The 61,508-nt window shown below is 37.8% G+C and overlaps 1 protein-coding gene across 1 annotated transcript; it reads left to right on the forward strand.

Moving 5' to 3' along the window:
- The first annotated feature begins 19,968 nt into the window (after positions 1-19,968).
- On the forward strand, positions 19,969-57,574 carry Acadl (acyl-CoA dehydrogenase long chain). The gene is made up of 11 exons (XM_070017843.1): positions 19,969-20,052; positions 25,497-25,652; positions 27,618-27,755; positions 30,973-31,137; positions 40,886-40,952; positions 43,289-43,453; positions 44,336-44,437; positions 45,270-45,383; positions 50,375-50,502; positions 52,879-52,965; positions 56,892-57,574. Exons 1-11 carry the CDS (start codon positions 19,976-19,978, stop codon positions 56,983-56,985), a joined length of 1,293 nt encoding a protein of 430 aa, XP_069873944.1. The 5' UTR covers positions 19,969-19,975; the 3' UTR covers positions 56,986-57,574.
- The last annotated feature ends 3,934 nt before the right edge of the window (positions 57,575-61,508 follow it).

The following is a 61,508-nucleotide window of genomic DNA, read 5'->3' on the forward strand; positions in this document are numbered from 1 at the left end:
GTAGATGAATGTAGGGGGAGAGGAGGAAGAATGCAGTAAAAAAAACATTCACTGTATAAACTACAAAACTGAGAACGATAAGAGAAAGGGTAGCCTGAAGGAGGTGAAAGCGTTGCAGTGATAACACAGAGCAAGATGCACTGAACACTTAAACTGAGTTGTTAAATTGCAAAAAAATAAAAAATTCAATACATATCCTAAAAATTAAGAAAAGGGAAGGAAGGGGTAGATTGGGAGGAGTGGTTGAGAATGGTAAAAAGGGCAACATTTGTCAAGACATGTATTCATAAACTACTTTGTGGAATGGTGTTGCCTTTCCACAACTACAAAAAGATAATTACAATATTCAAAAACAAAAACAAAATCATATACTATAAACAGACTTGCTTAATTCCAAGTATACAAGGATGATTAAATGTATGCAAATCAATACACATAATAGAGTACATAAATAGAATCAAGAACAAAAATCACATGACCATCTCTAACTTCAACATTCCTTCATAATAAAGTCCTGGAAGAAATTAGGAATCAAAGGGACATATCTCAACATAATAAAGGCAATGTTGACAGTTGACATTATACTGAATGAGAGAAATCTGAAAGCTTTTCCTCTGAAGTCAGAAATGAGACTCTGTCTCTTATTCAACATAGTATTTGAATTCTCAGCCAAAACAATAAAGTAAGAGAAAAAATAAACTGTAGATAAATAAGAAAAAAACCTCAAATTATCACAATTTGAGCATTCTATACTTAAAAGATCTAGAAGACTATACCAGAAAAACCTTAGACCTGGGGGCTGGGAAGGTGGTTCAGTGGTAGAGTGCTTGCCTTGCATGCATGAGGCCCTGGGTTCGATTCCCCAGCACCACATAAGCAAAAAGAAAAAAGCCAGAAGTGGTGCTGTGGCTCAAGTGGTAGAGTGCTAGCCTTGAGCTGAAGAGCTGAGGGACAGCGCCCAGACCCAGAGTTCAGGCCCCACGATGGGACCAAAAAAAGAAAGAAAGAAAGAAAAATCTTAGACCTGGTAAACACTCTAAGCAAAGTGGCTAATGCAAAATTAATTAATAAAATCCAGTAGCTTTTCTATATACTAGTAATGAACATGCTGAGAAAAAAATCATTAAAAAACAGCTCCATTCACAGTAACAAAAAGAAAACTAAAAAAGAAGGTAAAAGAATAATTATTTAGGAATAAACCTAACCAAGAAGTTTAAAAATCCTCTGCAATGCAAATTATAAAGCATTGAAAAATAATCACAGAGGACATCAGAAGATGGGAAGACGTCTCAGGCGAAATTAAATGGCTGTATTACTAGAAACAATCTAAATTTGATGTAATCTACATGAAAATCCAAGTGACAATCGTCACAGAAACAGGAAAAAATTCTAAAACTAAGAAACACAAAAGACCTCAGTAGCTAATGCAATACTTATAGAAAAAGAAAAACAGGAGGTATTACAATACCTGATTTTGAATGAGCTACATCAAACAAAGCCAGCATGGCACTGACACAAAAACAAACATGTAGACCAAAGGAATGAATTAGGGATCCAGAAATAAACTCATAGAGCTAAAGTTATCTGACTCTCTACAAAGGGGTAAAAAACATATACATTGTAGAAAGGCAGCCACTTTAATAAATCATGCTGGAAAAACTGAATATTCACATGTAAAAGAATAAAAATACATCCCTATATCTTGCTATTTTCAATTCAAACTTGACCAAATTAACTTTGAAAATGAGAAAACACTTAAAAGGTGTAGGTACAGGTGATACCTTTCTAAACAGGATTCTAATAGCTCAAGAAATAAAAGCAAGAATTGATAAATGCAATCGCATCAAATTTAAAAGCTTCTCCACAAGAAAGGCAACAATTACCAGACTGCAGAGACAATCCATAGAATGAGAAAGCATCTTTTCCAGCCATTACTTTGGCTAAAAGGGATTAATATTCACCATATATAAATTACACACAAAGCTGGGCATCAGTGGCTCACACTTGTAATCCTAGCTACTCAGGACGCTGAGATCTGAGGATTGCAGTTCAAAGCCAGCCCAGGCAGGAAAGTCCAATAAACCACTCAGAAAACTGGAAGTGGTGCTGTGGCTCAAGCTGAAGAACTGAGGGTCAGCACCCAGGCCCAGAGTTCAAGCCCCACAACGGACAAGATAGATAGATAGATAGATGATAGATAGATAGATAGATAGATAGATAGATAGATAGATAGATAGATAGATAGATAGACAGACAGACAGATAGAGAGAGAGACAGATAGATAGATAGATAGATAAATTACTCACAAAATTAAACAAGTGTAGAACAAACAGTCCAGTCAACAAATGGGCAAACTAATTGAATAGACAATCCTCAGAAGAGGTACATGTGGTCAATATGTGCATAAAGAAATGTTCAACATCTTATTCCCTCAGGGAAATTGCACATCCAAAATCTAAATTGAGCTTTCATCTCACTGAAGTCAGGACGGCTATCAGCAATAAAAACAAAACTGAGTGCTGATGAGGATGCACGGGAAAATAAATCTTTACACACAGTTGATGGAATATGTATTAGTGCAGACACTATCACAAATACCTTCCTCAGAACATTAAAACCACAGGCAGCTAGCTGGGAGTTCAAGACTGGGAGCCACTCAGGGAAGACAAATCCAACTAATCAGCCAAAAGCCAGTAGTGGGGGTGAAGGTCAAGTAAGAGAGTACTAGCAGTGAGTGAATAAGCTGGAAAAGACTGAGAAGCTGAGCGCAAGTCCCAGTCTGGGCACAGGGGGGAAAAAGCTAAAAACAGAGTTACTATATAATCCTGCTATGCCATTCCTGGGCATGCATGCCCAGCAAAAGAATCTATGTGCAGAGTAAAAAAGATTTGCACAGGGCTGGGAAGGTGGCTCAGTGGTAGAGTGCTTGCCTTTCATGCATGAGGCCCTGGGTTCAATTCCTCAGCACCACATATGCAGAAGAAAAAAAAAGCCAGAAGTGGCACTGTGGCTAAAGTGGTAGAGCACTAGTCTTGAACTGAAAAACTGAGGGTCAGTGCCCAGGCCCAGAGTTCAGGCCCACAACTGGACCACCCTCCCAAAAAAGACTTGCATATTTATGTTTATAATTGCATTAATCCCAATAGCTAACTTATATAAATGGGCCAGATAACCAATAACAAATGAATAAAGAAAATATGTATGTGTACAATGGAGTTTTACTCAGCCTTAAAAGAAAATTAATGGAATTTATTGTGATAGATGAAATTAGCTAGAGTCAAAACAGAAATACCTGCCAATCTCAGACGTTTCATGCTTACTATTACCCACCCAAAACAATTTCAATCATTGTATATGGTCAAAGGAATGAAAGTTTACTAACAACACTGGTTACTTTGTTTAAAATACTTGTTTAAAATAAAGTCAACGTAATTTTTCCTATTTCTGTAAGTCTTAATATAAGTAAATATGACTAGCACTCTCCCAAAATACTACTTTTGAGCACAGAGACCAATTTTGCTGCTATTGTATGATTTGTCTTTACTTGCAAATGATTGTATTATTTGTGATCAAAGTTCAATCCAACTGGCCAGACCTGGTGATTCATGCCTGTAAGTCCAGCCATCAGGAACATGGCTGAAGATTACAAGTTCCAGGCCAGACTGGGCTTTGTAGGAAGTGGAGAGGCAGCACGTGCTACTTAGTAAGATCCTATCTCAACACAAAAACAAAACCAAATACAACAACAAATACAGCAACCAAAAAGTTCAGCATAATAAACAGCACAAACTATTTTTTTCTTCTTAAGACATAAGTAAAAAATAAAGTACTTGTATTCACGTCCCTTGACTACATTCTTATCTACTTTCTATAATTTGAGGTTATAAGAATGTAACATGAAGCCAGGTGCCTGTGTCTCAGGTCTGTAATCCTAGGGACTTAGGAAGCTGAGATGTGAGGAACACAATGCTAAACCAGCCTGGGCAGGCAAGTGTGTAAGACTGTAATCTCCAATAAACTACCAGAAGACCGGAAGTGGTACTGTGGCTCAAAGTGGTAGAGTGCTATCCTATCCTTGAGCACAGAAGCTCAGGGAGAGGCCCTGAGTTCAAGCCCCATCACCAACAATAACAACAACAACAAGAATGTGGCACACACTGAATAGAATAATGAGTACTTGATTCAAGGGTATTGAAAAAGAAATATAAACTTTATTTCACTTTACTATTACCCAGTCATTAAACTCCAATGATGTTTTCATTATAGCTCTTATAAGTTCATACATTGTTGGAGTAGAACAAGATTTGTTTCTCTTATTACCTATATGTTTTTTATTACCTATATGTTTCTCTTATTACCTATATGTTATATTTACTTGTTTTCTCAATGAAATGAAAACTCAGAGTTCTATAGTTCTCACTTAAATGAGTGAGCCTTCTAAAACAATCTGATGACTTGAAATGTGTGCCTCAGTTTTATGAATTTATGAAGATATTTTTGATTTATCTTAGAAGGTAACTATTTTTCTAAAATAGACATTTTTTTAAAATAAACTCTTGACCATATATCAAGCAAGGTCAAATTGCACTAGAACTTTCTTTAGCTACAAAGATGATATATATAGATATAGATATAGATATAGATACTATACCAAAGACAACATGTATTTTCTCCAGAAGAAGCTGTGTGGAAACTTACAATGCAAATACTATTTAGAGATTATTTCCCTCCACGTATTAAAAGAAAATCACTATAGGTTGAGTCCATAATTCCAATTTCAAAATGCAAATGTTCTCCATGCAGACATGATACTACAAGTGAAAAACTCTACACTTGATCTCATAGGAAGGGACACAGTCAAAATGCAGGTGCACTTAAAATGTCTGAAATCAGGCCTTGGCTCTGTGTAAGAGAAGGATAAGACACTTTAATAAAATCTTTGTCATCTTTGTCCATCATGAGGCTTGAACTCTGGGGCCTGGGCACTGTCCCTCAGCTCTTCAGCTCAAGGCTAGCACTCTACCACTTGAGCTACAGCACCACTTTTGGCCTTTTCTGTTTATGTAGTGCTGAGGAATCGAACCCAGGGCCTCATGCATGCAAGGCAAGTACTCTACCATGAGCCACCCTCCCAGACCAGTCTGTTTGTTTTAAACCTGGGTGTATACAGTTGTATATACAACTATCCTAAAGGATAAGGGATTAAGAAATCCCTGAGATTCCTCTCTTTTTTTTTTTTTTTTTTTTTGGTTGGTTGTGGGGCTTGAACTCTGGGCCTGGGCACTGTCCCTCAGCTCTTCAGCTCAAGGGTAGTGTTCTACCACTTGAGCTGCAGTGTCACTTCCAGTTTTCTGGTGATTTATTGGAAAGAGGAGTCTCACAGTCTTTCCTGCCCAGGCTGGCTTTGAACTGCAATCCTTAGATCTCAGCCTCCTGAGTAGCTAGGATTACAGGTGTGAGCCACCGGTGTCCGGCTCCATGAGACTCTTATCTCCAATTAACCACCAGAAAACAGAAGTGGTGCTGTGGCTCAAGTGGAAGAGTGCTCACCTTGAGCTGAAGACCCAGAGTTCAAGCCCTATGATGGACAAAAGAAAAAAGATGATAGTGTTTACAAGGAGCCCAGTGCTTTAAAGCATTTATCCTCACCACAATCCATAGTGATAGCATCTTTCTTTTATTATTATTATTTTTTAATTTTTTTAATTTTTATTGTTTTATTGTGAAAATACTGTACAGAGGGGTTACAATTACATGGGCAAGATAGTGAGTACATTTCTTATCAAGCATTGTAGCCTCCTCCTTTGTTTACCCTTCCCATCCTCCCTCCTCCCCCACCCAATCAGCCCCCCCCCCCCCCCGCAAGTTGTAAAGTTCCTTTTCGACATGACAACTTGTACTTCTCACTGTTGCAATGGGTCCACCTGTATCCTTATTTAAACGACTTGTTTTTCCCCTTCCCCTCTACAAATTATACTGACATCAAATACAGTGAAAGCAGGGGTTATACTGTGGGGGAGGGACGTACAAAGCAACAAAGAAATAATCTTATAATTGCATTAGAAACTAATGCATGAAAGGAAAAAAAACATTTAAAATACCTATCTTAGGGTTCATTTTTCTAACATCACCTTATCTAACCTTTTCTGCTTGACTCATACATATACTAGACAAATAAGGGAAATCATGGGACCTATATTTCTTTGGGCTTAGCTTACTTCACTTAATATAATTTTTTCCAAGTCTTTCCATTTCCTAACAAATGGGGCAAATGTCATTCTTTCTGATGGAGGGATAGAATTTCATTGTGTATATATACCACATTTTCTGGATCCATTCATCTATTGAGGGGCATCTGGATTGGTTCCATATTTTAGCTATGGTGAATAATACTGCAATAAACATAGTTGTGCTGGTAGCTTTAGTGTGGTCTTGTTTGTAAACATTTGGGTAAATGCCCAAAAGTGGGACTGCTGGGTCATAGGGGAGCTTTATGTGAAGTCTTTTGAGGAACCACCATACTACACATTTTTCTCAGCAGCACATGGAACATTTTCTAAAATAGACCACATTTTAGGCCACAAAGCAAACGTCCAAATTCAGAAACATTGAAGTTATACCTTGCATTCTCTCAGACCACAAGGGAATAAAATTAGAACTCAACACCAAAAGCCACCAAAGAAAGTCCAGTAACACATGGAGGCTGAACAACACACTGCTGAATCAAGAGTGGGTCATGGAAGAGATTAGAAAGGAAATTCAAATGTTCATGCTATTCAACAAAAATGAGCACACAAATTACCAGCTCCTCTGGGACACAGGAAAGGCGCTGTCCCCCAGCTCTTCAGCTCAAAGCAAGTGCTCTACCACTTGAGCCACAGTGCCACTTCTGGCTTTTTCTGTTTATGTGGTGCTGAGGAATCAAATCCAGGGCCTCATGCATGCAAGGCAAGTACTCTACCACTGAGCCACTTTCACCAGAGGCAAGTGATACCATCTTTCCACAGTTGAAAAGTCTGAGATAAGCAACTAGCACAAAGTTGTGTTTGCACATTTTAGTATCTCTCTAACACACACACACACACACACACACACACACACATTCCTTCTTCCCACTCTCCTTTTCTTTCTCCCACATTCCCATTCTCAAAGTGCAAACAGTTTTATGCTTAAGAGGAGATGGAAGTCTCATCTCCATTGTATTATCAATGCTTGAACTATTTGTTTGTTTTTGTATGTCTCTGCAATCAATTTCCATAAAGTTAATAAACAAGTTTTCTTTGTCTATAACACCTGGGAAATTACTGAACCAAAAGGCATGTATAGACTTGAAAATCAATGACTAGAAAAATACATAAGTAGATCTCCAAACAAAAGAGAATGTAAATAATGTAGTATTTTAACTTTTTAATTTAAAGTTTTTATATGGAACAGCTCGTGAAATTACATGTCATCTTGGTGTAGGAACCATCTAATCTCTGTATTAATATATGGGATACAGAAGGAAGCATGGGGTAGTGTTTTAAAATCAAGAGGGAATAAAGAAGAGATTATTGCAGTGAACTGAATGTTGATGTGGCTTCCAAGATTCATATGTGGCAAGATCCTAACCACCTGGGGTTTTTAAGATTTGGAGCCCTTTGGAGGTCATTAGGTGAGAGAGCAATTCCTCTATGTCTTTATAGGAGAGTCCTAGTATGCCTGACTCTTTCAGCCCTGTGTGACTGATTAAAAAGAGAAGACTGCTTTATAAGGAGCCCTCACCAATCCAGGAATTTACTAATACCTGGATCTTGGACTTCTCAGCTTCTAGAATTGCAAGACATAAATGCCTATGGTTTATAAGCCACCTAATCTATAGTATTTTGTTACAGCAGACCTAATGGACTGAGACAGTGACTCAATGTATAGTATTGAAAAAAATAGTCATTGGGAAAAATTATATAAAGAAAAAATTCAGGAAAATCAAATATTAATATAAAAACACATCTATAAAATTCTAATATAAACAAAGGGAGAAATTTTTTATGTTCACAGATTAGCGAACTCCTATACTCATAAACTGATTTTCATTTATGAATAATTAACAAAATGTTGTTATATTATGTTGCCAGAAATGTGGACATTAGGTAAGTAAATACTTCAGGAAAAAAGGTAATATCTATTAATTTTTGTGCAGATTCTTGGGATAGAACTCAGGACTTTGTGCTCTCCACTTGATTTTTTGCTCAAGATTGGTGCTTTAACATTTAAGCCACACATCCTCTTGCAGCCTTTTGCTGTCTATTGGAGTTAAGAATCTCAGGAATTTTTCTGCTGGGGTTGGCTTCAAACTGTGATCCTCAGATCTTGGGCTTCTGAATAAAGTTTATAGGCTTGAGCCACCAGCCCCTGGTCAGATGTTTTCCTTGTTTGAAGAACAGATGGGCATGAAGATAAATTTGAGAGGGAAATGGAAAGTTGAAGAAGTTCCTGGCAGATAAAGATAAACATGGGTTAAGTAAAAAGTAAAGAACACTTGAGCCAGGCATTGATGGCTCATGCCTGAAATCCTAGCTACTCAGGAGGTTGAGATCTGAGAATCACCTTTCAAAACCAGTTAAGAAAATCCTTGAGACTTTTTTTTTTTTTTTGGCCAGTGTGGGTCTGAGCTCTGGGCCAGGGCACTGTCCCTCAGCTCTTCAGCTCAAAGCAAGTGCTCTACCACTTTTTCTGTTTATGTGGTGCTGAGGAATCGAACCCAGGGCCTCATGCATGCAAGGCAAGTACTCTACCACTGAGCCACTTTCCCAGCCCCCTTGAGACTCTTGTCTCCAAGAAAGAAACTACCCTCCAAAATGCCTGAAGTGGAGCTGTGGCTCAAGTGTTAGAGCTCTATCTAGCCTTGAGCAAAAGTACAAAAAAGGAAGGAAGGAAGGAAGAAAGGAGGGAGGGAGGGAGGGAGGGGAAAAAAGGAAAAGAGGGAAGGAGGGAGGAAGAGAGGGAAGGGAAAGATGGGAGGGAGGGAGGGAAAAAAGAGGAAGGTTAGGAGAGGAAGGAAAGGAGAGGAAGGAAGGAAGGAGGGAGAAAGGAAGAATACTTTTGAAATGTAATTAATGATCTGAACAGTTTCTGTTTATAAACTAACAGTTGACAATATAAATTTTTTGGGGGGGTCCTGTCGTGGGGCCTGAACTCTGGGCCTGGGCGCTGTCCCTCAGCTCTTCAGCTCAAGGCTAGCGCTCTACCACTTGTGCCACAGTGCCACTTCTGGCTTTTTTCTTTTTGTTTATGTGGTGCTGAGGAATAGAACCCAGGGCCTCAGGCATGCAAGGCAAGCGCTCTACCACTGATCCACCTTCCCAGCCCAACAATGTAAATTTTTAATTATAATTTGGTTTAATATTTTATTTTTGATAAAATGCAGTCCAAGGACTGCTCTTTGTACAGGATCAAACCTCTCAGTGCCAAATGAGGCATCAGCAAGTACATTCCGAATCCTATTGGGATTATGTAAATGTAACTATTCAAATAAGGCTAAAAAGATCGCCAGACTTCTTTGTACAAATAATATATGCTAATAGAAAAAGAAGATAAGATGAAATTATGGTCATCTGGAAGGTAAAAAGAAAGGTTCCATATAAATTTAGGAAAACAAACTCTAGTTTTTCAGATTCTTAATGTGTCATCAAGGTTTTATTCTTTGGATCAAATAAAATGATAAAATAATTGTCACTCAGTTTTTATACATTCATACATACATAGTGTGAAGCCCCAACAAAATATAATATAGCCATTTTAGGTTTAGATTCTATCCTGTTAAGGCACTATAACAAATTCCAGGAACTGTATCAGCAACTCCCCTTGAGCCCAAATTCCAGGAACAACCCCCTTTATGGTAAATTCCCCTAACTACAGCTAAGTTCCAAATGTTCCTGCAAAATAAAGACCACTTGGTCACAGCTCAGATCATCTGCTTTAACCAGACATTTTGAAGAGCATCAGCCCCATGAACCAGCCAACCCCCAGTCCCTGGTCGGTTCCCACCACTGGTTAAACTAATCATCTTTTAGAATTATTTTTATGAATTTCCCCTGGTGTGATATGATTTGTTAAGTGATGCTATGGTGTATAGAATGCTCCTGAAACCCTATAAAAATCCTGCTGAAGGAAGGGTCATGGCTCTCAACTCTGACTCGCTGCGTGGGTGGTGGTTGTGAGTCCAGGCTCCAGCTTGTAATCAATGACTCTTGTGTAAGCACACATACATCAGTATCGGCTCCTTGATGGTCTTTGGGGATCCTTAACTGGGCATAAGAATAGTACTAGTGACTTGGATTAGAGCAGGTGGCATTTCAAACAAGTTTGGAAAGGACTATGGGGACTATAGTGTTTGCTAGGTATCAGAACAAAAGCACAAGTAGTTTTGTGTGTGTGTGTGTGTGTGTGTGTGTGTGTGTGTGTGTGTGTGTGTGTGTGTGTGTGTGTGTGTGTGTATCCTGGGGCTTGAACTCAGGGCCTGGGTGCTGCCCAGAGTTGCCTTTTTTCTTTTTGCTCAAGCCTAGTACTCTACCACTTGAGCAACAGCTCCCCTTCTAGATTTTTTAGTGGTTATTTGGAGATTAGTCTCACGGACTTTTCTTGCCCTAGCTGACTTCCAGTATTTATCCTCAAATTTCAATGGCCTGAGTAGCTAGGATTATAAGCATGAGCCGTTAGCCCCCAGCAAGCAGTCTCTTCTATCACTTAGTATCAAATGGAATAAGCACTAGAATATATACAAAATAGATTTTAGATATTCTAGCTGGTATAATAGGTAAAATATTAAGTTCTAGAACAAACTGTGATTAAGAGCTGTTTCTACCTTCATCTGTATAAAATATGAGAGTGGGAGGTGGCGGGGGAGAGATTTGTCTATTTGATTAAAGATCTGGAGCAGGGTTGTACCTATTCTAGGCCAGAGGCCTAACCACACAGTTTTCACATATCACGTCTAGCAATTTTCCTTAATATGTTAAATAAACAGATGGGCGATGGTGAGTTAACAAAGAAAGATGTATCACATTACAGAAACAAATCACACACTAAGCACTTTGACCCATTTTCTGATAAGACATGAGCTTTAGATTTAAACAGAAGAAGAACTGGGAAGGGAATAAGAAATATTCAGAATTAACCAGCCCCAGGGAAAGTGTGCCCAGGCTTATCAGACCTGGTTCACATGGGGGATTCTGGAGAAGTTATCACTATCACCACCTAGCAAGAGCATTCTGGTTTCTCCTGAGATTTTTCCTGCTCCAGGATTCATCTTCTTTGGAGAGCAGAAGGAATCTGTCCTGAAAGGTTCTACTATTCTTTTCCTTGGGGGTAGTTTCAGTCCCTACATAGAATGCTAATAATTAGTCCTGGAATCCAAGGTGATTGCAGGAAGGAAAGACTCAGAATAAAACAGCTTAAAAATGGGATCAGGGATACCATGTTTCTCCCCTACTATCAGTTACTTTATGGGCTCAAGTAAAGAGTCAGTAATTTTTAGAAATGGTAATATATATATATATATATATACATTATATATATATATATGAAAAGTTATACATATTATAGAAAAGTAATTTATATAGAGAAAAGTAATATATTTCATGTATATATTTATAGAAAAGTAATATATCTTATATATAGAAAAGTAATATTATATATAAACATATATATATATATATATATACTTAAATTTCAACTACAAGGTGTTTTTCTTTAAGACATGCTGTATGAAGCAACATAAAAGCTGTTTCTGCTGGCTGGGAATGTGACTTAGGGGTAGAGTGCTTGCCTAGCATGCATGAAGCCTGGGTTTGATTCCTTAGTACCACATAAACAGAAAAAGCTGGAAGTGGTGCTGTGGTTCAAGTGGTAGAGTGCTAGCCTTGAGCAAAAGAAGCTCAAGGATCGTACCTAGGCCCTGAGTTCAAGCCCCAGAACTGGCAAAAGAAAAAAAAGATGTTTGCTGAGCCCATAATTCAACTAAAAGTCTTTATTTCACATGTGTCCTTTGACTCCAGAAGAATAAGATTCACTGATAAGTATTTTGTGGCTTGAAGGTAAGTTGCTCCTGAAACATAAAATGACATCTTTTGATCCAAAAGAAAACAGACAAAGAGCTCAGCTCATCAGCCACCAGGCAACTTGTTCCTGTTCCTTTCTAGAAGTAAAGTGGTAACTTGTAAGAACTCAAAGACAAAGACTAAGAGTATAGCCAATCAGGCTATACCTGTGACTTACAACTGTTTCAACCACGTATCTTTTTCTCATCTCTTGTCTCCAAGTCTCCCTACTTAACCTAAAGCCAATGTCTGCAATCTCAAAGATGGCTGAAGATGTACTGAAATGTAGTTTTCCTATGGCTGCCATGTAATAAATCTCCTTTCTCTGACCTTCACAATGTTTCTTTATTTGACATATAGGGGAGAGTGGCTGAACGTAATGTAGGACTCCTGGTCTTTCAGCCTGGGGTCTAAAATCTTAGTTCCAATTCTGTCCTCTCCTCCCACCTCTTTAGGATTTGCTCTGCCCCCTCTTTTTTTGTACTCTAAAATATGGATATTTCTCACTAATAAAAATATCAAATACCATTTTCAGTGCTTAATTGTCATCCTGTAGTTATACTCATCACTCATCCCCCATAATATGAAAAATCCTCCCAACTATTCAATAATCATAATGATTATACTGTTATTCTTCCATTACAAGTGAGTTCGCAGTTTTAAATAATCCGTGCTGTACTTACTAAATCCATGCTTCCTAGTAGATTGTCTGCTCTAGAAACAAAGCAGTCTTCAAAGCAGGAAATTCAGGCAAGTCAGAATAGTTTTCAAGCATATGGCAGATTCTAGTTGGGCCCTGATTTTGTCCAGTCTTTTTGTTTTTTTTATCCATTTTATTTATACGATAATCTCTTAACTTTGGCCCATTTATTGACTCCATTTTCCAAACATCCTGCTGACATATAACCTTGTGACACTACTATTCATTTTCAAATGGATATAATTTTTAAAGCTTCCAGGTAGCAAGACAATCCCTCTGTTTCTTCATGATCTAGATTTTGTTCCATCCCTTGAAGAATGAATGTTCTCCCAAAGGTGAAAAGGTTACTACCTATAATTGTCAACAGTTGTTTATAACAGACCAGAGCATTAAGTTGGAATTATTACTCAGTTTTAAAATCTGGACAAATCAAACTCCTTTGTACTTTAACCTATTTTTGTATTCATTTTAAAAATCCCTTGTGTTACTTTGAATTCTAGGTCAAAGGTTTTACCAAGACCAGCATTTTCTGAAATGCTATTAATTAAAAGGACTTAAACACTTTGTCCTGCTTTGTCTAAAAAAGAAAGAACAAACTACTGAAAGAAATGAAAAGAGCTAAGAGACTTAAAAGCCAACTCTGGTAACCTGTTCTTGCTCCTATAGTCTACAAACAACACAGAATTGTGTAAATGTCCAATAAAGAGTTTAGTTTAAATCACTGGCAACAGAAAGAGCAGCCATCAGAAGCATTTTTCAAATGAATGATGCCAGAACTAAATCAAAAGGAAGATCTATGGGTCAGTATCTATGGGTTTCATTTGTCTCCCTAGTAATTTGAGCATTAACATGGTCTCTCTTTAGATTTAGAGTGAGGAAACAAGTCAATGTTACAGTGTACTGAACTCCAACTGCTGTCAGAGTGGATGTTTTACATAGTTATTCTTGTTTTAGCCTCACCACAGTATGTGAGGTAGATACTATTAATAATCACTATGTCACAAGTAAGGAAAGAGAGGGATGGAGAGATTAAGGAACCCTAAGAGAGACTCTTCAACTTGAGTTTAGGTCTGTAAAAATATTCTGTTCTATCTTTTTACTTTCTACTATGTCATAAAGGATAAAACTGGATTTGTAAGAAAATGGAAAGACTTGGAAAAAATCATTTTAAGTAAGCCAGACCCAAAGAAACAGATCCAATGGTTTCCCTCATTTGTAATAATTAATATACATCTGGGATAGTCCTAGAAGGTGAGCAGAATAGCTCAATAGCTATGTACCTATGACCATATAAGATGATACTAAGTGAAATGAACTTCAAGATATGGAAAGGAGGGTCTTCTTTGTTGATGTTGTTGTTTTTCATGTACTATGATTTCTTTTTCCTTTGTGTTTTTTTTCTCATATGGTTTATCCCCTGTTGTCACTGTATTCGATTTTGGTACCCTAGGTATTATATATACATTTTTCTGTACTAGGGAAGGGAAGGGGAAGAACAAAATGGTGAGCAAAGGACAAAGAGTGAATCAATACAACAACAATACTCATAATATGTTGGAAATGAACTGTACAATTTGTGGGTGGGGTAGGGGAGGGAAAGTAGGAGAAAAATGAGGAAGGGATAAGTTTGACAAGAAATGTACTCACTACCTTATGTATTTAATGTAACTCCTCTGTACATTACCATGGCAATAAAATTATACATAATATATGTTATAAATATGTACATATATAGTTCTGCTAAAGCTGGCACTCTTCAGTTTGAGTCACATCTACACCTTGGGCATTTTTCTGGTTAGTTGGAGATAAGAAAACATAGACTTTCCCAGCCACCTGAATATCTAGATATTCAGGCTTGAAACATATATACATATATATTTCACAAGAAGAAATGTTATGAAATACAGTTCTGTTGAACCCTGCATGAGGGACACCACAAAATTCTTGCACCAATTCTTCCATCAGATAACCTGAAAAAATAAAACCAACTAAATAATTTCTGCAAAATACCTGACTTGTAGTTTTCAAAAAAAATATAAGGCTTGCTAGGCACTGGTGGCTCATGCCTGTAATCCTTGCTACTCAGGAAGCTGATATCAAAGCCAACCCACGCAGGAAAGTCCATGAGACTTTTAACTCCAACTGACCCTTAAGGGATGTGGGGAATGGGGAGCTGGAAGTAGAACTGTGACACAAGTGGTAGAGCCCTAGCTTGAGCAAAATAGCTTAGGGACAGTGCACCTGACAGTCCTGAGTTTAAGCCCCAAGACTGGTGTGCACATGCAAACACACACACACACACACACACACACACACACACACACACACACACACACACACACACTGTCAAATGCATGAATGATAAGTAAAGACAAAAATAAAAAGGAAGGTAAGACCAAAACAAAAAGAGTGAATAAAGGAAAGAAAGAAAAATAATAATAAAGGCAAAAGGAACTACTGCAAGTAAAAGGATTCTAGTGAGATAGAAAACAAAATATCCCAGGGGTGGAGAGACAAGGGATATAGCTATTAGAATGCTTGATATATATACCTGAGGCCTAGGACTCTATCACTTCAAGAGAAAGAAAAAAAGAATCCTGGATTCTGGATTAGACCTCATTACAATAAAGGGATATAATTGGAACAACTGCTGAAATTGGAACATGGACTATAAATTATTTAAGAATATTGTATTCTATATTCTATATTGAAAAACTCTACTACGATTATTGAGGGAAATCCTTTCTTCTTAAGAGATAAATGGTTGAGGAAGAAGAACATGATATATCCAATTTATTCTCAAGTAAATCAGAAAATATAGGCGTATGTAGCTGTTGGGGAAAATATTAGTATTTGAGAATCTGAATAAGAGCCAGTTTTCTCATCTTTTTTATACAAATGTATAGTATAATAGAACATATCTCTATAAATCATAAACTATTTACTCTGAAGGTAGATTGGGAGCTTCTTATGTACTTTCCATGGACATTACAGAAATTCCTACAGTCTAGAGAAATCTTACCCACATGGGTACCCTAAGCCCTATATGCAGACCAGCAAAATGACCGTGTGAGGAGTACCCCTAAAGTTTGCTGGTCCCAAATAATACCTCGACAGTTTTACTTTAGTACCATCTTATTTGATTGGAAATATAACTATTGGAGTTCTTACAGAAATGGGCAAAATATTTTTATATCTATTTGGTTATAAAAAGTTCATTATTTAAAGTAATTGTCCCCTAAAAGGGCAAAGGCTTGTGAGGAAGCAAATGGGGAATTAAAACAGCTAAAAATTTTTATTTTAATACTTCTTATTGTAAAAATACTGTACAGAGGGTTGGGTTACAGTTATATGAGTAAGGTAATGAGTACATTTCCTATCAAGCATTGTTGCCTCCTCCTTTGTTTTTCCCCTACCATCCCTTCCCTCCCACCTCCACAACTACACTCCCCCCTCCTCTCCTCCCCTCGTCTCCAACTAAATTGTAAAGTTTGTTTTCAACTCACTATCTTGTACATCTCATTGTTACAATGGGTCAAGTTGTATCCTTATTTAAGCATTTTGTTTTTTCCCTTCCCCTCTCCAAATTAGAGATATGTATATACAAGATGCAGGGAACTGACATCAAATACAGGGGTTATACTGTGGAAGAGGGACATACAAAGCAACAAAAAAATCACGTGGTATCTTACAAATACATTAGAAACATAGCAAGAAAGAAAAAACCATTTGTGTCCTTATCTTGGGGTTCATTTCGCTTAACATCATATTACCTGACCTTTTCTGCTTGTTTCAGACATACTAGTTATTGCAAATAAGGGAAACCATGGGACCTGCTTCTTTGCGCCTGGCTTACTTCACTTAATATAATTTTTTCCAAGTCTTTCCATTTCCTAACAAATGGGGCAATGCCATTCTTTCTGATGGAGGCATAGAATTCCATTGTGTATATATACCACATTTTCTTGATCCATTCATCTATTGAGGGGCATCTGGATTGGTTCTATATCTTAGCTATGGTAAATAATGCTGCAATAAACATAGTTGTGCTGGTAGCTTTAATATGGTCTTGTTTGTGATCATTCAGGTAAATGCCCAAAAGTGGGATTGCTGGGTCATAGGGGAGTTCTATGTGGAGCTCTGTGTGAGACCCTTGTCTGTTGTATGGCTAGTAAAGGTCTTCTCCCAATCCATGGGCTTTCTATTGATCTTGCTAGCTATGTCTTTGCCATACAGAAGCTCTGCAGCTTCATGCAGTCCCATTTGTCCAACCTTTCTTTGATTTGTTGTGTTCTGGGTCTCTATTAAGAAACTTTCAGCCTGTGCCAAGGAGACCTAGAGTTTCTCCTATTCCTTTCTGTAATGTTTCCAGGGTGTCTGCTTTGAGTCCAAGGTCTTTGATCCATTTGGAGTTGATTCTGGTGCAGGGTGATATATAAGGATCTAGCTTTAGTTTTCTACAGGTGAATAAATAATGACCATCTTTCTTCCATTCTATTTTTTTAGCTCCCTTATCGAAGATTAGGTGACTATAGGTCTGTGGGTTCATTTCTGGGTCTTCAGGTCTATTCCTCTGGTCTGTTCTTGTGCCAGTATCAAACTGTTTTGATTACTATGGCTTTGTAGTAGAGTTTGAAATTTGGTATTGATATTCCTCCAGCACTATTCTTTCTGTTAAGGATCATTTTTGCTATTCGGGGTCTTTTATTGTTCCATATGAATTTTTGGATTGCTTCTTCTATTTCATTGAAGAATGAGGTTGGAATAATGATAGGTATCGCATTGAATTTGTAGATAAAACAGCTATCATTTTAAGGTTATGTACTGAGCATGGTTTTAAGCATTTTATATAAAATAGCTCATTAATTATCCAAAGTTAAGACGAATTTGTGGTCCATATACTTAAAGGGTTCAAGAATCCTCTGTGAGACTTACTGACTGCACAGAATTCTGTACGGAGCCATCAGATAGTCTGATCAAATCAACAAGTGCTGAAATTAATGGTCACACTACCCTGAGGCACACTGAAGTGGTCTGTGTTGTTATCTTCATTTCTCAGAGGCTCTGTGCAGACCCTCAGTACAGGAGCCCTTTGGCATAATAAGAAAGATATTTTTCTCTATTCCTATTCCTGTCACAGAGTTGCTAACACCCTCAGCATTCCTGGTGCTGTTATTCACAATATTCCTCTATTGTAATTCCTTAAAGAGTGATATAATTCCTTAGATAATAGGTCATGGGTGGGCCCGATGTAGCCCAGAAAGAGATGCTTACCAGCAAATCCAAGTGGTCAGTGGATTAAAAACTCAGAACTTGAGCTGCGGTGTGACTCTAATGGCGGAGTGCCAGCCTACCATCCCATGCCCTGAGTTCAATCCTAAGTTTCACAAAAAGAAAAATCTGACCTTTCAGTTCCACCTGCCAATTTTCAAGAAAGGGGTAGGAGTAGAGAATAGGAGAGTGGATTGATGACTGAGCTCTATAAAAAGAAGATTTATAAAATAAGGTTTGATGGTCATCTATGTGCTTAACAGATGGATTTACTAGGAGTGGAGTAGGCCAGACAAGTTTTGTGTCCCCTTCCCCAACACCTGTCCTAAACATCTCTTCCATCTGTACCTATTTTTCCTAAAACAGGTAAACCTACATGTTTTTCTGAATCTATGGGTCATCCTAGAAGTAGCAAGGGGGACATATTGTAAGAACACTAACTTATAGCTGGTTCAAAACACTCAACACCACCTGTGATTTGAAGTTGGCTTCTGAAGTGAGTGTAGTATTGTGGGACTTAACCCAAGAGGAATCTGAAATGTGTAGGCAGAGAATGTCATAATTGAATTAATCCCTAGGTGTTGAGTGACAACAAATTGTTTGATATATGGGGAAACATACACTCATATTTGTGTGTGTGTGTGTGTGTGTGTGGTTAAAAGTGTAGACTGCACTTAAAGATAGAAAAAAAATCTTTTACAGGTTCTTTATTTCCTAGTATGAGCAGGTTACTTGATCATTGTCATCTTGATAGACCAAGATTTGGATCTATGAAGCTAGTCAAATATTTTGACATGAAGTACAGAAAAGAGCCAGGGGTGGCAGGCCATGGAGTCCGGGGTTCTAACAAAAACAATGGAATTCTGTTCTGTCAACGAATACTATTTAAATTCCTCTGCATAAAGTTTAAACTCCCCCCCAACTTCACCCCCACCCCCTGCTAGGGCTTCATGCATGCAATTGGTTTAGCATTAAGCTGTACCTAGTAACCGCTAAAATAATCTAAAACATCATGTCCTACATTCAGTTGTTATTTGTAGATTTTGTCATGTCCTATATTCAGCTGTTGTTAGTTGTAGATTTCTGAGACAAAAAATCTTTTCATTTCTATCATTTCAGGACCATGGAATAGTAGTATGCTTGATTATTAGAAGAGCTTCAACGTCCTTCTTTACCGCCTTGGAAATCCATTCTGCACATATTTTGAGTAAGATCATTCCTATTACAACCAACCACCACCTCCATCCCAAATTAGTTCATACAACTCAATACCTCAGGCTTTGCTGAAATGAAACACAATTCAGTAAAAACTGTGGATAACCTGACTAGAAACCATTCCAGTAAAATACGATAGTATATATGCTATATGTAAGTAATATATATATATACATTTAAGTATATATACTATAGCTAAGTATATGTACTATATGTATTTAAGAAAACCAACTTCTGCAAGACAAAAACGATCGTGGCACACATCTTTGAAAGCAGTACAGTTGTCCACGCTAAGTAGACCACTTTCTCACTGGATTTCCAGTGAACGTCTTGCGGTTATGGGTTGGGGTCCGTTCTGCTGCTTCTTGGAGCGATCCGGAGGCCCAAGGTGAGAAACAATGGATTCGATCTTAGAACTCCGGAGGCGCCAGGCAAAGGTAACTTTGTTACTTCTTGGAGTCCCGCGAGAAGCCGGGGAGGGTCTCGCGAGAAGTTGGGGGTGCCGAGCCCAAGGGGCCTCCCGGGCTCTCGGCCCCGGAAGTGGGCGCGCCCGGCGTTGGCCCCGGGGAGGCTGGGGGAGGTGTTTTCGGACTTGGGGGCGGTCCCGCGGCGGGTCCGCCCACCCAGCCTTGTCCGTCCCGCGGGCGAGGAGACGCCCCGGAGCGTCCGAGTCGCGTCCTCGGCCTTGCCGCGTCCCCCGTGCCGTCCCGCCATGGCCGCGCGCCTTCTCCGTGGGTCCCTGCGAGTCCTGGGCGGGCGCTGTGCGCGCCGCGCGCCGCCCGCCGCGAGGTGAGTGCGGGCCTGGGCTGCCGGGCCGGGCCCGGCCGTGGGGCGGCGGGGGCGAGGTGGCCTCCGTGCCCCGACCCCGGCCAGAGCTGGGTCCCCGCCACCCACCGTGGTGACCAGGCCGGGAGATGCGGTCAGGCCCGCGCCCGTCGCGTGTCAACGCCTTTGGCGCTGGGAAACGGGGTGTCAGCCGTGTCGCCCCCACCCCGGGCCGACCCCCGGGAAGGCGCAGTGCCCCTCGGGTCCCGGGGCCGGGCATTGGGTCCTGGAGCCGGGCATTGGGTCCTGGGGCCGGGCATTGGGTCCTGGGGCCGGGCACTGGGTCCTGAGCCCGTCCCTCCCCCCCCCCCCCCGCCCCCGGGAGCCCACTTTCGGAAGTTTGGTTCCAAGACAAGGGCGCGGCTGCGTCCGCGCTCCGGTGACCTTTAGCCTAGTTAGTGGACTTGGCACACTACTGACACCTGGTTCTCAACCTGGAAACTGGACTTCGCCCGTGGCCACGCGGAACGGAAGCATCCAAGACAAATAATCCGGACACGAAAGATTAGGGCCTAGGCTCTGCCAGTGAAATTAGCGTTAGATTTACGATCAGGATCCTTCAAGTAATTAAGTGTGAAGGGATTAAAGGGGAGAGCTAAGTGGCTCAGAGACGTTTGTAACAAGATCAAAGGCTCCGATGCCATCTGATGTACTGAGCCCATTCACTGGATAAGCAAACTGAAAACATCTATTATGATTCGTTATTAGAGGGGGTGGCCTAACTCATAAAGTAGCCAATTACCACATTGTTGTGAAGTATAAAGTACTAATAGAGCTGTAAGACAATGCTTACACTTGTGGAGGCCTGGAACAGCTTTGGTTAAGGAGACCTTAAATTGCCAGGCTTCTCTGCTGTTTTCCCCAGAACTTTAGAAGACAATGCTCTTCTAACTTACTGGCATCACGACTCCTTTGTGCTCTAAGACGGTCTTTGGGAAAAGATCAGTTATTTTGGTTGAAGTATGGGAAGAAAACTTATGCTCACAAAGGGAATACAGGAAAAGGGAAGACGTGAGGGACTTTCTAAATGGGTTACTGGCTACAGTTCTATTATAAACAGCTTAAACTTTTACGTGCTTACAAATCATTGAAGATCTTGTTTTATTTCTGATTCTCATTCAGCAGATCCGGAGTGAGGCCTGAGATTATGTGTTAAAAGAATATGCTAGTGGAGATTTTCTTTTTAAAATGTAAATGAGGCCTTCAAAGTAATTAGAACCTAGCTTGTGAGTTGAGTGGTTTGTTGAGGGAAGAGGCTGGCCGATTTATTTAGTACCGATGTCTTACTCTGTACTGCCAGGCCCTAAGGTTAGAAAAATCATTTTGAAACTCAGTAAGAGAAGTATGCTTATCTGCACCTTGTCTGCTGCCTACACCTGTCTGCCTTTATTGACAATTTTGAATGGCCTGTAAATGATAGGTATAAATGTCCCTTGGCAGAAAAAGCTTCCCCGCCTCTGCTAGAGAAAGAAAAGAAATGTGCCATCAAACTTGTTTCCAAGTGGTTTAATTTTTTTTTTCTTCTGCATATTCTTTCAACTATCTTTGATCTCGAAGTCTTTACACTTTCACTATTCTTTTACTTTCCCATGCCTTAATGTATTTTACTTAAAAACTTTCCGGATATGTCTCTATAATATGCAATAAATAATATTTAAATCCCGGCAGGCTTGCCTGCAAATTCTGGTTCTGTTACTTACTCATTTGATAAATGACTCACTCTCTTAAGAAAACTAATTTCATAGTCTCAGCATTTTTTTTTCTTGCCTATACTGGGGTTTAATTCAGGGTGCTTGTGCTTACAGATCATGCTGTCAGCCTTTTTTGTCTATTGTGGGGCTTGAACTACAAGCCTGGACCCTACCCCTGAGCTCTTCAGCTCAAGGTGAGCACTCTACCACTTGAGCCACAGAGCCACGGTTTTCTGGTGGTTAATTGGAGATAAGAGTCTCATGGACTTTCCCGCCTAGGCTGGCTTTGAACTGTGATCCTCAGATCTCAGCCTCCTGAGTAGCTAGGATTATAGGCCTAAGCCATTGATGACCAGCCAGTCTTGCTTTTTGTTGGTTATTTTAGACAGAGGCTTGTAGACTTTTCTGCTTGACTTCAAACTAATATCCTCAGACTCTTGAGTAGTTAGACAGGCCTGAGCCATCAGTGCCAAAGTTCACTATATTCTAGTTATAGGGATACAGTGAATATAGGGATACAGTAAAGATCAGTGTGACTGATCTTTTACATACTTTGCATGTCCTGGTCTTATTATATGTGACCTCATGTATACTATTCTTACAACCATACTTGGCCTTTATGTTTTCTAGAACACCACACATAGCATTTAGACTTGTAGCATTTTCTCTAGGCATTCTTTCATCCTATAATTTTTTTTATTGCAGAAATAAACTTGAGTAACCCTTTGACCTTCAAGTATTTGCATATATTTCTCCACTCTGGTTTTACCTGCCTTGATTGCAATATTTTTACTACAGCTTTGGTTCCTGGCTCACCCCAAGAACTATTTGTCATCTTCTGACATACTACATAATTTGCTTATTTATGGTGTTCATGAGTTAGTGTTATGTGATCTCTTTTGAGTAGAATGCAAGCATGAGAACAAGGGTTTTGGATCTAACTTATATCTCAAGTTAGTAGATCAGTGCTTGTCACAGAACAAACAGCCAGTGAAATCATGTTAACAAAATGAATGAATGAATGAGCAACATAAAATGATGACACAGTAGTAACCAGGAAAATGCATGAAGATTGAAGGCCAACTAATGTATAAAAAGTGTAATACTAAATGTTTTTCACAGCTCATGTTTACCACCTAAAAGGCATCTTGGGCTGGGCATGTAGCTCAGCACTAGAACTCTTGGCTAATATATGTGTGGTTTGATCCCTAGGGTTGGGGTGTAGGAAGGCATCTCTGTTATATGAAGCTGTAAAACTAAAACAAAATGGCACTAAATGAATTTATATTAGTCAGTTTGGGCTGTCTGAGTGAAGTACTGTACTAGATGGCTAATACAACAAAAGCTTAATTCTTACCTTTCTAGAAACTGAGAAATCTAAGATTAAGATGCTACCCAACCAAATTCCTCATAAGGTGTAGACCTGGTGTAGACACTGCATCCTTCTCACTGCGTCTTCAAATGGCCTATTCTTTTTTTTTTTTTTGGGGGGGGGGTCCAGTCGTGGGGCCTGAACTCTGAGCCTGGGCTCTGTCCCTCAGCTCTTCAGCTCAAGGCTAGCGCTCTACCACTTGAGCCACAGCACTACTTCAGGCTTTTTTCTCTTTGCTTATGTGCTGAGGAATCGAACCCAGGGTCTCAGGCATGCAAGGCAAGTGCTCTACCACTGAGCCACCTTCCCAGCCCAATCAAATGGCCTATTCTTGAAGGAAAGAATCAATTCCTTATTTATGGGACCCTCAGCCTTATCAGATTATGACTCATCCTTTGACCTGTTTAACCTTGGTTACCTCCCCAAATCCATCTCTAAATTCAGTCCCACTAAAGGTTAGGCCTTCAGATTACGAATGTTAGTGGAATGTAATTTAGTCCAAAGCATTGAGCAAAGAGAAAAGAAGCCAAAGTACAGAAGTAAAAAGGTTACGTGTCAACAAACAAAAATATTTAATAATAGTACATTAAACTAAATTAGACCTTAGAAACACATTTTAATGTGTAGTTTGATTACATGAAATATGTCTTTTCTAGACAAGACTTTAAAAGAAAAGAAAATCAGCAGAATCTAGGAGAGAGAAACCAAATCAGAAGTTAATGTAAAACAGAAAAGGATTTAAATATATGATTATTTTAGGGACACAGCAGTAAAAAGCCAGGACTAGTTTACTAAATTTTCAGCAGTACCAGAAGGCCTAATACATCAGTCATGTCTTTGTATCCTGCTAGAAGGAGCTATCGTAGCTATGAAAGGGAAGAACTATGTGACCACTGCTGCAGCCAGATGCTTCCGATCCAGACCTAAATAGTGACCAGGGACTTTCAGAGGTCTTTTCTGTGGGTGATTGGCTGTACTTTGACCTGGCAGGACCCATCACTAGTGTCCAGATAGTTGCTTGGTATATCAAGTTCCAGAAGAACCTATGTAAGTGGAAGGAAGGTTGACAGATCAAACTTTTTATCCCTATCAGAATGGTGTTCAATTTCTTGTCTGTAAAAGTGATTTGGCCCTACAAGAGGCAATTGTTGCTGGGCTGAACATGAAAACCTTTAAGCCAAGTCTTTGATCTGCTCTCTAGAACTCATGGTCTTCCATGATGACCAACATCTTGTCAGTGGATCTGTTGCAAACCACTGTACAGATGGGATTTGGGATTTGCTTGAATCTATCATCCAAGTCATAGGAGTCATTGTGCACATCATTGAAAATGGACAAGATTTTTTTCCCAGGACATTGAATATCTGAGTGGACTAATTACTTCCAGAACTCATGACAAATTACACAGAATTCCAGATACTCACATACAGTGAGACCAAAAGAGGATAGTCTTAAAAGCGAATCACAAAGGTGCACCTGTTCACATATATACAAAATAATACACATACTGAAACGAACTCCAAAGATATGGAAACAAAGGCCTTTTATTTCTTAATTTGTTTTTTCATTTGCGAATGACTGTATTTTTTGCCTTACATAGGTGTATTCACATGCACATCTAGGGGAGTGTGCGGGGAGGGCACAGAATCAAAGGGAAAACAATGAAAAAGTGCAGCAGTGCAGCACACCAACTGTACAGGCCATCCAGGAAAGTGAACTATGCACTCTGGGTGGAGAGGGGAGGGAGGTAATAGGTTAGAAGGAGGGAACAAATGATACTATGCAATAGAAAATATACTTATTCCCTGATGTAGGTAAAAGTTACCCTGCTGTATATCACCTTTAAAACATCAATAAAGTAATTTAGAAAAAAAAGTTCTTTTAGATGTGACTTTGAAAATGTGCAATGGATATGTCCCTCCAGGGGGACCTTAGGAAAAAGAAAGCTGAAGAACTTTAAACAAAGGAAGTATAAAACAGTCTCTGTAGAACAGCAGGAGCATTGGTGGCAGGAGCATTAACAGGGAGTAGAGAAAACACTACGTTTATACCCACACTGGCAATGTAATGTGGCAGTGTATCATTTGTGTGATTCTGGATATGCTAATTTTGAAGCTTTTGCACTATTTTAACTATTCTATGTGACATGAAAACTTAGCAGTATTGTTTTGTTGTACTGTTTGAATTTTTCATAATTGAATTCATGTATCTTGTGACAGGCCTGTAGTTATGTCTGGTCATTATCCTTCTTAAGAATTTAGAAGTGGAAAAAAAAAGAATTTAGAAGTGGAGACTACATGAATGATAAATTGCTTAATGATTAATTTTTAATGAATATTTTTAAGATGTTCTCATTCTGGAGGAGAAGACCGTCTAGAAACATCTTCTGCTAAAAAATTAACAGACATAGGAATTAGAAGAATATTTTCTTCAGAACATGATATTTTCCGAGAAAGTGTAAGGAAGTTCTTTCAGGAAGAAGTGATTCCTTATCACTCAGAGTAAGTAACATATTTTCACCTAATATACAAAAAATTCCTGAATACTGTTTGTTGTACATAAAAAGTAGTGTTTTGTGCTTTAATAATAATTTTTACTTCATAATGTTCTTAAGTTCCAGGATTCTTCATTTAAGTCATACCTTATTTATTTATTTACTTATTTATTGTGGTGCTAAGTCTCAAGCCAGAGCTTCCCTTATCCTAGGCATTTACCCTTCTCCACACTTTATCCTCAGCCCTGTTCATATCTGTTTAAATGAATGAACTTTAAAATTTTTTAAATTAACTTTATTTTTTGAGATTGGGTTTCTTTGTTTCCTTTTTTCTTTTGTTCTGGCCCTCAGGCTTGAACTCAGGGCCTGGACACTGAGCTTAAAATTTTGCTCAAGGCTAATGCTTGAGCCACAGGCTCCTTTCCAGCTATTTCTAGTTAATTGTTAATGAGTCTCATAGCTTTTCCTATCCAGGCTGGCTTTGAACTGTGGTTCTCAGATCTCAGGCTCCTGAGTAGCTAGGATTACAGGTGTGAGCCACTGGTGTCTGGATGCACAATGATTTTTAGATGTTGTTTAAAATAAGCTTCCTGAGCCATATTAGTAGCTTATAACATACCTATGATCCTAGATACTTAGGAAACTGAGATCTGGGGATTGTGGTTTGAAGCTATCCTGGGCAGAAAAGTCCATGAAACTCCAGTTAACCAACAAAAAAGCCAGAAGTGGAGGTGTGGGTCAAGTGGTAGAGCACCATCCTTGAGTGAAAAAGTCAAGGAAGAGTGTGAGGGCTGACTTTAAGCCCCACTACTGCCCCCCCCAATTAAAGAATACAGTAGAATAATCAAATAAGCTTACAGTAAGTTTTTAATGAATAGTTTTTGGCTAGAATGCCAAATTAGCTAGACTATAAGGAGAATTGTAGTATAATTTCTTCTAGGAGAAAGTTTATTTCTTCACTACTTTTAAATTTTGGTTGAATGAGGTCTTGATGTAAAAATAAGTTTATTTCTAAACTCTTTCCTACTTGGTATCTTCAAATACCTTATGTCTTAACTATATATAATGTTTCAAAAGTAAGAAATTGCAGATTTGTTCACTATCACTTAACTAGCCACCTGTTTCTTCATTTCACCATTTCCATTTTCAAAGGAAAGCTGGAATTGGGATATAGCTTAAGAATAGAGTACTTATTTAGCATTCTTGCACTAGGTTTTCCTTCCTACTGTAAAGTAGAATGGTAGTGAAGAAGACAACTGAGTTGTCACAATGAGAAATTCATTTGACAGATGCACGCTGCAAGGTGTTTTTACTGTCCTGCTGTTGTTATTTAAATTTACTGAGACTACTTTGCACTTTGTTGGCTTTGGTATGCTTTTTCTGTGAGCTTAGCTTTTAAGTAAATACATAGACTTTACAAAGACATGGGCAAATTTCTAAGACCACATGTCACAACTAAACTTATGCTAAGTGAAACACCATGTCATCAACAAATACCAATGACTATTGATGAATATTAATATTCGTATCAAATAATATGAATATTAATAATACTAAACACCAGGCATCTGTTGCTTATGCATATAATCCTACCTACTGAGGAAGCTGAGATCTGAGTATCACAGTTTGAAGCTAGCCAGGACAGGAAAGTCTGAGACTCTTGTGTTTAATTAACCAGCAAAAAGCTCAAAGCCGGGCTGTGGGTCAGGTGGTAGACTACCATCCTTGAGAACAAAAGCTCAGGGACAGCACTCTGTCCTTGAGTTCAAAGGACAAAAAGTAGCAAACAGGAATGAAAAGAAGGAGAAATGACAGCGAAATCAGGTGGAAGTGGAAGGTTTGGCCAGTCAGTGTCTGAGTTACCATAAATGAAGGAGGCATTCCTACACAGAATCATTTGTAAATTCAAACTGTGGCCATTAAAATAATTTGAAAGAACTTTGCTTTATTTTTATACATTTATTATTTGCAGGTGGGAGAAAGCTGGAGAAGTGAGTAGAGAGCTTTGGGAAAAAGCTGGAAAGCAAGGACTGCTGGGTATCAACATTGCAGAGAAACATGGTGGTATTGGTGGTGACTTGTTCTCTACAGCTCTTACTTGGGAGGAGCAGTAAGTATGAAAACATTTGAACTTGAATCTGTTTTATAAATTCACCTTTGTGAAATAATAATAAAAATGTTTACTTATATTCTTGGAATATTGAAAATTCAATGCAAAATGTGACAGATTATATTACTCATATACTCTTGGATATTTTTTGGATGTAAGAAGATAAAATCCTATTGAAGTTCTTGAGATAGATACTGTTGAAAATTAATGAGATAGCTGGGCACTGGTGGCTCACTCCTATAATCCTAACTACTCAGGAGGCTGAGATCTGAGGAGAGTAGCTCAAAGTTAGCCTGGACTGTAAAGTCCCTAAGAGACTCTTATCTCTACTTAACCACCAGAAAATTGGAAGTGGCACTGTGTGGCTCAAAGTGTCGTAGAGTGCTAGCCGTGAGAAGAAAAAACTCAGGGATAAGGCTTAAGCCCTGATTTTAAGACCCACTACTGACCAATAGAAAAAAAAAATGAGATAGTTTTTTGGGGGCTGGTTTATATGTTTTCCCTCCTTTAATAAAATATTTGAAACAACATCAGAATGGAAAAATAAGAATAAACGATCATTTCAGTTAAAGTGAGCAAGATTTGAAGTAATAATTCATCAAAAAAGCAGTGCATGGGCTGGGAAAGTGGCTCAGTAGTAGAGCGCTTGCCTGGCATGCCTGAGGCCCTGGGTTCGATTCCTCAGCACCACATAAGCAAAAAGAAAAAAGCTGGAAGTGGCGCTGTGGCTCAAGTGGTAGAGCACTAGCCTTGAGCTGAAGAACTGAGGGACAGCGCCCTGGCCCAGAGTTCAGGCCCCACAACTGGACCCCCCCCCCCAAAAAAAAGCAGCGCAGTTTTTGAAAATGAAAAATGTTCATCCTAGCTGGGTACTGGTAGTTTATGCCTATAATCCTAGCTTCTCAGGAGACTGAGATCTGAGGATCACAGTTCAAAGTTCATGAGACTTCTATCTCCAGTTAACCACCAAGTCAAAGTAGAGCTGTGGCTCAAATGATACAGTACCGGCCTTGATGCACAAAACTTCAAGAACAGTACCCAGGCTCTGAGGCCTCAGGACTGGCACACACACTCACAAACATACACACAAATGTTCATAGTACAAAGCAAAGTCAATTAGCCTAGAGGTATCATTTTACATATGTACAATTTCAGTGAGAAGATATATCTTAAATACCTAGTGTTGCTACAGTTGTTGTAGTATATTCATATACTGCTGGTGGCAATATAAGGGAAATATATATGAAAAATTAAAATATTCCTGCTCTTTCCTTAGTATGTCATTTTGGAGATTTTATCTTGACAAAATAAAATAGGAAAAATAGAAGCTATGTTTATATTGCCACACTAGAAATTACTGTTAGATCATAATCTCCCAAATTTCAAAGCAATCTAAATGTCCAGTGGTGAGTGAATTTATTATAAGTGTATTATGGAACATATACTAAACAATTGGAATATTTTGCAGCTACTTTTATTTCACAGTGGGGATTGAACTCAGTCTTGAGCTTGTAGGCAGTTAAAGGCAGCCATGCCTTTAACCATTATCTTTTTAAGATTATAATTAATAAAGGTATAAAATGAAGATAGGTAAGAAGAAAATAGCAAAGTGAAAAACTCACAGTTTGGCTGCATTTATAATAGAATCTATCCAAGATGTTGTTTGCTAAAATGAAAATATGTTAGAGTAATAGAATTATGGGTGATCAATATTTTAATTCCTAATTCATTAAGCATTTATTGAGCTTATAGAGCACAGCAAATATGTTAGAACAAGCAATTAAAAGACTAGCAAAAACAGGGAGAAGATCTTAACTAGCCATACAACAGACAAGGGTCTCATATCTAAAATATACCTGGAACTCAAAAAATTAAATCCTCCAACAACAAATACTCAAAGAAACAACTGCTGATAAATAAGTGGGCTAAAGACTTAAAGAGAAACTTCTCTGAAGAGGAAAGAAGGATAGCCAATAGACACATGAAAAAATGCTCAACCTCTCTAGCCATAAAAGAAATGCAAATCAAAACAACATTGAGATACCACCTCACCCCAGTTAGAATGGCTATAATCAAGAACTCTAATAACAACAGATGCTGGAGGGGATGTAGACAGAAGGGAACTTTACTACATTGTTGATGGGAGTGTAAACTTGTTCAACCACTTTGGAAAGTAGTATGGAGGTTCCTCAAAAGACTCCACATAGAGCTGCCCTATGACCCAGCAATCCAACTTTTGGGCATTTACCCAAATGATCACAAACAAGACCATACTAAAGCTACCAGCACAGCTTGTTTATTTTAGCATTATTTACCATAGCTAAGATATGGAACCAATGCAGATGCCCCTCAGTAGATGAATGGATCAAGAAAATGTGGTATATATACACAATGGAATTCTATGCCTCCATCAGAAAGAATGACATTGCCCCATTTGTTAGGAAATGGAAAGACTTGGAAAAAATTATATTAAGTGAAATAAGCCAGGCACAAAGAAACATAGGTCCCATGGTTTCCCTTATTTGCAATAACTAGTATGTGTCTGAGACAAATAGAAACTGTCAGACAAGTTGATATTGGGCGAAATGAACCCCAAGATAAGGATTCAAATGTTTTTTTCTTTGTTGCGATTGTTTCCAATATATTTATAAGATGATTTCTTTGTTGCTTTGTGTGTACCTCCCCCAGGGCATAAGCCCTGCTTTCACTGTATTTGATGTTGATATAATTTGTGGAGGGGAAGGGAAAAAACAAACTGTTTAAATAGGATTACAGGTGGACCCATTACAACAATGAGGTGTACAAGACGTTATGTCAAAAAATGAACTTTACAACTTTGGTGGGGTGGGGGGTAGGAGGTGGTAGGCGTGTGGGGGGTGGGGGTGGAGAGGGGAAGCGATGATATGGGGAAATAAAGGAAGAGGCAACAATGCTTGATAAGAAATGTACTCACTATCTTGCCCATGTAATTGTAACCCCTCTGTATGCTATTTTCACAATTAAAAAAAAAAAGACTAGCAAAAACAAGGTGGGAAAGTATTCAGGAAGGTCATAGATTTATGAGGACATAGACTTTTACCACACAATAGGATAAGATCTTTTATACTTTGTTGTTATATTATTTTATATGTCATTGTTATTATTATAGTTACTTTTATTGAAAAATTAAAACTATTTTGTGCTGTTAACTATTTTACATTTTCTGCTTCGTTTTTAGAGCATATTCAAATTGTACAGGCCCAGGTTTCAGTCTTCATTCGGATATTGTCATGCCCTATATTGCAAACTATGGCTCAAAAGAACAGATTGAACGCTTCATTCCCCGGATGACTGAGGGCAAATGTATTGGGGCCATAGCAATGACAGAACCTGGAGCTGGAAGGTAAAGTCAGTGTTCTTTGGTTTTGATCTCTTGGAATCAGTGCCCTAGTAGATGATACCTTTTCAAGTATGTTCATTGTTTCTCATTACCTCTGTGTTCTGCACATAGATTCAACTTCAAATCTCAAATATTTAGAAAAACTAGTCACATCAGCATCAAATACATACATTTTTTTCTTGTCATTTCCTCAACAATAGAGTATAGTAACTGTTTATATGACATTTACATTTTCTTGGGTGTTTTAAATGCTAGAGATTATTTAAAATATGCAGGAAGATGTGCATAAATTATATGCAAGTACTACATTGTTGTGTATAGGACTTAAGCATCTATAAATTTTGATATTTTCAAGGGTGCTGCAACCAATCCTCTTTTGATCCTTGGGGATGACTGAATTTTATAAAAGATTAAGCTAGATATATGACAAAAGTGAACATAGCATTAATCATAGCCTCATATAACTTAAAATTTCAATGGGAAAAGACATTTGTGTACAAAAAAGTCATTTTAATATATGCGTTTGCAGCATCAACAAAATGTTACATAAATGAAAGTATATCTGTTGACTCTTCAGTGCAATAAGTTTCATCTTATTTTTTTATTATTTTAATTTTATTGTCAAAGTGATGTATAGAGGGGATACAGTTACATAAGTAAGGTAATCAGTGTAATGTATTTTAAATGTGAGGTGATCTTCACCTGAATGTTGAGCAGGCTGTTAAAATATGTTTCTGGATCTTTGAAGACTGAAAGAATATTTCAGAAGTAAGAGAATGCTAAGAAATGATGAGAAATTATGGTGAAAAGATGAAAATTATGAGGGAAATAACAGAGAAGATGGAACATTTTTTTTTCTTCAATTAGACTGGGTTGGCACTGTGTATTTCTTTGTTTGGGCTGTATAGAAAAGGTTAGAATTGCTGGAAATCACCTAGAATTTTACTGACTCTTCCCCTTCCATGTACTAGGCAACTTCCTTATATAGTTTATTTGTATGATACTTTAGCATTTTATCAATGCTTTCCTGTCAGGGATGGGAAGGGGAAACAAAGGAAGAGGCAACAATGCTTGATAAGAAATGTACTCTTTACCTTGCCCATGTAATTGTAACCCCTCTGAATGGTATTTTCACAATACAATACTTATAAAATAAAAAATAAAAAAATGCTTTCCTGTGATTTCAGTAATCTGAATGGAATATAGGGATATTATGGTTCACATGTTAGGAAAAAAACAGAAAATGAGAAATAAGGTATCTATTGTACTGAGAGCAGAACATAAGAAATAAGTTGTTTATCATAGAGCAGATTAGTGGAGTATTGGAGCTGTTGTTATCTTCAATAAAATCTCTGAGCTTCAATGTCTATATCAGTGAACATAAGATATAAAACTTAATGGGATTATTGTAAGGATCTAAATTCCTTGTACATCATTGGTATATCCTTACTCCGTTTTCAGTATTTCATATTTGCCATCAACAGTTTCATATTTACCATTAAAAGTTTACAGAAAATCCACTAAAGTACATCACTACTTTTATTACCTTGATATGTCTCTGTATAGAAGAAATGTTTTAATAAATCATGTTCAAATATTAGGAGCTGATACTTCTTAGTAATCATGAAAAATACTGCCTTAAAATACAATAGTATCTAGCCTTAAAATGTGATTCACATTCAATTTTTTTTTCTAGTTTACTGTTTTTTTAGAGGTGATGTACGGCAAGGTTACCTTTACATACATCCAGGAATAAGTATATTTCCTTTTGCACAGTGTCATCTGTTCTCTCATTCTCTCCCATTCCCTCTCTCCATCTCCATCCCTGAGCCGCATAGTTCACTTCCATGAATGTCCAATATACCCAGTGCACTTCACTGATGCACTTTTCACCCTTTTTCTTCCTGATTCTGTGCCTTTCCCCACCCTTCCCCAGATATGAATAAGCTGTATATAATAAGGTAAAGAATACAACAACAAAAAGAAAAAAAACTAAGAATTCATTTCAGTATGTATATTATTTTACATACATATGAGGAGGCACTTGAGTATTGTACCTTTGTGATTCTCTCCTAAGACTATCCTCTTTTGGTCCCACTTTATGTGGGTACCTAGAATTCTGTGTATTTTGTCATATCCTAGTACTTTTTAGATCTAATTTCCACATATCAGGGAGAACATTGACTCTCTGATTTTTGCTTACCTCACTTAACATGATTTGTTCTAGTTCCATCCATTTCCCTGGATATGACATTATTTTATTCTTTCTAATGGCTGTGTAAAATTCCATTGTATATAGGTACCACATTTTTTGGATCCACTCATCTATTGTTGGGCATCTGGGTTGTTTCCATATCTTGGTTATTGTGAAATAGTGCATCAGCTGACATGGATATGCAGGAGTCCTTATCATATCCTGGCTTATGATGCTCTGTGTAGATGGCAAGGAGTGGTGTATGGCTGGGTCCTAGGGAAGGTCTATGTTTAGTTTTTTTAAGGGACATCTAGAGTGATTTCCACGGTAGTTTTACTAGTTTACATTCCCACCAGCAGTGAAGTAAGGTTCCTTTTTTCCCACATCCCCATTAGCATTTGTAGTTATAATTCAAAATGCTGGCCAATCTGACTGGGGTAAGATAGTATCTCAAGGTCTTTTTGATTTGCATTTCCTTTATGGCCAGGGATAATAACCATTTTCTCATGTGTTTCTCTGCCATTCTTGCCTCTTCATTTGAGAAGTCTCTTCTTAGCTCCCTTGCCCATTTAGTAATTGGTGTATTAAGTTTGGGAATGGTTAGTTTCTTGAGCTCCTTGTATATAATGGATATTAATCATTTGTCTGATTTATTGTTAGCAAAGATCTTTTTCAAATTGGTTAGCTGTCTTTCTAGTTTAGTAAATATATCTCTGAGCTGTACAGAAACTTTTTATTTTAATGTAGTTCCACTTGTCAAGTACCTCTTCTGTATGCTGTGCCCCTGGCACTCTATTTGGGAAGTTCCTGCCTGTACCTGTGAGTTCTAACATCTCTCCTTCTCTCTTTTGCAGTAGTTTCAGAGTTTCAGGTCTGATATTGAAGTCTTAAAATCCCCCTTTTTGGGGGGGGGGGGCTGGGCGCTGTCCCTCAGCAATTCAGTTCAAGTTTAGCACTTGAGCCACAGCACCACTTCCGGTTTTCTGGTGGTTTATTAGAGATAAGAGTATCATAGACTTTCCTGCTTGGGCTGGCTTTGAACCACATTCCTCAGATTTCAGCATCCTGAGTAGCTAGGATTATAGACGTTAGCCACCTGTACCCAGCTCTGAATCCATTTTTGATGGTGCATGGTCTTTTTTGATGTACATGGTACAGGGATCCACGTTTAATTTTCTGCATATGGATGCAAAGTTTTCCCAACACCGATTGTTGAAGAGGCTGTGTTTTTTCCACTGCATGTCCTTGGCTCCTTTGTCAAATCAGATGACTGTAAGTATTTGGTTTTATTTCTGGGTCTTCTACTCCATTGATCTTCACGTCTATTTTTGTGCCAATACCAAGCTTTGTTATTACAGCTCTGTAGTAGAGTTTGAAATCTGGTACTATGATACTGCCTGCACTGTTTTTTTGCCTAGATTGCTTTGGGTATTCTAGGTCTTTTGTTGTTCCATATGAACCTTTGTTATTACAGCTCTGTAGTAGAGTTTGAAATCTGGTACTATGATACTGCCTGCACTGTTTTTTTGCCTAGATTGCTTTGGGTATTCTAGGTCTTTCGTTGTTCCATATGAACTTTGGATTCTTTTGTCTTTTCTAAGTAAAGAAGGTTATTGGGATTTTGAGGAGGATTGCATTGAATTTGGCAATATGGCCATTTTTTACAATATTGATTCTACCTGTCCGTGAACACGGAAGGTCTTTCCATTTTCTGGTGTCCTCTTTGATTTCGTTCTTTAGATTTTTATAGTTTGCATTAGAAAGATCTTTTACATCTTTGGTTAGGTTGATTCCTAGGTTTTGTGGGTTTTTTTGAGGCTATTGCAAATGGGATCACTGGGATGAAGCCTACTTGGTCAGAATGTATGATTTTTGTTGTTGTTTCTGGATTCTGTTGGCTAATATTTTATTGAGCAGCTTTGCATCTGTGTTCATCAGAGAAATTGTTCTGTAGTTCTCTTTTGTTTGATCCTTACCTGTTTTGGGGGTGAGCATGATATTTGCTTTATAGAATGAGTTTGAGGTTGCTCTCTCTGCTATTCACTGAAAAGCTTGAGGAGTATTGGCCTTAGTTCATCTCAAAGTCTTACAGATTTCAGCAGTGAATCCATCTGGGGTTGGGCTTTGCCTTGTTGGGAAATATCTGATTACTTCCTCTATCTCCTTGCATGTTTTTGGTTTGTTTGGCTGGTTTATATCTTCTTGGTTCACTTTAGGCAGTTTATATGTTTCTAAAATTTCATCCATTTCTGCTAACTTTTCCTTCTTTAGTAAGGATAGGGGGGTTTTTGGTTTTCTTTTGCTTTGTTGCCAGTACTAGGGCTTGAACTCAGGGCCTGGGCACTGTCCCCGAGGATCTTTTGCTCAAGGCTAGCACTCTACCACTTGAGCCACAGCAACACTTCCAGCTTTTTCTCTTTATGTGATACCAAGGAATCAAACCCAGGGCTTCATGCATGCTAGGCAAGCACTCTACCACTAAACTACATGCCCAGCCAAGTATAAGTTCTGAGAGTAGTCCTTTATAATCATTTGGATTTCTTGGATGTTTGTTGTAATATTTCTTGTGGCATCTCTAATCTTGTTGATTTGGATTTCCTCTCTTCTTTTTTTTGTTAATCTTGCAAGTGGTCTGTCAATTTTATTAATTTTTTAAAAGTCTTTTGTTTCAGCCGGGCGCTGGTGGCTCACGCCTGTAATCCTAGCTACTCAGGAGGCTGAGATCTGAGGATCGCGGTTCAAAGCCAGCCCGGGCAGGAGAGACCGTGAGACTCCTATCTCCAATAAACCACCAGAAAACCGGAAGTGGCGCTGTAGCTCAAGTGGTAGAGCGCTCGCCTTGAGCTGAAGAGCTGAGGGACAGCGCCCAGGCCCAGAGTTCAAGCCCCACGACCGACAAAAAAAAAAAAAAAAAAAAAAAAGTCTTTTGTTTCATTGATTTTATATATCTCTTTTTATTAGTTTTCATTTCATTGATTTCTGCCCTAATCTTTGCTGTCTACATCTATTAGTTTTAGATTTGATTTTTTTTTTTTATTTTCTAGCAGTTTTGATTGCATCATGAGGTTATTTACTTGAGCGGTTTCTGTTTTATGTGTGTACTTAGGGCTATGAACTTTCTTCTCAGTGCTGCTTTTGCTGCATCCAAGAAGGTTCCATTATGATGTGTTTTTGTTTTCACTGAATTGTAAGAATTTTTTTATTTCTAATTTCTTCTGTGACCCAGGTGTTATTCAATAGTGTGTTATTCAGCCTCTATGCATTTGAGTGATTTCTGCATTAGATTTTGTTGTTGAGAACTAGTTTGATTATAGTGTGATCAAATAGGATACAAGGGATTATGCCAATCCTCTTGTATTTGCTTAGGTTCTTGGTGTGTACTATGATTTGATGTATTTTGGAGAATATTCCTTGGGCTGCTGAGAAGAACGTGACTTGGACTACTCTGTAGATGTCTGTTACGTCCACGTGGGTTATGGTGTCATTTAGTTCAGAGGCTTCTTTCTTTGCTTATCTTTTGTTTGGTTGACCTGTCCTTTGATGAGAGGGAGGTCAATCAAATCTCCCACTATTATTGTATTCATGTCTATCTTGTTTTATAGATTTGAAAGTATTTTAGCATATTTGGGTGCTCCATTGTTTGGTGCATAGATATTGACCACTGTGATTTTCTCTTCATGGTCATTCCCTTTATTAATATATAATGACCTTCCTTACCTCTTTGTACTGATTTTAATGAAAACTCTATTTTATCAGATATCAATATAGCTACTCCTGCCTTCTTGCAGGGTTCATTTGAATGGAAGATCTTTTTGAATCCCTTCACTCAGAGTTTGTTTTTATCTTTGACTGTGAGGTGGGTCTCTTGGAGACAATATATGGATGGATCTTGTTTTTTGATCTGTTGTTCTCTTTCTTTTTATTGAGGAATTGCATCTGTTAATGTTTAAGGTTATTGTAGAGGGATGAGTCATGTTTCCTGCCCTTTTCTTGATTTCCTGTGTTTTGTTTCCTTTGTCTTCCTGTACTTAATAAATTGGTCTTCTAGTGATTTTCATCTGATCTGTTCCCTGTTTTGATTGTTTTCTTCAGATTGTATTCTTTTCTTTAGTATTCTTTGTAGCTGGTTTAGTGTTCATAAATTCCTTTAATTTGTGTTTGCCATGGAAGGTTTTTGTTTCATCATCAAATCTAAATGATAACTTCACTGGGTATACCAATTTGAGTTGGCAGTTGTTGATCTTCAGGGCTTGGATTATACCATTCCAGGCTCTTCTTGCATTGAGTGTTTATGTGGAGAGGTCTGCAGTGATTCTGATTTTCTTTCCATTGTAGTACAGCTCCTGCTTTTATTTTGAAGCATTTAAAATCAGTTCTTGGCTATTTAGGTCTAATGTTTTTGCTGTGACGTGTCTAGTAGTGTTTCTTCTTATATCCTGTCTACTAGGGATTCTATATGCTTCTGTTAAGTGCATGAGATTTTTCTCTCAAGTATGGGGAAGTACTCTTTTATTATTTTACTGAATAGGTTTTTGATGCCTTTACTACTAAATTCTCCCCTCCCCTCCCCATTGATCCCAATTATTGTAGATTTGATTTCTTAGCTGAATATGTCAGTTCTTGGATTTCCCTTTGGTAGGTTCTGAGTGTTTATTTTTCCATACCTTTGACATTCTGTTCTAGCTCCCCTGTTTTATCCTCGACTTCTGATATTCTATTTTCCATGTCACTTATTTAGTTATATATGTATTTTACTGTGGTTTGTACTGTGGCAGTTGAACATTTTATGCTTCTGAGATCTTTGTTCAGATCAGTTCTCATAATGTTGATTTCATCTTTTAATGAGGTGTACGGTGTTTCTGTTTTTTCTCCGTATCTTTTTGGGAGTCCTGGATCTTCTTTGTCATTTTTTCTTTGTACTCTTGAAATAGTTTTTGCCTTTCTCCTGTCATTCCTTTAATGGTTTTTTTGTCCTCCGCCTCTTCTTCTCCGTCCCTGGGGTCCTTCCCTGGATTGTTCCGGGCTGGCGCACACTGGGTTGACTAGCTCACACTGGGTTGACTAGCCCACACTGGGTTGACTAGCCCACACTGGGTTGACTAGCCCACACTGGATCCCTGGCCAGCAAGCACCTGTGACTGTACTTGGACCCAGGTTAACTGAAAGGAGCTTGGTCCCGCCTGCAGGGGCCTGGGAAGGCTAGATTGGGGCCTCCGGGGTGGAGGAGGCCCACTTTGGAAGGGGTGGCGCTGGGGTGACCGACGCCCGGCCTCCGGAGTGAGGGTGCTGCGTGGCTCCTGCGTGTCCTGCGTGGTGTGCTGCGTGGGAGCGGAGCGGCGGCCAGCCTGGGCGCTTAGACCCGTCCTCTGTGGGAGGCCCGGCGGACTAGCCTCAGGCCTCTGGGATGGGCAGGTGTCACGGGGCAGACTCCTGGCCCTGAGTGGAATGGTGTCTGTTGTTCTCTTATGCAGGTAGTCAGATGCAGAGTAGTAGCACCCCACTTCCCTCCCCCAGAGAGCCTCCCGTGGAAAGCCAGGGGCGTGAGGGGACGAGGAAGGGTCTGGCCTGGTTGTCCTCTTCAGGTACGGTGCCTCTCCATGGGTGAGGATGCTGGCCAGCTCTGCGGGTCGCCACCAGCACTGGCCTCGCCCTGCGGGCCAGGTCCGAGCAGCATGGAGCTGCTCCTGCCGCACGCTCCCGCCACCCGTGCTCCCGCCACCCAGCCACCCAGCCTCTCCATCCGCTCTGCCGGGTTGGTCGCGGGCCACAGGCCGGCCTTGGTGCGGCGGGAGCTCCCCGGGTCCGGGGTTGGGGGGCTCGCCACCGGCAGTGCCTTGGTGCGGTGTCCTGGCCGGCGCTCCCGGAGGCCTCTGCGTCTGCGTCTGGGGGCTGCAGCCTGCTCGCTCGTTGGGCCTGGCGTCCCCGCAGCCTTGGGCTGCTTTGGCCCGGCAGCCTGGGGTGAGCGGGATGGGGAAGGGCGCTTGGCTGTGTGTACAAGTCGCGAATTTTCTTCAGTTCCTGCGACTCTTTGCTCCCTTGTATATTCATTGCCGTCTGCCTCTTGGGAGGAGTGCATTTCAGGACTCCAAATCTCCGGCTGGCTAGAGAGAACCGGGGCGATTCCCTGTCCTTTGCCCACCACCTCCCCGTCTGCATGCAATGCTGAAGGCCAAAGTCACTTGGCCCAAATCCGAGTGTCAGCCGAAACACACTCTCTAGAAGAAATGCCGCTTCCACGTCCTGCGGCCGCTGCCCTCCTGGCTTACTGCCGCTTACTGTGACAGTTGGGCATGGTGGCACTTGCCTATAGTCTCAACACACAGGATTAAAAGGCAGGAGCTTTCCAGCCTTAGCTACATAGACCATGTCTCAAACAAAACAAACAAGTAACACCGGTCAGCACAATGGAGTATAAAAATACAAAGACCATACATTGGAATGATCACAAAAAATTGCCAATAGAAATATAGAATACTTATACACATATATTGTAATATATTCATGAAAATTGAAATCTAGGTGTTCACCAGTAGGAGATTATTTTAAAGTCATGGTAAAATCATATGATGATAGTCTATGTAGTTGAAAATCACCTTGCAAAAAAACATTAGATATTATTCAGAGATCAAAATCATATGTCTAGTTCTGAATTCAAAAACATGTTTATATTATTAAAAATATTAGGAATATATGCTTTTAAAATATACACTTGGGAGATAAAGTTATTTGACATATTTATCCTTCTGAGTACTGTCTGTATTTTTCATATTTTAATTAGAAATATTTCCTTTATATTTAGAAAAAATATTCTCCTTCTAAAGCAAGATTTTCAGAAAAACATAGCATTTGAGGCATAGTCTTAAATGATTATTTTATCTTTACTTACATATGTTTTTATATTAGTTATGCAGGAGGAGTTTTATTGTGATATTTCTACACATATATGAAATGTTTTATTTTTAGCTATTTAAAAGTAGCTAAGTTTTTGCTGGAAAGATATAGAGGAATGGACCAACATACATAGAGGCAGGTAGGTACTACACATAATCTCTAGCATAATGGCCTGGAAATTTTGGGTTCTTCTGTGTATGCTATGAAGACTACCTAGTTTATGTAATTTTAATCATATTCTTGTTCATGGAAGATCTTTATAATAAGATATGATTTTTCTTAATTGAATTATGTGAACATCTCTAATAATAGAAATTATATAATGGGGTATTCAGTTTTAATCATCACATATACATTTTTTGCATAACATTTGTATAATTTTTTTTTTTTTTTTGGTCGGTTGTGGGGCTTGAACTCTGGGCTTGGCGCTGTCCCTGCGCTCTTCAGCTCAAGCCGAGCACTCTACCACTTGACCCACAGCGCCACTTCTGGTTTTCTAGTGGTTTATTGGAGATGAGTCTCACAGACTTTCCTGCCTGGGCTGGCTTTGAACCGTGATCCTCAGATCTCAGCTTCCTGAGTAGCTAGGATTATAGGCATGAGCCACCAGTGCCCGGCTTGTATATTTTTTTATCTATTGATGATTTTTTTGTTTTTCAATTATAGTGATTTACAAGGAGTAAGAACAAATGCAAAAAAAGATGGAAGTGATTGGATTCTCAATGGAAGCAAGGTAGGTGAAGGGCTTCTCAAGCCTTTCTCTCTAGAAGCAGGCCACCATTATCCATGTCTCAGAACTACTCACTGACTTTTTTTATTCTTCTGCAACAAGATTTCACTGTGTAGCTCAGGCTCTCCTGGAACTTAGTATGTAGGCCAGGGTGGCCTCTAAATAACCACCTCCAAAAAAATAGAAACAAACTATGGCCACTTACAAGGAGAATTGTCATAACTTTCTTAAAAATGGAATCAGCCCATGATGAAAATACATTATGGTTCACGAAATGGAGGTATGGCTCAAATGGTAAAGTATAAATAAACCATGGGCCCAAAAACCAAGCAAGAGTTAAAGGCTCTGAGTTCAAGCCCCCGTATTGGCACAGAGAGAGAGAAGAGAGAAACAGAGAAACAGAATCTATGATTTCTATAATTCCAAGAACTTTTGGAGAACTTGGCTTGATTATTATCACTTTGAGATCTGCATATTAAAGTGAATTATGTTTTTTATGTTGACATTTGTTTTTTTCTATTCTTTTGCTTGTTTTATCTATAGTTAATAGAGTTCAGAGACTGAATTTTAGAGTGCAATTGTACAAATTCTGTGATTCAATACTGAAAAAAATTACTCTGCAGTTAAACTGTCAGCTACACACAGCAGTCAGAACTAAAGGTGTTTTTCTTTTTATATCTTTAATTCATTTATTTATTTTATCTATTTTATTTTTATTTTTTGGGGCTGAACTCAGGGCTTAGGCACTATCCCTGAACTTTTGTGCTCAAGACTTTTCTACTTTACCATTGAATCACAGCTCCACTGCAGGCTTTTTGTGTGTGTGGTTAATTAGAGATAAGAGTCTCAGAGTTTTCTGCCCAGGCTGGCTTCAAACGAAAATCCTCAGATCTCAGCCTCCTGAGTAGCAAGGATTATAATTATGAGCCACCAGTGCCCTGATTAATCCATCTTTAAAAATTAGTGTATGCTGCCGGGCGCTGGTGGCTCACGCCTGTAATCCTAGCTACTCAGGAGGCTGAGATCTGAGGATCACGGTTCAAAGCCAGCCCGGGCAGGAGAGACCGTGAGACTCCTATCTCCAATAAACCACCAGAAAACCGGAAGTGGCGCTGTAGCTCAAGTGGTAGAGCGCTCGCCTTGAGCTGAAGAGCTGAGGGACAGCGCCCAGGCCCGGAGTTCAAGCCCCATGACCGACAAAAAAAAAAAAAAAAAAAATTAGTGTATGCTGTATAGGAAGAGGTTTGTAACACACACACACACACACACACACACACACACACACACCCCTACACACACACACACACACACACACACACACACACACACTGTAACAACCTCACCTCTTCTTTTGTATCCCTTTCCCTTCTTAAAATAATTTTATCAGGTTTCATTGTTCTGTTTTTATACACACAAACAACTTTAACCATATATTCATCCTTGTTCATCCCTGTCTGTATCCCAACCCTCTTCTTCTGTTAGCACCCTTTTTCAGATCTTAGGTTGTGGTTTTGTTCTAATTTTTAGTAAATGCACTGCCAGAGTGAGCACAGCTACAAAGTGATAAAATAACATTTTTTTTTCCATTCATGGGGCTTGAGCTCAGGGCCTGGGCACTGTCCCTAAACTTCTTTTGCTCAAGGCTAGCACTCAACCACTTGGGCCATATCACCACTTCTGGCTTTTTCTATTTATGTGGTACTGAGGAATCGAACCTGGGGCTTCATGCATGCTAGGCAAGCACTCTACCACTAAGCCACACTCCCAGCCCTGAAGTAACATTTTTTGCCATTATAAATAGAAGTTTTTTGAAAAATATATTTATATGAATATATTTGTAAAAGTCCTTGATGGCCTCTTCTTTGCTACAAAACTTTCTAAACATTGGGGATAGATAATGTAAATAGGAAATGACTATGAGTCCAAGTAGGAAAGAATGGCAAGGGACTTTTATTAATGTGTTAACAATAACATCACCACTGCCTTCATTTGTTACTCATTTCCTACTAATAATAAATAAATAAGTAAATAAATATATATGTATATGTATAAAAGCCCTTAGTACTTCAGAGTACAGATTTTCTTATAAGAGTATAAATGTTAGTTGATGAGAGTAACCATCACCATTTTATACCCTACTAAGAGAAAAACATTTGCAGTTTAATTAACATTAACATGATGCTAATGCTGATGGTGCTCTGGGAATAAGGGATGAAACAGGAGAGACAGAGTATAAAGCATGCCTAACCTGTTTTAGTGTTGAGTATGCTTTTCCCAATCCTTACTCGTATGTGAGCGTGAATATTGCAGAGTATTATAACGTTCTTGGGGTTTTGCAGGTGTTCATCACTAACGGGTGGTTAAGTGACGTTGTGATTGTAGTTGCTGTCACAAATCGTGAAGCTCGCTCTCCTGCCCACGGCATTAGCCTTTTTCTGGTGGAAGATGGGATGAAAGGATTTATCAAGGGACGGAAGTTGCATAAAATGGGATTGAAAGCCCAGGTAAGATATAATAGAAACCATATTCAGGTAATTCAGTTTAGTTTCAATCACAGAAAAGACATAAAGAATTTTATGTGGTAAAAACATACTTCCCTATGTGGAATTCCTAGAATATGTTTTTCATAAGTGGTAGTGGAGGTTTATTCTCACTAATGCCACTCTATCACATTCTGGTAGTCAAGGAAGGGAATAGTTCAAGGTGTTTGAAACATCAGCTTTAGAAATGCCAAAATTAGTACAATGTAGAAAGCTATTTCTTCATGAAATGTATTAAAGAACTGAAATAAGAAAATATTTCTAGGGCTGGGAAGGTGGCTCAGTGGTAGAGTGCTTGCCTTGCATGCATGAGGCCCTGGGTTCAACTCCTCAGCACCACATAAGCAGAAAAAGCCAGAAGTGGTGCTGTGGCTCAAGTGGTAGAGAGCTAGCCTTGAGCTGAAAGCTGAGGGACACCGCCCAGACCCAGAGTTCAGGCCCCACAACCAGCAGAAAAAAAAAAAAAGAAAAAGAAAAGAAAATATTTCTATTTGAGAGAACGATGTTTTATATATATAATACTTATATGTAAAATGTAATATATATTATATAATCTTATAAATAATATGAATATAAATATGCATATAATATATATGATATATTATCTGTAATGTAATAGAAATCTTTTTCAAGTACCTAGAGCACTGGATAGTATTAGAATATGAATGACAGTGAGTTACCATGGTAGTCATGAATGTGAATTACTGGTTTACTACTCGCTACTTGTCTTCAATAAGTTTTTGTGTGACTTTTGATGTTTTTTCTTTTTGGACATTGTAGAAATACCTCACTGGGTTATTAGAAACTTAATGAGCTCATCTCTACTTTAATTGTGTGGCCTTTTAGGATACTGCAGAACTATTCTTTGAAGATGTTCGATTGCCAGCTGGTGCCCTACTTGGAGAAGAGAATAAAGGCTTCTATTACCTCATGCAAGAGCTTCCACAGGTTAGAAATGCTTATAAAGATTCCATCTTTTAGGATAATATAGAACTATATAGATCAATGCTTGCAAAACCAGTGATAAAGCCAACTACTTGACTATAATTTAAAATTTTAAAACTGTGAATGGTATAAGCTATATAAATGACTGAACTCAATTATATCCAACCACAACTTACAAAGTAAGGAAGGAATATAGGTGTTTCAATTCTTAGAATGGTTCTTAGAATAATTTGAGTTTGTTAATCACAGGACAGGAGCTTTTAGTTTGTAAGACAATATCACTGAAAACACTTGGCAGTTTTTAAATATCTGAGTCAAATAGTAAAGATGTTAAATTCAGACCAAAAATTTTAGTCATAGTCATTTCCACATCTGTTTTTGGCATGTAGTTGCTTAGTAATGATTACTGGGTCTTACATGTCAGCCTCTTATATGGTAGATTTGTCTGGTGACTACCATGACATGAACTAAACATGAAACAAGGGTAAAGAATTAGGAGTAGTGTCATTTAAGTGAAATGTATTAATTAGCATTTAATTTTAGTGTAATTAAATTAAGCTGCCTAAGGCTAGTGTTGTTCATCTAAGTAGAATTTAACCTGTGCCCTTTAAGATGTTGATTTCTACAGATACATTATGATACAATATGCAGATATCAGTAAATACAATCCATAAATTATAAATTACATATAATTATATGTATTATATATATTACATATGCTCATTTATGGATTTAAAGAGTTATAATGGTATTTACAGAATTTATTGTAATTGAAATTATGTTGAAATTATTTGTGTAATTAGAATATGTTTAAAACCTAATTTTTGGGTTATAGGAAAGGCTACTAATTGCTGATATAGCAATTTCAGCCTGTGAATTCATGTTTGAAGAAACCAGGAACTATGTTAAGCAGAGAAAAGCTTTTGGAAAAACAGTTGCTCATATACAGGTAAGCTCATTATTAGTTTATCTATTTATTTAACTGGAATAAATCTTGAATGAACACAAATTTGCTTAATTTTGATACAATTTGGAAACCATGAAAGTGGATGAGATTTCTTAGGGGAAATAGAGTAGAAAATAAGGGGGGAAAAGGGACTGCAGACAGAGACTTAAGAGAAGACTACAAGATTTGAAGTTAAACTAAGAAAGGGGAAGTCTGGCAAGACAACTTGTAATAAAAGTTAGGAAACAAAGCAAATCAGGAGAGTGTTGTCCCAGAAACCACAAAAAGAGGATTCCAAGGTCCAAATTTTGGACTCTTTAGTTTCTTTTTTTTTTTGGTCGTGGGGCCTGAACTCTGGGCCTGGGCGCTGTCCCTCAGCTCTTTAGCTCAAGGCTAGCGCTCTACCACTTGAGCCACAGCGCCACTTCCGGCTTTTTTTTTCTTTTTGCTTATGTGGTGCTGAGGAATCGAACCCAGGGCCTCAACCATGCAAAGCAAGAGCTCTACCACTGAGCCACTTCCCAGCCCTCTCTAGTTTCTTATACAGAAGCAAGTTTATGTTTAGTAGCTCACAGTATCCTTAGTATCCTACCCAGAATGCTGAGACAGGAGAATCATGATTTAAAGCTAGCCTGAACAAACAAGTCCACAAGACTCCATCTTCAAAATAATCAACAGACTGGAGGAAGAATAGCTCAAGTGGTAGAGTGCCAGCTGTGAGCCAAAAGCCAAATTATAGCTTGAGGTTCTGAGCTCAAGCCCCAGTACTGGGCAAAAAAAGCCGTTTATAAACATTGCAGTCATGAAACTTGTAAAGTATCTCACTAGTAGGAGTTAGAATTCTATTAAAATTTGTAAGCAGATGCCTAACAAGTACAATGTCTTGGATTCAATCCCCAGTAACAACAACAACAAAAAAATACAGTTAAAAAAGAACCCAAAACAATTTTTTAAAGAGAATGACCTTGGCTGGATGTCTTTGTGAAGGGATGAAACACAAGTTTTAGGATCAGCATTAGGAAGATTGTGTGCAAGTGTGATTTAAGTCCTAGCATAGTTCCTGAACTTTGTCTAGGTCTAGGGAAGTTGTATACTCTCTCAGAAATATTTTTCTGCTTGTTTGCAAAACTTACAAATAGAAATATTGTCCTATTTTTGAACAATATTAGCAACTTTCATATAGTTACTGTGCAGACTTGATGGAATAAAACAAAGAGTGCTTTTAATATTGCCTGTTAAAATACACTTTTACTTAGGTCAGCCATTAACACTATTTTTTCCTTAAATAATGTCTTGCTCTAATTTCTTAGAATACAGGGGATCTTTTTACAAATATCTTGTTGTTGCTTGTGATCTGAACTTTCTCTGTCTTTTTATGCGTGTGCCAGTCCTGGGGCTTGAATTCAGGGCCTACGAGCTGTCCCTGAGCTTTAGTAAGCAAGACTTTACCATCTGAGCCACAACTTCATTTCTGATTTTTTGGTGCACTTTCCTGCCTGAACTGCCTTTGAACAATGATTCTCAGATCTCAACCTCCTGAGTTGCTAGGATTATAGGTGTTACCAGAGTTCTGTGTCTTTTGAGAACTGCCTTCTGCCTATATAATCATCAAGTTAATTTTTCTCTGTCTTAAAAAAATGTCTTTAGTTCTGTCTTACTGATAAGAGAGACCTAGAACAATCTCATTGACATGTATATTCGATGCAGAAAAAATTTCAAAGCATGAGAATGACAAAACAAATTGTGTTTTACTTAAGAGCAAAGACTTTGGTTTGTTTTTGTGTTCTGAAAGGTCTAGCTTTATAGTTTTAGCCTGCCCTCAGACTCAATAGTCTTGCTACCTTAGCCTCCCTAATTCTGGTATTAACAGATATGCATCACCATGCCCAGCTAAGAGCAGTGATATAATACTGTATATTCCCTTTCATTTATGAATTTTCATATGTCAGTAAATTCTCAGTGCCTGGCTTCTCCCCTTAGGGATTCAGAAATATCAGGGATCACAATGCACAGTGACTAAGTGTCATGTATGTTTAGTATCCTGGAGGAAGGACAGTGTTCCATGTCTGTTAAATTATCTTACTCAAAATACTGATTGTGCACAGTGGCTCACACTTGTAATTCTAGCTGTTTCAGAAGCTGGAATCCAGCCTGTGGAAGACCCATCTAGGGAAAAAGTTTGCAAGACTCCTCTCAACTAATGAAAAGCTAGGCATAGTAGTGGTATGCAGCTGTCACCCAGCTATTCTGGAAGTGTAAATAGAAGGATCATGATCTAGTTTCGCTTGGACAAAAAGAATCCATGCAAAACACAATGAGAGCAAAATGATTTAAAGGCATGAGTCAAGCAGTAGCATACCTGTCTGACAAGTGAAAGACCCTGAGTTTACCCCCACCTCCCCACAGAATAACACCTGACAATCTATAGTGAAATGCTGTCACACATTCTTTTTCTGTTAGTTATTTTTTTAATTCCATTGAGCACTCAATGTAATATGATATCTATGACTCTAGGAATATATGCTAAAGTTCCTAGAAATATAAAAATGTGCACCACTTGTATCAGAATGTAAATTTTTCATCTGTACTGAAAGTGGAATCCTATCATTTGCATCTAAAATCTAGCCTTCATATCAATAATGTTTATTAAAACATTTTTATAGAATAATACTTAAAGCCAACTTAAAAATGGAATCAACTAGATATAATTTCCATCCCACTGCAAATGTGCATTTTCCTATTTATGGAATTCATATTAGATTACCACAAAGATGATTATACTATTACCTAGGTTGCCTGAGTGCCTCAAAAAAATGTGATTTGACATTTAAACATGATGGAACTAGAAAACTATTATTACTTTCCCCTAAGGTTAAAGGTTTTTATTCATGTTTTAAATAGCATATACATTGTCACAGGTGACATCATATAAGTGCAAAAGTACAATGGAAATTGTTGGATTGCCTTATAAAGGTTTTTCAAATGAAGTGTCATAGTAGGGAAATAATCATTCATACATGTATGTGTATATATATATATATATATGTATGTTTACTCACCTATGTATATATGTGTATATATATATGTTTACTCATCTATTCTATGTATATATAAAATATAATTATACAAATAATATAATTAACATTGCATTTAAATAGATAGATAGATAGAATGGATAAGTAAACATTTCATGAAAAACCCCTGGAACTGATTGCTAAGTCTCCTAATTTAGCTCAGAATTCCTTTTTTGGGGGGGGGGGGGGAGGAGGGAGTCCGGTTGTGGGGCCTGAACTCTGGGCCTGGGCGCTGTCCCTCAGCTCTTCAGTTCAAGGCTAGCGCTCTACCACTTGAGCCACTTCCGGCTTTTTTCTTTTTGCTTATGTGATGCTGAGGAATCGAACCCAGGGCGGCATGCAAGGCAAGGGCTCTACCACTGAGCCACCTTCCCAGCCCCTAGCTCAGAATTCTTAAAACATATGTTGGTGTGCTTCACTGAACTTCTTGCAGAAGTTCACTAAATTTTCAGAAGGTGGCAGTAGCACTCTTCCTTCACTAGTTCATTGTGGATATGACGCAGTATTTTTTTTTTCCAAGCAAGTGTATAGATAGGAGAGATGGATTAATTCCTAATTTGAATTACTCTGGCCACTTTTATGAGTAACTTGTACTTTGTCCATCTGTTAGCCAAAGTGAATGGCCCTTAAGTTCTACAGCAGAATGATCAAAAACATTTCTATCTGAATCTCCACAAGGAAGGTAGAGCCAGCTCACCACAGCTGGGCCTCAGACTTTAGCTAGAATAGGGTGTACTTTTGTAAGCTGCTATAAATAGAATGCGCCAGTATTTTCAGCCCAAGCCAGTTTCCTGAAGAGTTGGTGCCAGAGGCAACAGATGTAAAATCAGAAGTTGGAGTAAGAGCCAAGAGTGAAAAAAATGAAATAAAACTTGACCAAAGAGGGAACCATAAATAACAATTGAGGATTGTCTAAATAGAACAGGAATACTATTGGTTGTCCCTGGGCAGTAGGAGGAGATAGATACATATATAGTATATTAACATTGACAAGCCAGAACATTTCATTGGTCTTAGAGACTTGATACACCTAATGCTGGGAGTGAGGGTGGAGAGAGATAAAAGAGGTTACAGGGTGTTGGATTTTCTCTCCAGCTTGCTCCTTTATTATTTCACTTCAAGGCAAGGAGGCAGTATAGGGAAATGCATATACTTAATTTCATTGATAAAAGAATAAACCTTCAGTCTCTAGAGGAAAAAAGATGTTTGAGTAGCTGTACCTAAAGGACTATACCACAAGATGGTGCTCATGCACTAAAGTCATGCTGTTTAAAAGTAGTTTTCTTTGTTTAAATTTAAGTCTAAAACATGAGAGATAATTTATGTAATTTAGCTATTTTTATATCTTTTGGCACATGTTTTCTTAGCACTGAATATACTGGGTTTAAAATAAATTTTATGCTAGTACTATTAGTGGGGCTTGAATTTAGGACCTCATGTTTTTGCTTAGTTTTTTAAATCAAGCCTTGTGCGTGATCACTGGAAACTACCCTTCACTTTCAGATTTTTACTGATTAATTAGAGATAAGAGTATTTCAGATTTATCTGCCCAGGTTGGCTGGCTGGCTGGCTTCAAATCTCATTCCTCAGATCTTAGTGTCCTTGAGTAGCTATGATTACAGATGTTAGCCACTGGCTCCTGGCTCAATTTAATCTTTATTAAAGAATGTATATCTCTTTCCCCCTCCCCTTTGTGGGAGAAAAAACCTGCAACTCCACTTTTGTTTTGTTCTAGAAGGTGTGTGTGTGTGTGTGTGTGTGTGTGTGTGTGTGTGTGTGTGTGTGTGTGTGTGTGTGTGTGTGTGTGTGTGTGTGTGTGTGTGTGTGTGTGTGTGTGTGTGTGTGTGTGTGTGTGTAATTCTGAGATACTGAGTAAAAATGTGTACTCTTACCATGCTTTTATTTTCCTTTCAACTCAAGACGGTACAGCACAAACTAGCAGAATTAAAAACACACATATGTGTAACCAGAGCTTTCGTGGACAGCTGTCTGCAGCTTCATGAAAAGAAACGCCTGGACTCTGCTACTGCTTCCATGGCGAAATATTGGTATGTATTCTACAATAATTAAAATGTGTTATTTTCTCAAACTCCTACGGAATGCTGCCAACTTTCAGTGCAGCCTTGAGAGTATTATAGGAAGAAGGCAATATAAATGAAAAATAGCTGTAGGAATTAACTTTATAATACTGCTGGAAAGTTCCTTTAGGCCTTTTTATAATGTGCTAAAAATTATGCAAGTTGGTATTTAATTTATAACTTAATATTTAAAATAAAAGAGTAAGAGACTAAAATAGAGTGACTGATGAGTTCATTCCTATAACAGTTTAATTACATATTGCCTAAAGAGTGGCAAAAGTATGGTAAGACTGAAGGGTAAGACAGTGAGGGCTCTTGCAAGAATGTCCTAGTTCTTGGGGCTGGGAAGGTGGCTCAGTGGTAGAGCGCTTGCCTTGCATGCATGAGGCCCTGGGTTCAATTCCTCAGCACCACATAAGCAAAAAAGAAAAAACCGGAAGTGGGGCTGTGGCTCAAGTGGTAGAGTGCTAGTCTTGAGCTGAATAGCTAAGGGACAGTGCCCAGGCCCAGAGTTTAGGCCCTACAACGGGACCAAAAAAAAAGAATGTCCTAGTTCTTTCATTATATATTCCAGCTAAATCTGATTCTTTCTGGGACAGCTTTGTATTATCCAGGAAATGACTTGGTGTGATAGGATTTTTCTTATGTAAAATGTTTTCCTGGTCTGAGAAAAAAATACTGTATAGTCAAAAGTTGTACGTTCCATAAAATGAATAAACATTGTACTATTAAACTTTAAAAGGCTTTGGTTAAAATTAAACATGAACAGTAGTGTGAAATATGAGGTATTTGTAAAAAGGACCTATATATAAAACTTTTATGTAATAATTCCATAATAATAAAATTGCCAGACAGAAATGCAAAGTGAAGTTACTAAAAACTTGCACATCTAGGGAAGACTTTTTATGTTTATAACAAATTCTTTGACTAGTGTGGAAAAAAGAATTTTAGATGTTACTGAGAAAGAGAAGTTTTCACAGCTTATTGGCTTACTCTTTGAAAACACCAGATTTATAGGCATAATGATATTTAACATTGAAGTAGTGAGTATTACTAAATGTAGCCCAGTAAATAGTTCACTAAAGTATTTGCCAAGTATAAAATATACTGAACTCCACAGAGATTTGTCCTTTAATGATTAGATTATTAGTTTATTTCTTAGGGACATCCTCACCTATACTGTGGCTTAAGTTAAAATCAGCTTAAATACGAAAATGTACCTATGCATACTTTTGCTTTATCTTTTCTACTATTGAGAAGCAAGTAGAAAAGAATTCTAAACTAAATTACATTGTTGTTTTGAGGTTAATAAAACCCTATCATTCATACCATAGATATCACTGATAGCTTAGCTTGTTGCTGGATAAGTTCTGTAATAGAGTTTTTTCCTAGCATGTGGAAGACCTGGGGTTCAGTCCCCAGCACTGTAAAACAAACAATTGTGTAAGATCAGAGATGACTTTTTCTCAAGTATTTCATATTAATCCTGCTCCTTCCATCCAAGCCCAAAGTTACCTATATGAAGGCATGCACCTTCAGTAGTCCATCCTCTTAGATTTTTCACTCTACCTTCAGTTTGTTTCTGAAAAGCCAGAACCATACGTTTTTAAATTTTATTATTTAGTAGTTTTACCAAGGAGTTACAACTCCATAAGTCAGGTTCTGAGTACAATGCATCTTAATCAATGTCATCCAGAATCATAAAATTTTTATAGTTTTAAAATTTTTATAGTTTTAAAAAAAGTGGAGGTGTGGCTCCAGTGTAGAGTACCAGCCTTGGGAATAGGAGCCAAGTACGAGCCCAGGCCCCTGAGTTAAAGCCCCAGTATTGGCATGCACACATATGAGAGTGTGCACACATGTGGGAGCGTGTACACTCCACACATGTACACACATGCATACACACCCACACAACATACCCACACACAGAATTGTCTTCATTTATATCATAACATTTGGAGAAAGAACGACATTACAAAGTCAAAAAGTACTAGACGGCTTGATAGTTAAGATGAAATAGAGAATCTAAAAAACTAATTCCAGTCTTTATCTTTTTCAGGCCCAAATAGCCAAAACCTATTTTGAGTTTTCCATATTTTGTTTCTAGCCTTAATAAAAACCCAGACAAAAGTACAAATAGTGAAGGTATAGTTTCTGTGAAAATTCACCTGAATTTATTTCATATGTCATTTGTATCATCCTTTCTAGCCGTCTAATATGCCTGTTTGAATTGCTGGATAAGTGTCTGCATCTAAACAATCATATATATTTTATTTCCTGATTATAAAGTACCTCATGAAAATAGATTCAGCTTTCCTCTTTTTGCTTTTTATTTTGCTTATCTAGGGCATCTGAATTACAGAACAGTGTAGCTTATGAATGTGTACAGCTCCATGGAGGCTGGGGATACATGTGGGAGTATCCTATTGCAAAGTGAGTATGATTTTTCTTTTATTCTCTTCTTAATCATATGAAAACAAAGAAAGAAAAATTACTTAGTGTACCTTGTACATCAGATACAGAGGGAAAGAGGGTAAAGAATTATTTTTCCACTAAGGAGTAGATGCATTCAAATGGAAGCATATTGTTATGATTAGAAGAAGTGAAGGAAATACAAGCATGCTTGGCTTTGAAACACATACATTACTTCTTAATTTGCTTACTTTGAGTTTTACTTAACTTGTTTGTCTACTTTTCGTTGTTGTTGTACTGAGAATCAGAGCCAGGTTCCTTGCATTGTTGGGCAAGCACTTGAACCATTTCTTAGGCTACTTTATAAGGTAAAAGATAGCTGTGCAAGAATAATTAGGCTACATAACAAAGTAACTTAAATGTCATAACTTAAATACTTGATTATTTAGTTTTGAAAAGTCAGAATATTTTCCAAATTTTTTATCTCTTTTTTTTTAATTGTGCTAAATATGAATCTTCTGAGAAGCCAATTTATAGTTTCTTCCTCGATGTTCTTCCTCCATTTCTATAGCTTTCTCTTTTTTTCCTACAGTCTTTTGCCTCAGTTTCCCATTGGTATTTCTCCCTATCATCCTAGAAATATTTTTCTGTTTGCTTTACAGTAATTTCAGTTTAGAAAGGTTTCTCAAGTATAGTGGCCTACAACTGTCTATAATCTCAGCTACTTGGGAGATGTAAATCAAGAAAGATCACTTCAAGCCCAGCCAGAGCAAAAAAATTAGCCAGACCTCATTTCAATAAACAAGCTGGGCGTGGTGGTGCATACCTATCATTCCGGCTGTGCAGGAGGCATAACACTGTGGCCTGAGCCTGGCTTGGAGGCAAACAGTACAAGACCTACCCTATATGAGAGTTAACCCAAACAAAAAAGAGGTACGGGTCTGGCAAAATGCCTGCCCAACAAGCACAAAACCAGTGTTCACTAACTAACACAAGAAACCTCTCCCCCAATGACTGTGTGTGTGTGTGTGTGTGTGTGTGTGTGTGTGTGTGTGTAAAAATCCAATTCATTCTGTCACTGAAAATAACAATGCTATTGGGCTTCTAAAAACTTCCTAAATTTTGAGTATAGTATGTTAAAGGAAAAAATGATCAAATTCTAGTTGAACTGTCAGCCTAATGCTCTTGAATTCATCATCTTGACCAGCATAATTGCAAACATTTGATAGGCTTATATTTCTTATTGAAGAAAATAAACATTTAATTCAAGTTTGATTAAGGACAAGCTCTAGCATGGATATAATTTGCCAATATGCCCTAGTAACTGAGCAGCTCTGAAAGCTTTAATTACTGGACATATATAACTTACAACCATTTATAAAAACAAGCAACCAAAGATTTTGTTTTGTTTTGTTTTTACTTTAGAATATATGCAGAAAGTAGCTAAATAATTTTTTTTTAATCAGTCCTCAGGCTTGGATTTGGAATATCTTTACAGAATTGCTTCAAATAGGCTTTAATCAAAAGCAGGTTTTTTGGTTGTTGTTTTTTAAAAAAAAACTTTGTGTAGTCATGGAATGAGAAGTAAATATCTAGTTATGACAACATAACCTTAGTAATCATTGGAATTTTTCCTGTGTATTTTTATGTTTTCACAATATTCATCTGTAACAATCAGAAAGTAAAATAATGGATGTTTATATTTTTGTGTTTAACTCTGTTGTTAGAACTTCTAAGAATTTAGACATGTAGTGTTCAATGTTTGTCTTGTTTAGTTTATATTCTAAGTGGAGATGAGTCAACCAATCTACATAGTTTCATATTATAATGTACGATAAGCCTTTGTCTCTTTCTCTGAGTCCATTCCTTTAGATCAATAGCAAGAAAAAGTATAGTTTAATCGATTATTTTTAAATCCTGTGTTGTTTCCTTTAAGAATTAATCATTTTTCAAAAAAAAAAAAAGAAGAATTAATCATTTTTCTTCTTGGCTATGTGATTCTAAGACTGTGTGATTCTAGACTATTTTTTCTTTTTCTACAGAGATAATATCACCTAATATTTTCTTAAAAGCCAATTTAACAATAAAAGTATAGTGTACAAACTTTGATTTTAAAGAAGAAAAATCTTATTTTTTTAATATCCTCATATTAAGCTACATTATTTGTATGTGTATGTGAACATGCACATGCATGCATGCATACATATTATTGAGTCTTGGCTTCAAAGATAAAAGAGGTGTTTTTGTTTTTCATGGTAGTGGAGTTTGAACTCAAGGCCTGTATTACTGATGAATGAATGCTCTTCCACTGTGCTATGTCTTCAGTGGTTTTTGTTTTAAAATAATTAACAGACATGTAGGTCTATTTCAGCCTTACACATTAGGTGTAGATCTAATAAGAAGTGAAGCTTTGGTTTTGACATTTGAAAGTTTCTCATTCATGCTAGGAAGAGCCGCTTGAGATGGAGAGCTTTGTTGCAGTGTAGTTAAACATTTCTCCTGCTGCCTTTCTCTGTTAATTTTAGTTGATGACTACATTTAATTAGTAACTCATAAAAGCTCTACTGATCAGTTATCACATACTCTCTTGGAACTTGTTTAATGTAAAAAAAAAAAAAATGCTCAACCTAGGCCAAAAGTGTCTAAAGGCCTTGATATTGCTGAGGTAGGCCTACATGCCAGGTAGGTCCTTAAAATACAAGCGCTTGATTTTTGTGGTGAACAACAAAGCCTGCCCAGAAAAACATACGTTTGAGAACGTTGCTCTAGATTTTAAAATTCATTAGGATGTCCTGAGATTAATTTCCTTTGTAAAGCAGAAAATCATACGAGTATTTACTGAGTGTCTCCTAGTCTTCAAGATACCCTGATAAATACAGAAAAGCCTCATGTAAGGCCATGGTTGGTCTTGTTCCTGGAGTGTTAGCACATTTAATTTGACTTAAAAAGTAAATGATTAAAACATAAATTTTATATTTGAGAAAAAATACCTTTGGGTTTGTCTGCTAAGAAAGTACAAAGCTTAATAATTAGCTTCAAATGCCTGGGCCAGTGGAAGTACTGTAATAATAGTAAAAATATACTTACCAAAGAGGCTACATACCTATATTCTCATTCTACTGTGCTAGTTACCTGTTATGTGACCACAAAGAGGTAACTATTAATAAATACACTAACTTTCCTGAATCTTAGTTCTTTTATCTATAAAACAAGATTTATCCTTCCCATCTCAGAGCTAAGAGGTTAAACTAAGTTGAGAAGAGATAAGAACAACTGTATGTTGGCATGGTTACAAACTCCTAGGGCTAGGGATGTGGCTCTGAGGTAGAGCAGCACTTGCCCAGGAACACCCAGAAACTCCCAGGGCTCAGTCCATAATAGTAAGTGTGTGTGCATGCATGTATCTTGCAACAGAGCTAGCCATTTATTATTTTAACACCACAGGAGTGACTGTTAATCATTTCCCACAAATAAGTTACTTGTTAAACTTGGTGGGAAGCAATATTTTCTTAAGCATCAGGTTATACTCCTGGTGGTAGTTATGATGATAGGATCTAAAGGGATGTGGGAAAATAAGTAATTTCTCTCTTTTTTTCTTTAAAAATCACTGGATTTCGACTATCCAAGGAAACATGAGATTAAAATACTCCATGCATTTCCAAATTTTAGAAAGACTTCAGATATTATCTGTTTTTGAATTTTACAACCTTAAATCATATGAAATGTAATGGTATTTTAAATTTATAGCTTTTCAAGCCAAGGGATGATAGCTATATGCATTGCCAGTATATCAAGCAAGGATGAATGCTGTTTTTTAAACACTGGAGAACTTGAACTGAGTGGGTCTTATTAAATGAATGCCTTAACAGTTTACCTGATGAGATAATGTTGAAAAATTTCTAATCTCTTTTATTTATATAAATTCAATCATCTTCTGATTTATCCAGATCTTATGTGGATGCCAGAGTTCAGCCAATCTATGGTGGTACCAATGAAATAATGAAGGAGCTGATTGCGAGAGATATTGTCCGTGATGCATAGACATCTGCCACAGCTCAAGGCCTCTGAGAAGCTAATCTTGGTTTTAGATCTTCTCAAAGTAAAACATAACCTGGAAAGAAGGGAAACACTAGATGTGTTTTTATGTGTGCTTTCCATAGAGAAAGAATCAAACCACAAAGGATTAACACAGTGGAAGGAGAAATCTTTTTGACACCAAAGAATGTAAATTCTCCCATAAAAGCCTTAAACTTAAATTTTTTTATGTAGTAAGAGGTCAAAGATTTTCTCAAGACTAGAAGCCTTAATTGTTTATCTCTACAAAGTTCTAAAAGGCATAAAATGCTTAAATCGTTAAAACCGAGTCACATACTTTTATATTAATATATAGTAAAACATAATACGGTATTGGACTTTGGAAGGGAAAAATAAATGTCCCTTAAAATACAAAGTCATTTCAGTTGCCTTTTGCTCCAGATTCCCTAGGGTATTGATTTTAACTATAATAAACTACCATAACCCCCCTGTTGTTAAGCAGTGAATGGAACCCTTCAAGCAAAACACCACACTGTACCTTATGAATGTATACAACTATTGTGTGTCAATTAAAAATAAAGTAAAACCTAACAAACCTTGTGCAGAAAGTCTGTGTGAATGTTGATGAGTGAGGAGCTGCTCTGGTTGAGAGAATGTGCTGAGTTGCATAACTGCTGATGCCTGCCTGGGCTTTCAACAGATTTCCATTCAGTTTAATTTATAATGGAAAACAGAGTAATCCATCATCTTTAATTTTCAGTGTAACGGTAGGTTTCAAAGCAGTAGCTTTTATTTTCTACCAATTCAGTATGTTTGTACTGAACAAATACTGTGTGTCTTCTATAAACCATTCTGTTAAAAAAATACAATGGTAAAACAAACCTGGCAAGATCCCTACTATAAGTAGCAATAAATAGTGTCAGAAAGTCAATAAAAGTACAATAGAAGATATTAAGCATTTAAAATAAATGATTACGAAAGTTTAATTTTAATTTGTAAACTGATAACATGATTTTAGTAATTGTTTTTCTTTGCATGTACAACTGACACCATAAATACTTTTGAAGTGAAATTAAGTGGAGTTTGTTTAACTTAAACAGTACCTACAATGACAATTGGGTAGAGTGGAGGAAAGGTAGAATACTCTACGGCTATAATTTGTTCTTGTACAGAAGTTTGTATGGTTCTCAGCTTTGGTTCTTTCTCATATGCATTAATTACTATGAAAATGGGCCAAAAGAAATAATTAAGTAGTATAGTATTTGCATCTTTTACCTCCCTTCTGCAAACAGGAAATTTAAAAAGTTTGATAGACTTCATTCCTCCTCTCTCCTGATCCCAACTTTTCTCCTTTCCATTCAGAATCTTAAGAGAAGCTATGCTTTGGGAATACATTATATGCCCTGTTGAATTAAAAGCTAAATTTAGATCATAGAGAGTCTAGTTTAGAGGTAGAAGGATCTCAGTTTGAATGGTGACTACCAATTATGATCCATTAAACCTAAAGTTACTTCTCATGATTTCTTCAGCTGCTTTTCCTTCACAAACCCAAATTCTAAACATTGGAAGCAAAACACTTTAGTGTTGTTACCTGAAAGAATTAGAATGGTTTGTGCAATTCAAATAGCTGTAGCGGTTAGTGTCTCAAGAGCCTGGTTCTACAGCTTAGACTACTTTCTTTCTTTCTGTTCCTTACAATTTAACAAAGACAGTGACCACTGTAGAAGAACTTAATTATGAGATACTGGACTGCATCATCCTTGTATCCTTTGGCACAGTGTCATAAGGCAGGAGAGACACTGTGATTGACAGGGACACACACATGGATGAGGGAAACAGTCACAGAAGCAGAGGGTGAAATTGTCAAAAGTAAAGGAATAGTAAAAGTAGGCTGAACAGACCTAAATCACACACAACAATTATAGTCCTCTAGAACTAAAAACATTCTGCTTATTATATAATCAGAAAATGAGATCATTTCTTAAGGTATTTTATTAGCTAATATTTTTAGCTATATTAGCATCTGTTAGTGTAGGGGTGTTTCATTGTGACATTTCCCCACAGGCATATAGTATATCCTGATCAATCTCACTCCTCCCCTCTTAAAACCACCCAACAAGGTTTCATCATTCTGTTATCACAAGCATATTCTTACGGTTATCTCTGAGATTTGTTTTTTCATTACTCCTAAACTGGTAGTTTACTTTAGCTTACCAACATCATCTTGTTTTACAACCTCAGAAGAAGCATGAATTGCATCATGGACTTAAAGCTGAAAGCAAAAGAGAAAATCCAGAATATAGTCTCAACCTTTCGTTTGGTTTACACTGTTTAAACAGTTCGTGTCTTGCTTGTGTGGCTTTGACCATTGTGCCAGGGAAGGATTTTCATCTGTATCAATACAGTGTTGAGTTTTCAAGAAACAATAACACTCAAAAGAACAATCTAGACAGACACAGCAAGAAAGCAACATAATGTAAATATTAATGGAAACTTAAAGGTCTAGCAATTTTGTGTCTTGGCCTAGATTTTTGGAATCATAATTACTGCTTTAAAATTACTTTTGCTCCTTTCTGTGTTGATGCTGTCATTAAAGTCTGTTTTGATTTGCTACTTTCAAATCTATACAAATCTTTAGTAATTTCTGTAGTTTTTTGCTCAGAGTATTAGATTTCTGGGAGACTTTCTTGTCAGTCTTGGTTGGCACATGGCATTTATTTGAAGTCATTGGAAAGATTTGATAGTGATAGAAACCAACTGTAGATCTATGCCTACTGCTTTACTAAAGAGTGGGAAAAAATTTTACTCTTTTCAAATCTTTCAAAAACTGTAGAAAACCCCAAAGATTAAAAAAAAAAAAGTGCAGTATAATGAATGTCTACCTTTACTACTCTCCAGTCTTTCTCCGTCAGTTTTTTTTCTCAAGTATTTTGGGGTGAATCCTACACCTCATGCTGTTCCACACACATGTATCTCAAGGTATACATCAAGTAATGAAAAGGTTTTTACCCAGCCAGAAAACCATTGTACTTCAAAACCTTTAATATATAATTCCAACTTTCTTATAAAATATTTTTGGACTGTATCAAAATGCCTTCTTTTAATCAGGTGTGGGAGGCGCAAGCCTGTAATCCTAGCTACCCAGGAGGTTGAGAAGGACACAATTCAAAACTAGCCCAGGCAGAAAAAAATCTGAGACTCAGGGGTTGGGAAGGTAGCTCAGTGGTAGAGCACTTGCCTTGCATGCATGAGGCCCTGGGTTCGATTCCTCAGCACCACATAAAAAAAACAAAAAAGCCTGAAGTGGCGCTGTGGCTCAAGTGGTAGAGCGTTAGCCTTGAGCTGAAGAGCTGAGGGACAGTGCCCAGGCCCAGAGTTCAGGCCCCACGACTAGACCCCCCCCCCCAAAAAAAAAGAATCAGAGACTCATCTCCAATTAACCAGCATAAAGCAGGGCTGGAGGCATGGTTCAAATGGTAGAGCATCAGCTGTCAGCAAGAAAGGTGAGCCAGAGTTTGAGAACCTTAGTTTTAGCTCCAGCGGTTGAAAAAAAAGTTCTCCAACTTCTATTTGACTGTATTACCTACTTTTCTTGTAAGAATCCTCTCTTCTTTTTAAATTGTAAAAATGAATATTGCACATACTATTCCTTTTTTTGGTATCCATGCAACAAAGTTGCCCTTTGTGGTTCTCAGAATTTTAATGTGTAACTAAAACCACCATCAGAAGACAGAGTAGTTCCATCCCAGAACACTCCCTTACTTCCTTTATAGTCAGACCTTCCAGCACCTTATAACCCCCATCTAATCTTTATAGTTTTGTTCTTTTGCAACAGTAACATACATTAAACTATACAGTATGTAACCTTTTTCATTGTCTTAGAAAAATGCACTTAAGACATATCTGTTTTGATTGAATCAGTTGATTATTCCTTTTATTTGTCCTTGCATGTGCTTAAGGACATCTTGGATGAGATAAAATCTAGCACTGTAGTTAAATAAGTTTAACTTTTCAAGCAACTGCCATGCTGTTTTTTCAGAATATCTACCATTGTGCCTTTCCATCATCAATGTAAGATTTCCTGTTGTTCTAAATATCCTTAAGCATTTGTATTTTTCATTTTAGCCATTCTGAAAGGTCCTCTCATGGTCTCATTTTCCATTTCTATAGTTTCCATTTTACTAATGTCTACTGATGCAGACCAACCAGTCTTTTGTATATTCGTCTTTTACCTGTTTTCTTTGGTGAACTGTCCAAGTTTGGGTTTTTTTGCCCATTTTTTAGTTGGTTTACTTGTTTTCTTAATGTTGAACTATGAGAGCTTCTCTGTATATTCTGGATATTGTCAAGCGCCAAGCTGACAGATTTATGTACCAAAATGCAAGGGTACATTTTTAGACTCAGTTTCTTGCTAACATACAGAGTAAAAAGTGTAGCTACATGTACCAACTTTCAGTACCCTGAGCACTGGATGACACTGAAGTAAAAAGAGACAGGTGACTGCATTAGGACTAAACAGAAACCCTGTT

This window comes from Dipodomys merriami, unplaced genomic scaffold, assembly GCF_024711535.1.
Source record: "Dipodomys merriami isolate MVZ:Mamm:240054 unplaced genomic scaffold, mDipMer1.0.p SCAF_1, whole genome shotgun sequence".
Classification (NCBI taxonomy): domain Eukaryota; kingdom Metazoa; phylum Chordata; class Mammalia; order Rodentia; family Heteromyidae; genus Dipodomys; species Dipodomys merriami.

Coding starts and splice junctions, on each gene's coding strand:
- Acadl (XM_070017843.1), top strand. CDS start 19,976: ATGGCCGCGCGCCTTCTCCGTGGGTCCCTGCGAGTCCTGGGCGGGCGC. Junction 43,454..44,335: donor AAATGGGATTGAAAGCCCAG/GTAAGATATAAT, acceptor GTGGCCTTTTAG/GATACTGCAGAACTATTCTT. Junction 52,966..56,891: donor TGGGAGTATCCTATTGCAAA/GTGAGTATGATT, acceptor TGATTTATCCAG/ATCTTATGTGGATGCCAGAG.